The sequence below is a fragment of the Microtus pennsylvanicus genome, chromosome 14 (genome assembly GCF_037038515.1).
Source record: "Microtus pennsylvanicus isolate mMicPen1 chromosome 14, mMicPen1.hap1, whole genome shotgun sequence".
In the NCBI taxonomy this organism is placed as follows: domain Eukaryota; kingdom Metazoa; phylum Chordata; class Mammalia; order Rodentia; family Cricetidae; genus Microtus; species Microtus pennsylvanicus.
The window spans coordinates 54,055,691-54,116,826 of record NC_134592.1 but is presented as its reverse complement, the minus strand read 5'-3'; the positions used below and the strand labels follow the sequence as shown (position 1 = coordinate 54,116,826).

The window sequence follows — 61,136 nt, the reverse complement described above, 5'->3', positions numbered from 1 at the left end:
TGACTGCTTCTGGTCTTGAGAAATAGACACTTTCCTTAAGTTATTTACTCTTAAGTCTTAGAATACACAAGCTGAAATAAAAACATTTACAACTTCCAGACGTCACTCGGAGCAACCAGTTTCTGGACAGTTTATACACGGCAAGGTATTACACAATGAAACTCATAGAACAATTCCAACACCCACTCTTTTTCAGTATAGGTATCCCAAACATTTAAAACCAGGCCAGTCAACTTCTGTCTTGATTTCTCACACTCGAAAATGCCCAGCAACAGTCTTCCAAGCCATACTGTTTGGTGTGAAGGAGTAACCACTGAAAGCCACGTTGCCACTTGCTGGAAAGCAGCGTGACTGTTGAGAACTGCACTCTGCACAGTGTGTCTGCAGGTCTGCTGCGAGCATGACCAAGTCTGTTCCTGCGGTACCATGAGAGCTAGCTCCCTTCTTACAAGCTAAACAAGTCTTTCAAGACCAGTTACTGTTGGTTGTAACACTTGATCCGCAAAATCATCATTTCACATCTTTTTTTAAATTCTGCCAACAGCCACATGTTAACTATATACAGCTTCTAATATTGGTTTTATTTTTATGGTGATTGTTATTACATGATTATGATGAGGAAACCAATGAAGAGCCTCCTGGAACATTCCAAGGACTGAGGTCTTAGAACTAACCCCCATTAAATTATAGGTCTCTTAGTAAAAACATAGTAAATATTTTTATTTTTCATTTTATCAATTATTCATTAATTCTTTGTTAATTTCCTACAATGTATTTTAATCATATTTACCCCTAACTTCTCCAAGATCTTCCCCCACATCCCTCCCTGCTCCAACTTTGCATCCTTTTTTCTTTTTAATTTAATATCCCAGTAATGGTGCCCACATAACTACTCATGTGGAGCCATCCACTGGAGCATAGCAAAGATTTCAGTGTGTGCACTAGAGAGATACTTCAGTGGTCAACTCAGTGGTCTTGAAGAAAACCTAAGGTTGATTCCCAGCACCCAAGTCAGGTGCCTCACAACTGCCTATTCTCCAGCCAGGGGATCCAGTACACTCCAACCTCCATAAGCATCTCTGTGTACAGAAGATACACACAACTCAATTAGGCGCACACACAACCATAAATAGAAAATAAATAAGTAGGTGGACTGGAGAGATGACTCAGAGTCTAAGAGCACTGGCTGCTGTTTCAGAGGTCCTGAGTTCAGTTCCCAGAAAGCGTGTGGTGGCTCACAGCATCAAGAATGAGATCTGATGTCCTCTTCCATCGTGCAGGCAGACATGCAGACAGAATATTGTATACATGATAAATAAATAAATAAATCTTTTCTTAGAAAATTGTTTTCTGACCTTTACATATTTACTGTCGCATATGCATATTATGTGCAAAATAAATGTGATTTCAAAAATATATTCTATAAATTAATCAATTAAATAGGGCAGCAGTTAGAAATGGTGAATTGAAAGATGCATTTTTAACTTCTGTAATCTTTGCTACTATTGTTCCATGTCCTCCTGACACATATGCACAAATTCTTTAGAAATCTAAAGGCTATGTACATCTCTTTTTGTGTAGTGCAACATGAACTACACACACAAATACATTAGTGTCATCTTTGCCCCACTTAAACATAGGCAGGAGTTATTCTGAACTGCTTTTAACTTGGTCTGTTGCCAAACACCGAACACTGCAGTGTTGGAAAATGGTGGACTGTATTTCTACGCACACTAAGCTTCCTTCAGCACATGTTTGATAAAAACAGTTACAGGCAAAGTAATGGGTACAAGCAACACACGAGCATTACAACAAAATCAATGATTAATATATACTAACTTTGATTTTGATAAATAAGCCATTATGCTTAAGGTAATTAAAATAGTAAAAGTACTTCATGAAATAAGTATTTTAAGCGTCTATTTTGTGTATTTCGTTACCCAAGTAAACTGAAGAATCTTCTTATTGGGTCCCTTACTAATAAAGTTTTTATTTCACAAACACACACTCACACACACAAACAGGTTTTTTAAATGTAACTTTAATGTGAAAAGGGCAGCATAGAAATCCACTTCTTGAAGTTTCCACCTTCAAATGGTGATTACACATAAGGCATATGATGAAATAATCGTGAACATCTGTCACGATTATTTCATGATATGCCTTATGAGTAAAAACCCAAGAAACTGTTTGAATGATACACTGATTTTTCACAGAAAATAATGTGTTCTTGCTAAGTCATTTACAACTAACCTCTGTATTCGCATATTGCATGCATAAACACCAATGCACACAAAAGTACATTTGCCTCTTTAAAATTCATCTGTTTAGTCGGTTGTTAGGCTCCGGCAAGTTCAGCATTTTGCGCATGTTTTATTGGAAGTACATGTGGTTTCTGGGGTTTTTAAACAAATACATGAAATGGTTGAAAGATTTATATTGCCCATGCTTAGCTAAATATGTCATCTCCAGAAAAGATGTGATTTATTTTGGCACTGTTCTAAAACTCAAATATTTTAAACATTTGTTGAGTTGGAGCTTGCACATTTGAACTAGTAGCATACGTTCCAAACTAGCATCTCAAGTTACCAAACGTTCTGTAATCCTTTTACTGAAATAGCCCTTACTGAAAAGCTTTTCTCTTTCACTGTGTTCTTTAGCATGAGTTTAAATTTATAAAGGTTGGGTTGTTTTTAATGTAAATCTTCATAAATAGAGTTTGACAATGATAAATGTGTATTTTTAAGAATCATTAAAATGATTTTTACTAATGAGAATCCTTTGCAAAAGCCATAATACACTCGCTCTTGATTCTGTTGTTTTCTAATATGCCACCAGTTTCATTATCCAGTTATTAACAAGGAATATTTTAGTGCACCAACTCAAGTATGTAAAACTTGTATTTACTTTTTATTCACATAAAGTCTCATATCTCAAATCCTACATGTTTCAATACAGTTCCTACATGTTGATCTTAATCAAATTTATAAGTGTACAATCCTGAAGACATTGTACTAGATGTACGTTATGAAATATATTGCAGTGAAGATCAAGTTGCTATCAAACTATTTATTATTTCCTTAATAAATATAAAAATTGACATGAACAAACATGTCATGTACAAGTCTCTCAAAAGCATTTGGATCTAAGCCGGGCAGTGGTGGCTCACGCCTTAATCCCAGCACTCGAAAAGCAGAGGCAGGTGGATCTCTCTGAGTTCAAGGCCAGCCTGGTCTACAAGAGCTAGTTCCAGGACAGGCTCCAAAGCTACAGAGAAATCCTGTTGCTAAAAATCAAAAAACAACAACAAAAAACTAAACAAAACTATTTGGATCTGAACTAATGTTCATCCCTGCTCAGAGAGTCTCTCTACAGCTGGTGCATTGATTGGGCCACCATGGTACCTGAGATCCCACGGCAAGCCTTTTCCACCAGGCGGTGATGCCCAATAACTCTTCTGTGGGCCAACAGTTATGCTCTTGAATTGCTCTCATCAAGTGTCTTGTTTGATTCTTTGGCAAAATCTGGTCAGTATATATGAACTTTAATGCATTTTTTTCTTAAAAACTTATTTTTTCTAGATGACCCCAGCTAAGACTTCTAGCAATAGTGGACACATAGCCTGAAGTCACTAGGAAATAATAATGGGTTTTGAGAGACGGCTCTGTAGGTAATGTGTAAACATGAGGACTTGAGTTCAGAAGTCTATCCCAGAGTGCATCTGGAGTGACGTGGACACAGGAAGATACTTCACTGCTCGCTGTCCAGTCACACAGTCTAATCAAAACAGTGAGCTATAGGTTCTGTGAAAGACCTTGACTCAAAACTAGTTTTTAAAGGTAGAGAAATGAACGATTCAGACAGTTTAATGTAAGCTGCTGGCCTTCCCACATGCCTCCGAGCATGAGTACACATGCAAGTGCATATGCATATACAAACAAGACATGGGGGTAGGAGGGGAAAGAAGATGTCAAACAAACAAACAAGCAAATTCCGGTGAGGGTATCCATTGCTGACGGATGATGGGAATGTAAAGTAGTCCAGCCATTGTGGATGTCGGTATGGGGATTTCTCCAAATGTGTCTTCCATATGACCCAGCTATACTACTCTACTTCTGGTCATTTACCCAAGGACTCCAAGTCAACATTTTGCAGACACTTGCACGTCGGTGTTTATTGCAGCACTATTCATAATGACTGAGCGATGAAACCAACACTGGATAAGGAATAGATAAGGGAAATGGGGCATATATACCCAGTGGGATCTTTAAGCCGTAAAGAAGAATGAAGCTAAGCCGTTTGACAGGCCCTGGCTGCAGCTGGAGATGACGATGACGAGGGTGCAGAGAATATTCTCAACGTGCAGTGCATACCTGTACAAAAACATGAAGCAGTACATTAACTAACTAAAAGGATTCTCTGGACATAATGACTCAGGCCTGTAAATCTCAGCATTCAAGAAGCTGAGGCAGGAGAATTCAAGTTCAAAGACAGCTCACTCTTTTCATACCCTGTCTCAGGAAAAGTTGGTAATAACAATTAATAATAATGTAGAAATAGTGCTTCTGCTGTGCTGAAGTGTTGACTCATGATAAAACAGCAATAAAGAGATTGTGTAATTTACCTTGTGTCATAAACTTAGGCCACACACACATCCCAGGGTTGGGGTGGACAGTAGGAGTCTGGAATAAAGATTCTATAAAGTAGTATAGTCTAAACTGTGATATTATTACCTTTAAAAAGTAAGGTTGTCTCACCAAGGCCTTGTTGCTACATTTACTTCTCATGCATATGCAATGGTAATATTGTATCCATTATTTCTACCTGGACCATTCTTTTTCTTTTATCTATGGGTATAGCAAAATTTCATTAGGAGTCATTTTATTGCTATGTTCCTCTAGAAGAATGACAGCGTTTGGTTTTCTGCTATGCCCGTGGCCTATCCAGTCTCAGGTCCTTGACCACCTGAGCAGTGTCATGCATGGGGACCAATTATTTTTAAGATGATTTGCCTTGAAAATCAAGAACAGAAGTGTTTCGTGTTGGCCTCATACTTACTGCCCCCGGGGCACTTTGCTTAGATCCACTCCCAGTTGTTGCCACTTTTTGTCCTGCCACCAACTTCAGTGCCGTCCTCTCGGCTTCCCTGTGTCCACAATGTTTCCTTTGCCGCCTGCTGTCCACAAAGACACAAACCACTAAAACAGTTTTAGGATGAAGAGGCATGCTTCGTCCTCCCCGTACATCTCAGTCTTGGAAATGTCTCCAGATTCTCTCATTCTCTAGTTTAAAAATGTCTTTTATTTCCCTAATTCTGTCTTCTGCTACAAAGCCATCTGTGGTACCCTTAACTTCAGATTGTATACTTTCCCAATCTATAGGCCTATTGGTTTTCCCCCTTTGCCTATCTTTTTTTTTAATTTAATAGTTGTAGTGATTTTAAAATCCAAGTGGGGGCCAGAATAAAGGCTCAGTGGGTAGGGGAATTTGTCACCAAGCATATGTGTGTGTGAATACAAATATATAAATGTAATTAATAAATATAAATCCAAATGTACAAACTCAAATATCTGAATTACCTATAAGTCTGTTTCTATTGCCTGTTTTTTTTTCTTGGCATACCTATTAATTTTTGATTCAGTGTCAGACATCCTGAATCTCCAGACGACTTGGCCTTCCTCTAGAGAGGGCTTATCCTTTCCTGAGCAGACTGAGCAGAAACCAATCATCCGAAACCAGGCAAGCATGGCACTAGTTTGGGATTGGGTTGCAGTCTGAATAAAGTTCTCTCATTTTGGTTTTCCTCTTTCTTGTCGTGCACTCGGGCTTTGTGTTATGAAAGCCATATCTTTATCTTGGTTGAGACTCCTTTAGCTAATCCCATTTTAGCTCCGTAAATCTCCCACTTAGGAATTCTGATAAATATAGCTTTATTTGGGTTTCTATGAAGAGTGTGGGCAACCAACTTAAGGTCTAGAACATTCCAAAGGTCCTACTGGCTTTACTGTGCTTTGTAGCGCGTATCCACCAAGCTACACAGAACTGCCGCTGAACTCCAGGGACAGTGGCCACAGGTCATCAGTTTGTCGGGCAGTCGTTTACTCCTCCACAAAATCTTAGTCCCTCTAGTTGACTCTGCCTCAGCTCTTCTCTGATACTCCAAAGCAAATACTCTTTAGTTTAACCAGCTTTTCAAGTTGCTCTTGGCAAGGAGTATGAATCTACCACAGACTATTCTGATTGGAGGCAGAAATCCAATGAGTCTATAATTTGTGTTATTATAATTTTCATTTCTGGAGGTTACATTCTGTTAATTCCAAAGTCCACTTGGTAATTTTTAGAGTTTACCTCATTTTTTATCCTTTTTGTCCTCCTATGTTTTAAAGCGTGTATTCAATACTTGTTTTCCCATCATTTGAATATTCAAACACTCAGCTCTGGTTTTGTTATGACTCCTGCCTACAGTTACTTCTCCTGTGGACTGCAGTGTTTGGTGACTCTTTAATGTGAGCTTGAACTTGTACGAGTCTCTGTGTTTTGTGTCAAGACCTGAGTAACTGCAGGTTCCTGCCTGGATACTTGGAGACATGTATAAGGCTGGAATTACTTATTAAGCTTGATTTGAAATTTATTGGATCATTTAGATGATACTAATTTTTTTGAAAAGCCACATGGAGAATAATTTATGATTATAAAATTTGTAGGGCAAATATTCTTTTGTTTCCATTCGTAGCTTGGATTCTAGATTTTTCTCATTGGGTAGGTCCCAGGATCTGTCTCCTGGGCCCTGATACCAAAAACTCAACTTTACCCTATTAACAACTACTCCTTGGGCTTCACTTACCACTCAGGGTTCATGTTTCTTCTTAGAATGATGGCTTTAAATGCTCTTTAAGATTACGTTATTGGTGGATTTGAAAAGATAGTTTTTGTTTTCTGTCCAATATTTTTAGTTTACTGTAGGAGGAACTAAGTAAATCATAATGGAGAGCAATAGTCTGGCTCAAATGTGTGTGTGTGTGTGTGTGTGTGTGTGTGAGAGAGAGAGAGAGAGAGAGAGAGAGAGAGAGAGAGAGAGAGAGAGAGAGAGAGAGAGTCAGAGACAGAGAGGGAGGAGAGTTGTGCTGCTAATACCCTGATTTTAGTATCATTGGAATACATGAGCAAAATGAGCAATAATTACTGACCTTCCAAGAACAATAACTGTAGCTCTGGCTCCACCAATAATTGCAAACAGTTTTTCATTAAAAAAGAGAGAGTGATTGAATAGTCCAAATTAGCCCTGGCAAGAAAAATAACAGCTGCCTAAAATGAAATGTTTGTGTTATGAGCCATGTGCCACTTTGGTTTATCTGTAGCCAAAAGCTTCGAAATCCTTATTCAATTAGCCATGTTGCTGGGGAGGGCCGGTTGCCCTGAACAAGAGCAGCCTGGGGATGGGCTAGAAGTATCCGTGACATGCAAGTTCAGACCTTGCAGCTCTGTTTTTGTTTGAACTTTCTTCTCTGGTGTAGCTAGGGATCCGGCGTGGAATTTAAACACTTGTGTGGTAACTCTGTGCCTTCAGCCATTGTGTTGTTAAGCTCCAGCTAACGAACTTTAACACCGGCTCTAGTCAGGCAAGACTTAGATACCAGCAGCCATCAACAGTTCTGGTTTTACAGCTAAAACTATACGGGTTATCTGTCTTTATGGCATCTAGATGTTCTTGCCTGCCCAGTCCAGCCACCCCATAAAAAGCTTCAAAATCCATATGAAAATAGATTTACCAAGATATAGCTTTAAAAAAAAATACCTAAGGAAGTGAGTTTTATTCCAAAACTTCGGCTACTCTAGTAGAAGCTTCAAAGCCTGTTTTAAAAGTTAGAGACTCGGATAAAATGCAGAAACCAAAATTACATAAGATTTGAAAGGTGAGACCCAAGAGGGCCACAGGCATGTCTCATGTGGCACTTTCCTTCCCCGCCAGTGTTTTCAGTTGCTTAGGGATCCTCTTGACCGTGTCACAAAGAATGTCGCAGATCCATGTGGAGTCTGCACACACAGGAGTGCTAAGAACAAACTCTGTGCTGAAATCTCTGGGGCTTTATTTTACTTACGAACCTATTTTGAATCTAAAAATCTGAATGACTGAAAAAGGAAAGACAGTTTCTGCTGTAATTCATAACTGAGTTCTAAAGACAGGGCTGAGAAATCCAAATATGCCTGGAGAATTTCAATAATAGTTTGGCCTCAAACACATCAGTGCTTCTGCTTTGAAGAATTGTACTTTAGCTAAGTGTGTGCTAATTACTAATCATTGCTTAGGGCCATATTACATCATAGTTTTGTCACTTTGCAAAAAATAAGATGGCTTTGCATCTTAAATGTGGTCATCTCATGAAGAATAATCATGAAGGACAGGAATATATAATCTTGTTTGCCAATAGAGCTGTCTGGGAAAGCCTTAAGGTCAGAAGTTGCCTTTCATTTAAAGCTCCAAGAATAATCATTTTATTCTGGCTCTTATAGAAACTGCACAAACATATATTATAGGCTGAAAGTTTAAATATCACAAATATTATTGTCTAAATTTTAAGTTGTTTGGGTCTGTTATATAGTGTTTTCTTGCATGTCAGATGTCCAGGTCATCTATAGAATGATTCTGTTGTATTTATTTTTGTGTGGATGGCAAGAAAATTAATAAAAGTTAGAGCCTGTGTTCCAAGCCCATACTTCCAGTGAGTTCCTGTCCTGTGCTTTTATTAGTTAATTCATTTACCATTTTTTACCTGTACTCAATTAAATCCACCTTCATTTGTTTAAATCTGATTCATTCTTCAAGAACACTTATTTACCACCTCCTAAAAGAAGCATTCCCTATCCCACCCCAAAACCAAGTCACTCTACTCTGTGAGCCTGGTGGCACTGTCTGCAGCTCTCTATTAAGGAGGTTATTAAGTTTTCTCTCTCTTCGGTATTTCATGTGCTATCTCCCCTTAGAAGGCAAGCTTCTGGGGGTCAGAGCTTCACCCTTGTTCATTTCTTAGTCAGGTAAATACTTGATGGAAAATTGTTCTTCTTCGACAGCAAAGCCTAAATTTTTAAATTGTTTTAGTTTTTGAAACATTTGCATGCTATGTTTCTAAAAACCACATTAAAAGATTAAAATTAAATACCGTTGTCTACATTTATGTTAAAATAGATTTATCATGTCAGCTTGTCTGCCCGAAGCTTGTCATTTTTTGTGACTTCTTCAATTTCAAGGAAAAGATTACTGAAAGATTTTGTTGCTGCTAATGCTGCTATTGTTTAGGACTTTTGTTTTGTTGGTTTGTTTTAAGTCAGGGTTCCTTATGTAGTCGTTAAACTGTGGTCCCAGCAATCAGAGCTTGAATCTCCTCTGATGAAGTGAAGTCGTAGTTTCCTTTTGCTGACTCTAAAAGTTCTTACAAAGTTTCCACACTACTGAGCAGTCCCGTTACATCGTCACTACAGGAGAACAGTAGTTGGATCGCTTTCCAGAACCAAGTACATCCAAATTTAGACAATAGCTGGTGAATAAAATCCAACTAACAGTCAGTGTGGTGTCCTTAGCTGCTTTCCTGTGTTGCATCTGCTTTCAACTCCAAAGTCACTCAGTTCCCTAAAACAAAACTACCTAAGGTTTTTGAAAATGTGGATCGGGTTTGTATGCTTTCTTAGGCTTCTAGTTACGTATTGTTCTTTTCAACCCTGAGCTGCATTTGCTGATATTTAAGAGGAAACACACATTGCTCATGAATATTGCTCCACAAGCTATGACTCCAAAAATGTATATTTAGTTATTAATTTCATGCGTCTACTTAGCCACCACCAGTTGCCACCATAGAAATGTTGGAGATCCGCAGACGTAGGGTGTGTGCCTGTTCTGCAGAAGCAGGTCCGTTGTGTCAAAGGCTTTCTGAAATATTGAAGCATAGATGATTACTTTGTATGGCTTTGACATCAGCACACTGAAAGCCTTAAGTTGTTTTAAAAGTATTTTCTTCCCATAAATATGTCCTAACCGTATCTAACTAAATATACTTCTCAGTATAGTGTGTGCTCTGAAGTTGTTTGTACTGTGTACACTGCAAAGTTAGCCACCTTGATTGTGACTGCCTGCTGCCGAGTGATTCATTTCAGGGGTGCTCTGTTTGTAATTTTCTAGGAAATGTTGCTTCTTTACTCGAGGAAGAGAAACCAGAAATGCCGCATTGTTTACCATGTGAAAAATTAAAATGTTCTTAACAAAGAGTGTCCACATGCTGGTACGTGGCCAAGTGAATCATATTTGTCTTAAAGTAGTAAAAAGGTTAGGACACTGACTATATGCATTCTCAATTTGGAGTTCATCAGACAAGAAAGAGCTATTGATATAGCTTTTGTGTTAAACATTGAACATTCTCTTAGCCAATAATTTTCATCTTAGAATTAGCTCTTCGATTACAGATTCTCCTATCTCTTGGGAAACACGTATGTAAAACATATAGTCTTCTTTTACAATTTTCACATTTGGATAAAATAAGAACATACAAAAATTGGATTATGTGCAATCAGAAGACATTTTCAGAGCAAGGAAAAGGGCATCCATTCCTCCTGTCTACTTTGTCAGCCACACTGTCTTCCTGTCTCCCGCTAAGAGCTGAAACCTGTGTCATAGTGGTTAATGTGCTGACAGATTTTATCATAAGCCTTGCTGTTGTAAATTTTCTCCGAACCAGAATTCACCATGTTGCCTGCTCACAAATGATTTTTACTGTTTGTGATCCCGAAAAGAAATAAACCCAATATGCTATTATAATGATAGGAATGGACAGTTTAACCCCTGTTCAGTGCTACACATCATGGTTAGGGGGAATTCTCTTTCCCTGTGCTGAAGGTCGTTAAGCTATTCCTGGAAACATATGTAAAACTTTTTTGTGGCTAGGGAAAAGATACCAAAGAAAACATTGTGTGATTTACGCGTTCTCAGTAAATTTTGTAATCAAACTATTTCATTTTTTTTTTTAAATTCAGATGTAACACCTCAAAATGTGATTGACTTTAAAGATCTGGAGCAAACCCTGTGTACAGGTCGCTTCTCAGAGAACATGCTGGTGAGACTTCATGGTGCTTTTGAGCTGTCGTAACTATCGGAGCATCTTTAAAACATGATCCTTTCCATTGCTATTCCTGGGAGTCTACAGACCAACATTTTTCCCTCTCTAGGACATCTTCAGTGACCACAAGCATTAATATTTACGTATAAATGCATTTGTACACAGGCTCAACCACAGCACATTAGAGACGACAAAAGGAGTTTGTCACTCAGTTCTTCACCGCGGAATAAATCAAATCAACAAATATTTATTGAATGTCTACCGTGTGCACATAACCCTGGGCTGGGCAGCTTTTAAAAGCCACCCAACTTTTTAAATTGACAAATCAAAGCATTATCTTTGTCAAGCAGAAGCCACTTTCATGTCCTTCATGTGACAGTGTGTATGAAGGCGACAAAGAAGAGAAGGTTAATTCACAGTGTGAAAACAGGAGAAAGAATGCTCTAAAATACCAGCAATGGACTGCATCATGTACTATGTATGTATGTATATATGTATGCATGTGTTTGTATGTGCAAGACTATATCATGTATGCACGCATCTGTGCATATGCACATCTATCCACACAGAAAACAATGAGTGTATGAGAGAAATGGCTTGTGCTATGGTGACATAAGAATAGATACTAACATTTGAATGTATTAATATATATTCATAATAATATATAATAATAATATTTGAATCCAAAGCTTCGCTTTAAAAAATAGGCTTTACAGTTTGATTACTGTTAAGCCCTATGATGCCAACCATCAAACCAAAATTATTATTATTATTATATTATAGAATGGATATTCAACCTAGAGTCTGCTGTTCTGCAGACTAGTTCCCCTAAAGTTTATTATGGGACAATCCCATCAACAATAGATTTCTAATCATAGACTTGACTTGTACATGGTTACCATGGAAAGTTACCGAAGAAGTCTTAATAAGATTGCATCAATAGTAAGAAAAGCTGCCACAAAGCTGACATTAAAGATTGTTGTTGAGGAGAGAAACTAAATAGAAAGCACCAGTGAGAGGCAAATGTCGAGGCCTTCCCTTGCCTGTCCCAAACCCTGCATTTTATTTTGTTAATTCTCATAAAGAAAATAGTGTCTATGATTTGTGTCATGTAATTGGATATATTGTCTTAGAGATGTTAAGTGACGACTGACAGTAATTTCCACATTTGTCAAATGGTATTAATTCTGGACGTTTTAAATAGAAGGTGTGTATATGGGTTGGCTGTAGACAATATTACCATAGAGGTTTTGACGGGGGATATCTTGTGTCGACTTAAAAACTATTTATAGAAGGGACTTACTTGCAAGGAGACAGTTTTTGCCTTCTGCTGGTAGCCGTACACTAAGTTCTAATGACAATCAAAAACAGACTCTAAATAACCTTAATAATTACTAATTCCTCCATAATTAGATGGGGGAAATGTTGCTGCAGTTCTTACGTTTTTACATCTGCTTTATGAACTTTTTAATATTGAGATTACCTTGAAGTACATTTCTTCTCTTGTAACTGTTCTCTTCAAGTAGCCAAATAGCCTTCTTAAACACAGTAAGCACTTTTGTAGGTGACAACTTTGCACTCTTTTGGTATCTTTCATTTATATTCCTGATGTAGTGTAAGTAATGTCTTGGGATATATTTTAAATAAAGTTTCACATTGTGAAATCTAATGCCTATATTCATGAAGAAATATGTCTTTAGAGTTCTTTCTAATTTTCACTTCATTGTCTCCCCCCACCTCTGCCCCAAGTTCTTTAATACTGGGACCCTCTTACCTAGGACCTAGCCTGGATTCACCTGCCCCCTTGTGGTGTTTTTATCCAAAAAGTTAATTAATTTTTGAAACTTGATGTGATGAGCCGAGAACCTGCTTTCTTATTGTCTGGCACTCAGAGTTAGCAAAGTTCTCTTCGGTTAGTCGGTAGCTAACGTAACAAGACGAAGGTGGCCATTGAAGCTTTTTTTAACCGAGATCCCAAGAAGGGATTGGGCACCCTAAGGAATAAGTGCCATGGAATAACCTGAAGTAGATTAGTTGTCGCTAGAATCTTTGTTACTGATCTAAAGATTGAAAACTAAAGAGGTATTTCAGGAGTTTTTTTTTTTTAAAAAAAATGCAACCTAAAGCCGAGTTTATTCTATGTTGATATCTTCTCCTTTATTCATGAGTGAAGAAGACATCGTTCTATTTTATTTAAATTTCCTGTCTCCTGTCAAAGATGAACTTATAGCTTTAAAAAATAAGTTAAATACTACATAATATACAATCACATATGTTTGATGCAATATGTTATTTGACTTTTTTCTTCAGCTGCTGAAAGACTAATTTTGACCCCTTCAATTGAAGTTGTCAGATTTTATAGATGGAAAAAAAAGATGTGTGTGTTTAATGAGTGAATTTACCTTGTTACAAATACAGAGTCATTTTTTCTAAATGAAAGACTTAAGAATTATGCCTCTGGTTAATATAAAAATAATGTAATGAAAAGAAAAAGGAAAGAAAGGCACTATTTACATGTACAGACAATTTGTGAGAAGATAATAGATTAATAAGTTATTGTTAGCAGCAAAGCCCCCAAATAAAATTCTAAAGATTTCTATTTCTGCTAACAGTGGAATATTTCTAACAGAAAAGAATTTTCTTTTTTCTACACTATTCCATGTCCCCCTCAGGCCTCTACTCACACTGGACTGGATGGCACTAGAGAGGGACACTGGCTTCCTGTCATCTCGCCTGAGATCTGGAAGAAAGAGTATGAAGGCTTCTACACAGCCTCATGTGGGCCCCACTTCCAGTATCCACCACCGCTTTTCAGTTTCTCTTAAATTTATAACAGTTGACCTACTAACCGGTTCCCAGAAACAGGTTCAGATTTTGGCAGGCTTACCCAACCTCTTTGTCCTTCCAAAGTACATAAACGCTAAACTGTGCTCACGGTGAGAGAGAAGCTTTCCAACAAAGGCTAAAACCCAAGTGGCTTTCTGCTCCCCAGCAGCTTGTGGTCATCCTTCCCTAAGGAATAGTTTGTCAGTGCGCCCTTGGCACAATTTCTTCAGCCGGATTAAGCACAGGTGACTGAGAGTCTGCCTTATCTTCACAAGGCATTAGTCACTCTATAAAAGTTGAATTTATTATGAAATGCCTTGTTTGTGTTAGCATATATCGTCTCTGGGAAGGTGGAGACAAAGGCATGTCCTTTAAGGCTCCACATGGGGAAAACACATCCTCTGGAATTTAACCTTAATTTGAACCAAGATCTGTGAAAGAAAAGCACTTGGGTGTATTGTTCCCGTGCTCCACCCTTCTCTCCCCTTATCTAAATGCAGCTACTTTTGCTTTGTGGGTTTTTTTTTAAACTCTCCCAATTCCAAACCTCACCACTTCTCTGAGTTTAAAATTTATCCTGAAAAGAAGTTAAGATAATTGTGAAAATTATCTTTTAAAAGTGAGTCATTTTATGTGATATTGATTCCGATATTCTTGAAGCTGTTGCACAAATGCTAGATCACTTTATTCATCATTGCTCTTCATTTTGTTAGTTTAAGGTACGCTCTGAAGGCGGTTTGAGGAGTGGGGCATACAGCTCAACGGCAGAGTTTTCCCTAGCATAAATGCCATCCGTTTGATCCTCAGCACAGTAAAAGAGGAGAGGAGGAAAAGAATTTAAGAATGTCCTTATTTGTCCAAAATATATTTTTCTGAAAATCTTTTCCAAGACACTGGCAAATATTGCAATATATGCGTAATTCATACTTTGCTAGAAGGAGAGAAAAATTACATGTTAAAATTATATTAGAAGGCACAGAGTCTTTTTAATAGTGAAAAGCAGAGTGAGATACAATTTGGACGGCCAGCTGTTGAGTCCTCTCTGTTTGCAAAGTTCTTTACACTCCTTCCCATGCCTCTGGCATCACAGATACCACGACCATTCTCCAAATGAAAAGCCGCACCTCTGCTTTCCCCCATAGTTGTTTTCCAACGGTAAGGAGACTATTTCGGTTTCAACAAATACTGCTCAGGTTAATGTTTAGTTTCTTTAACATTACTAACATCTACCACTAAGCCTGAAAGCATCCAAATGATTTTCCTTTCTTGACTTTTGTTACACTAAAGAAAAATCACAAACCAAATTCTAATATAAGTTTAGACAGTCATTTATTCTGAAGAAAAAAAATGACTTTAAGTATGTTTGTGGTATGTCCCTGTCAAAATAGCTATCTTCAACATTATTAATAAGAAATTTTCTTAGTAAAAAAAAATTGAACAAAACATCTATAAATTCCTTTGACCAGCTACCTTATTATCTTACTGTCTCATCATGTATTTCATTTGAATAGCAAGCCTGAGTTTGATAGTCATTTTTTTTAAATTTGGAATGGAGAGAAAGTTAAAAATACAAAATGTGTGTCTAATATATTTAGAAAATGTGTAATGACCAAGCAATACCAAATCAGAGTTATCATTGTTCCTCACCCAAGACCACCACCAGCTCAGCTCCAACCAATTTCTTTTTAAAATCAGTCTAAGAATATCTAACAATGACAGCTCATAGAAAACGTACAAGATCAGGGCAAAGAACGACAGCAAATAGCATCCATGTACACAGCTAACCACCATCAGAAACCACCCTTTCCTGAACCACTTGGAGCCCACTGGGGAGCTCTGCTTTCAAGTTCTCCTGTAAAGTCCAGCAGGAGCTTATTTCATGTGCCCAGCCTGTCAGCTTCAGTTCCTGGTTCCACACTTTAAATCAGTAGCATAAGAACACACGCCATATAGCTTTCACAGCAGTCGCCAGCAGTTGGCAGGGGCGGGGGATGCAAGAATCATTTCATTTAACACATTCAGCTAAAGTAGGTTTTCTAAGAACAAAACTCAAAATCTTCCAATGGATGTGGCTATCCTTTGATGCAAAATAACACTCGTGCATTGTTTGCTGCCATTGCTGTCTGCATTCTCTCTCACGAAAGCCACTGGACCGAGTGACAAACTCATCCCACCAAAAATGTATTGTTAGATGTTTGTCCCTCGAACATGTAGATAGACATTTTGCACCACCAAGTTTCTGCATGCACTCTCTCCTTTGCTTGTTCATGATAGCATTTCAGGCCTTGGCACCACCATCAATCCTACAGCAGACTTCAAAAGTTCAAACAGACTTCTCCTTCCATATCAGGGCTTTGTCTTCATAGCATTGATGTGACTCCATTAAAGAAAGGGCAGTGGATAACAGAACCAACTAACCAGAACTCTTAGGTGCTCAGAGACTGGAGTGACAATCCTGGAGTCTGCATGAAATCTGCCCTAGGTCCTCTACATATATGTTATAGTTGTATAGCTTGGTGTTCTTGTGGAACTCCTAACAACCAGAGTAGGAGCGGCTTCTGACTCTTTTGCCTGCTTTTGAGACCCTTTCTTCCTTCTATGTTGTCTCGTCAAGCCTTAATATGAGGGCATGTGCCTGGTCTTATGTATCTTGTTACGCCATGTTTGGTTGATATCCCCGGGAGCCTGCAGAAGAAGAGTGGGTTTGGGGAAGAGGGGAGGAGGGGGCTGGGATGCCACAAGGATGCCACCATCGAATGCACAGCCTGTGCTGTGTGAAGATGAGTACGTTGATGAGGTCGCATGTAGACGGAAGTTGTCTGCAACAATATTCACAGCACTACTTTCTTTTTTACTTAATTTTTTTTATTTATTTTCAAGATAATCTTATTTTACACACCAATCCCAGTTCCCTCTCCCTCCCATCCTCCCATTCCCTCTACCTTCTTCTACCCATCCCACCCCTCATTCACTCATCAGAGAGGGTGAGGCTTCCCATGGGGAGTCAACAAAGTCTGTCTCATCACATGAGGCAGGACCAAGGCCTTTCCCGCTGTATTGAGACTAAGCAAGGTATCCCTCCATCACCTCTAGTGGCCCTACAAATTGCCCAAGCCACACAACTGTCACCCACATTAGAGGATAACCAGCCTATAGCTCACAACCCCAGAGAAGACAGGAGATAAGGAGAACCCTAAGAGAGATGTATATAGATCCCCCAGGAAGCTTAAGTAGACAAGACCTCTTTAGTAAATTGACTGTGTTGGGGGAGGGGGAGGGTGGTAGGGAAGTGGGGACATGAGAAGGGGAACAGGGAGGAGAACAAGGGGGATCAAAAGGTCAAGTTGGGTGAAAGACAGAGAGGGAGAGGAAGGAAAGAGATACCTTGAAAGACTGAGCCAGTATGGGATTAGCAAGAAATCAGGCACTAAGGAAATCCCCAGGAAGCCACAAGGATGACCTTAGATAAGAATCTAAGCAATAGTAGAGAGGGTACCTTAATTCCCTTCTCCTGTAATCAGATGATGACTACCGTAATTGTCATAAAACCTTCATCCAGTTTTTGCCTGGCAATCTTGTCTCCTTCCAATATCCAGGAGGATAACTATATGTTTTTCTTTGGGTTCTCCTTCTTATTTAGCTTCTCTAGGATCACGAGTTATAGCCTCACTGTCCTTTATTTATGGCTAGAATTCACTTATGAGTGAGTACATACCATAGTCATCTTTTTGGATCTGGGTTACCTCACTCAGGATAGTGTTTTCTATTTCCATCCATTTGCATGCAAAATTCAAGATGTCATTGTTTTTTACTGCTGAGTAGTACTCTAATGCGTACATATTCCATACTTTCTTTATCCATTCTTCCATTGAGGGGCATCTAGGTTGTTTCCAGGTTCTGGCTATTACAAATAATGCTGCTATGAACATAGTTGAACAAATACTTTTGTAGTATGATAGAGCATCTCTTGGGTATATTCCCAAGAGTGGTATTGCTGGATCCTGGTGTAGGTTGATCCCGAATTTCCTAAGAAACCGCCACACTGATTTCCTTGGACTTCCCACAGGGCAGGGAATCCTGACTGCTCTTTGAACTGGAGAGGGAGGGGGAGGGGAGGGGATGGGGTAAGAGGGAGGGAAATGGGAGGAGGAGAGGAGGTGGAAATTTTTAAGTAAAAAAAATTACAAATTCTTTATTTTTAGATTTTTTAAATTTATTTATTTATTAAAGATTTCTGTCTCTTCCCCGCCACCGCCTCCCATTTCCCTCCCCCTCCCCCAATTAAGTCCCCCACCCTCCTCAGCCGAAGGAGAGAGAGCATGAGCAAGGAACTCAGGACCGCAAGGGGTGCACCCACACATTGAGACAACGGGGATGTTCTATTGGGAACTCACCAAGGCCAGCTGGCCTGGGTCTGAAAAAGCCTGGGATAAAACCGGACTCTCTGAAAAATTACAAATTCTGATTTCCAATGGAGCAAGCACTGATCATGCAAATACTTGAAAATAAACACAAGCATTGCAGTGTTCATGGAAAAAAAAAAAAACCCTTCATCCAGTAACTGATGAAGCAGATGCAGAGATCCACAGTGTAGCACTGGGGTAAACTCCTGGAGTCCAGTCATAGAGAGGGAGGAGCAATATTATGAGCAAAGGGCCAAGGCCATGATGGAGAAACCCACAGAAACAGCTGATCCGAGCAAGTGGGAGCTCACTGACCCCAGACTGACAGCTGAGGAACCTGCGTAAGTACAGCACTACTTTCAGTGATGCGTTTCTTCTGCAAACACTTTACATGAGATGGACTGCAGAAATTAAATGAAGTCTTCATATTGTACTTTAGTATATGAAGGAAGACATGAATTAAACAAAACTAAAAGAATCAAACACCATGATTCCTTTATCTCCCAAAAGGAAAGGTTCCGAAGGGGAAAATTCTTAGAATGGGGTTCAAATTAAACTAAGAGAAAAGAATTCACCAGTTCTAACCAATGGTTCCTAATTTAAACCTGCAAAGAATTCGCAAGTCCGATGACAGAGCATCGAGGGGAAACGGGGTCAGTTATGGTGTTGGTTCTTTTTCCAGGCAGGCACGGAGCAGTTTGCTTCCAGTCACTTGTAGTGAGGAGCTGTGGGCCTCTTCCCACAGCCCAGCTCCTGGATGCCTGCTAGCTTATGCCCCGAAATAACAACACACAAACTGTATTCATTTAAACACTGCTTGGCCCATTTCTATCTAGCCTCTTCTAGGCTAATTCTCACGTATTAATTTAGCCCATTTCTAATAATCTGGGTAGCACCACTAGGTGCGCTTACCAGGAAGATTCTAGCCTACATCCAACCTGGGTCGGAGCTTCATCACGTGTGCCTCAGAGAGCAGAGCTATCGCCTGCCCTGGAGAGGGGAGCATGGCCTCTGAGCTCACTTCCTCTTCCTCCCAGCATTCTGTTCTGTTTACTCCTCCCACCTATGTTTTAACCTATGAGGGCCAAGCAGTTTCTTTATTTTTTAACCAATGACCTTCCTCCATCAGTCACTCAATCTTTTCATCCCCTATGGAACAAAACTTGCTTTATCTTTTCCTCGTTTTCTAAAGAAAAATGTCAAAAATGCTTCTGAATCTGTTCCACACGAAAGGAACAAATTGGAAAATGTTTAGCCCATATGTATCTTACAACATACTCATCATAGGCTTAGAAAAATGCAATTCTCACCATTTCTAACCAACCAAAACCCACTGTCTACATTCCCCCAGGCAGAGGAATTACAACCCATGCTTGAGTCAAAACTCCACCAAAATCACTGCCTGACCCTGCATTTGGTGCTGACCCCAACCAAGAGGGACATCAGCACTGCAAATGCTGTTGGAGTTTGGGTCCCTCAGCAAGCTGGCTCTGGTTCTGACTGGTTCTTCTGGCAGGCTAAAATGCCCACCATACCCTAACTACTCTGCAGTGCCTCCAGGGCTGCAGCCATCATTGCTGGGTTGATGATAAAGGTTCCAAAGTTCATTCCTCCACCCATACCACCTTGGTTATTTCCCAAGCCAGCTCCACCCCTTCTAATGTTACCTGATTTCCCAAAGCCTCCTGGATTACCACCCAGTCTTCCACTTCTTTCTGTCTATTGCTATTGTGCTTAGCTTCAGCGTTGGGTATCTGCACGTTGATTCCTTTAACGATCAAATCCTCTCCACAAAGAGGTTGGGCAACCCTATCATTTGTAAACACAGCCAAAGCAGAAGCCCTGGATGGCTTGGAAATAACATCAGACATCTACAACTTCCCGGTGCTGACAGAAGAAACGTTGAAGCTTTTGGACCACGCGTCTTTTGAACAATGCCCAACAAACAATTTTCTGCCTCTTAAGGGCTCATCTGGGCTTTGCTTAGAATCCAGTTTACAGTCACGCCATCGGCTATCTATCAAATAAATATCCTTGTGACATTGCTTTTACATTTTATAAACTGAACAAAGTCAAACCCTTCCAGTTTTAAGATCTCTTTAGACCTGCACCATAGGCCTGTCTCCAGAGCCTTGACACCGTCTGTAAGATCCTGTTTGGTTGTTATCCATGGAGATCTGACACTATTAAATTGGATGCTTTCTGGACTGTTCGCTCTACTTTCATGGCTGAAGAAACACCTTTCTCCTCAATTTCCCCTGTGTTATCTTCTGGATAGTTTACCAGATTTCCCCAGCCAACATCAGGGCATGCAGACTTTCTTCCACCCCTCAGGTACTGAGACACTGGATCCCTGGAGTGCAGACCACATGCCCTGGGAACTGGGCTGCAACTGAGGATGGCAATCCTGGTCCTTGCTCTTTAATGATTTTCAATGGACTCATCATTTTCATCCTCTGTTTCCTGGATACGTTCAGACATCTCTGCTTAGTTCTCTGCTAGATGCTAGAAAGCATAATGAGGAAACTGAGGCAGCAAGCTACTGCTTTGTGTCTGCCCCAATTAACTCTTTATATGCCTATCATTGAAGATATCTCTGCTACTTGTCAGTACTTGATTATATACTGTCATTGCTATTTAAATTCATAATATAGAGCAGGCTTCTTCATGGAAATTATATAGTCACATGGAACAATAAGTTAACAGTTTGAATACTTTTACCTCTTAGACTCTTAATCTGCTTCCCAAGTTTGCATGGCCTTGGGTAAAAGAGAATACCTTTATACTTTTTATTGCCTCGCTGCTCAACAATCTTTCGAAGAATAATTTCAGATGACCGTCTTTACAGCATATGTAAATGCTTATCTCCATTACATCATCCAGTAATGCTTTGATAATAAGTGGTATTAAAAGCATTGTGTGATAATACAGCTATCAGAATAAGCCAGCTATGACCACAGCTCTAGTGGCGAAAGCAGAAGGAATATTAGTTCAAGGGCACCCTGGGCTACTTAGCAAGTAAAGGGCTAGGGAAGTATCTTTGCGGTAGAGTACTCGGGTAGCATATATGAGGTCCTGGGTTAGAACGGTAAGGGCGAAAAGACAAACGTCAAACAAAGCTGCAGGAAAGAGGAGGAAGTATGAACTTCGTAGACGTGAGAAGCAAACAGTTGGACAGTTGTTGAGATAGAGAAATAAATGGGACAGGAAGAATCAAAGGTGATTCCTAATGCTAAGAGCATCACCTTAGAAAATGCTACCGTGTTTGCAAAACTATAGTTATGGAACAGGCAAATAAAAGCTAGGACCTGGAGTATAGGGTGTCAAGTTCTGTGACAGAGCAATCTCCACATGCACAGAGCCCCGAATCCAATCATAGCACCACAGAAAAAGAAATAAAAGTGCATATGACTGTGCTCAGAAAAGTGCAGACAAGTTGTCCTCACCTGTTGACATCCCAGGATATAAAGATGTGCAAAGCAGTTAGAATATGCCAGACTACTTACTGATCATGAGGGGTATTGCCAGATAAAGCCACGTTAGGTAGAACTGCAAACAAAAATATTTGTATGAGCTATTTATTTTGATTGCTACTTATATGTTTCTTAACTTGCAAGAAGTCACATAAAATAACAAAGTCAAACATAGTGCTTCATTAATAAAATCACAGTCTGATAGAATCATAAAAAGTTTGGGGCTGGGCATAGTGGTGGCTCACAGCTTTAATCCCAGCACTCAGGAGGCAGAGACAGGTAGAGTTAGAGCCATCCTGGTCTACACAGTGCGTTCTGGGACAGCCAGGGCTACATAAGGTGACCTTGTCTTGAAAAAGACCCCTTCCCCCAAAAAGAAGTTGTTTGCTGAACTATGGTGATGAGAGAAGCTAAAAGATAAGAAAACCAATTGTAAGGTGTCCAGGACTTAACCAATACATCAATCATTTAATAGTTACAAAATAATTCATGCACAGTATAAGGAAAAACGATGTTCCTGGAGTAAATTTTTATTCTGTTCATATTTTGAACAGATTTTGGTTTTGTTACATTTAATTTTTTTTTTCGAGACAGGGTTTCTCTGTAGCTTTGGCGCCTCCTGGAACTAGCTCTTGTAGACCAGGATGGCCTTGAACTCACAGAGATCCTCCTGCCTCTGCCTCCCGAGTGCTGGGATTAAAGGCGTGCGCCACCACCACCACTGCTTGCCTACATTTAGAAATTTTTTATTTCTTGTGCAAGTATATCTTACAGAGAGGATTAAAAGAAAGAGATAATAGGGGAATTGTCTCAGCTACTTCTATTATTGGCAAAACACGGTGACCAAGACAGTCTATAAAAGAACGTATTTAATTGGGTTTATGGTTTCAGACGGTTAAAGTCCATGGTGGCAGAGCAAAGGCAAGGTGGCAGGAAAAGGTGAAAATTGCATCTTGATCAAAGAGTAGGAAGCAGAGATAAAGTGCTAGGTATTATATGAGTCATCTTCGGAAACTTCAAAGCCCACCCCCAGTGACTCACCTCCTCCAACAAGGCCACACCTCCTAATCCACCAACTGGGGACCAAGTATTCAAATGCATTAGCCTATGGGGGCCATCCTCATTCAGATACCGCAGGCATATTTCCGATGGATAATAATTAAGTCAGTTGCATACCTGATGCTAGCTATACAAAGTTAAATAGGACAGTGTCTCACCTCATGCCGTCTAATCATGAAAGAGTAATAGCCGTAGATAGCTATAATGCAGTGGGGTGGGCGCTATAATAGTTACAGGTTCAGAGAGTCTTAGCAGAGCAAGTGAAATGGGATCTTACTGTCCCTCTCAGCTTCAGGAAGGCTTCCCCGAGGAGACGGTGTGCAAGCTGAGTTCCTGTAGGGTTTTAATTAAGGAGACCTTGGTAACTTTCATCAGAATGATTTCTGCTGAAACACAAGACAAAATCCAGATGTAGTGAGCCAAGAGGTGAATGTAGAAATTGAGACAGTAGATAGAGACAATTTTCCCCAGGAAATTACTTTCAAACTGTTCTGAGAAGATTTAATAATGAATTTTATATTGCATATTACAATTACACACCGATGGTAGGAATGCTCCTTCTTTTTCTCCTGGGTGTTAGTGAATAATTGCTTTCCATTTACACAATGTCAGTGACACGAATCTTTTCCGAATGATCTTATCCTTGAAAGAAAGCTTATAGCTGCACCTTTGCATTACACACATCTCTCTTTCCCAGTTGTTCTTTGCTCCTTTTCACACCTTGGACTTTCACGGTCTGTGTTACCAAGCACCCCTTTGTACCTGGTGGTTGTACTATAGCTTCCTCCTAGAAACGATCCACGAAACTCCAGTGACTTCAGTTTCCAATCCTTGCTGCACGTGTCGCCTTTAAACACAGAATCCTGTGGCACACTGCCTTTCCATTTTCTCCTCTCCCGGGAGACATAGGAAAAGTCTAACACTACCTAACGAACGTCCGCGTCTTCTCTAATCTTCCGGTGACATCTTACTATTTGCCAGCAATCTTCATCTTAAAATGTCTGTCTGGCCAGGAAGATGGCTCAGTGCTCCTGGGCCCTGATAACTTGGTGAAATCCCTGGAACCCACATGGTGGAAGGAGAGAATAGAGTCCTGATGCCCTTGCATGTACTGTGGCGTGTGCACAATCACACAGCTACACACAGCATAGAAGCACAGAAGGAACTGACGTCCTAGCTCACCTTAGAACATTCCGTTTGTTCACTTTCAGCAATGATCCACCATAGCCACCCCCAGCTCCCCAACCTCACTGGCAGCAGCTTTGATACTGTATGGAATTTAGGTCATTGCCCACCTATTTTCAACTACTGTAGTAGGTTGACTCAAATGCGTACTCAATCTGACTTTTTCATTTCCGTGCGACCCCCTCCTTTTTTGCCTTTCATTGAAGATAGATTTGTTCTCATTTAGTATCTCCTGATTACAGTTGCCCCTCCCTCTACTCCTCCCAGTTCCTTCTCACCTCCCCTTCTATTCAGATTCACTCTCTTTCCGTCTCTCTCTAGAGGACTAACAGGCTTCAGTGGAAAACATTAGGATACAACAAAAATTATCACAGTGGAGTTGGACAGGACAAAAAAACATAAGAAAGAGTCCAAAAGAAGGCAGAAGAGACCCATTCATTTAAACACTCAGGACTCTCATAAAAACACTAAAAACAGACCCGGTACAGCCCTGTGCAGCCTGTCTATGCTGCCTCAGTCTCCATGAGTTCAAATGAGCGTTGGAGATGCTCCATTTTAACATTGTCTAATCCAAACTCTAGACTTTATCTGTGCAGGAGCTGCATTACACATGTGATGTTTACATGCACGATGATATTAATATGTGCTTTTCTGCCCTTTAGGTAACACTGATATACTAGATTAAGTAGTACCAAGATGTTAAACTCCTCTAGAGGAACAATATATTACCAGATGGTCTTTAATGAATAATTAACCAAAGTTTACATGAAAATAAAATTCTATCATAACCGTGACCTCAAATATATACAAATACATAAAATATGGATTTTTTTAAAAAGTGCACTGTAAACTTGAATACATAGTAATTAAGAGGACCTCATAGAAATAGCCGGGACTTGCTGACTTGAGAATAGAACATGAAGCTGTGTTTTGCTTCTGGTGATAACACATTTGCAGAGTCCGCGTGACTCAGGCTCTGAGAACTGCTGTGAAGCCCAAACATGACACAGAGTAGAATCCAAAGCCTAGAGTGTCTGGGACAGGGAGTTCCCGAGAGGCTGAAGATACACTGGGGCGAGCCGGCTGTGATCTTCCACCGTGGGCATTTGCTGATTCAAGGATTGAGATGTGTACCATTCCTTAGTTTGTAGCAATCTCTAGCCTGGGACTACTGAAAATGGAGTTCGGATTAAGTCCAGCAACTATAACAGGAGACAGAAGCACCGAAAGTATTATAGAGGGTATTTCCTGTGCCATTTTCTTTCTAGAACACTGAGTAGTCTCTGAGAGGTTAAAATTGCCTTACAAAGCTCAGAGAAGCAAACACTGAGAAAGAAAAGGCTAAGAATGTAGTTGCTAGTCCCGCGGAACAAAGGAGATGGAAACTGGAAGTCTCATCAAAGAGAAACACATCATTTTTATTTAGATCTTAGAATAGCTATGCTCAGTGAGGAAGGTAAATTAATTATAACTAGGCCAGCCTTAACTACAGGGTGAGTGTCTCAAACTCATCCACAGCTAATTTAAATCTCTTTAGACAATGCCACCTACAGTCACTACTGGTTTTCCACAGTCAACATTTTTTATTAAATTAAAAATACCTAAGAATGTCAAGAAATAAATTTCTCCACTAAAAGTCAAGAGAAAAAAATAAAAGAGAAATAGAAATAGATGCAGATACAGATATTTTAGTTATCAGATTCAGACTTTTTTTGGAAACCTTAGACTCAAAAAAGGAAAAAAAAAGACCAAGGCCTGAGGACATAATTCAGTAGGTATAGTACTTGTCTACTGTGCACGAGGCCCTGGGATGGATCCAGTTCATGGCATAAAGGGGCATAATGGTGCACACTGTAGTGCCAGCACTTGGGAGACAGCAGGAGGACTGGGAGCTCAGAGTCATTCTCAGTTATATAGAGAATTTGAGGCCAGCCAGTGATCTCAGAGATCCCTGCCTCAAAAATATATGTCTCTCGCGGATAGAGAGCTGAACCGGCAGCTACATGCACAGCCCGTGCAGAAGACCCGAGTGCAGTTGCTAGCACCCACTTTCCGTATCACAGCTGGACATCTGCATGTAACTCCAGCTCCAGGAGATCTCATACATCTGGCCTAATCTCAGCATTTGGCAAGCGGAGACAAAAGGACCCTGAGTCTGAGGCCAGCTTGAGCCTGTTTCAGACAATAACAACAAGAATACCTGCCGAGACTTCAGTAGATCGTTTTAGTAGCAGATGAGAACCAGTTAAAGCGAGAGAGGCCACTGGGGCCAGTCAATCAAAGAGAAAAAAGAGAACGGAAAAATCTAGGAAACATCAAATATGTGTGGGGCGTGCTATAAGGTTTATTGTGTGTATGGCTGGAGTCTGAATTCAGAGAAGTCTGAGCTAGCCTCTGCATGTGGAGTGATACCACCTAGGAAATCCCTCAAACCCATTAAACACATGACACCGATCCAAGAAACTGGAAAGCACAGAACATACCCTAGCAAAACGGCTCCAACGTACATGAGTTTCACAGCTCATAGAGTTGGGGGAGGAACAGCAGGTCACTTGTATCCTGGACCTTGCTCCGAAGAGGAGGGACTGTCTGTCACTCAGAAACAGATGTGTAGCACCTGCCTCAGACTGAGATGCCAGCCAGAACGCTGACGGCCCCTGTCCTGTTCCCCATCAGGAAGTTTTCCTCTAGCACCTGGTAACATCCATACTGCTGGGGGAGGAGCAAGATCATGCAAACCAACTTCCTGCTCTGTTGTCCTGGAGAACCTGCTAGAATCTGAGGGAGGGGCTGGGAAACTGAGGAAAAAGTCCTTCAGCATTCCAGACCTCACACTAAGCACATAGTGGCAGTCCAGACCACACTGGAGGAATTTCAAGTGTGCTGTGCCCTGAAAATTACTACGGCAACAATCAAAAGCCATTCACCTCAAATACTCACTAAATTGACTAAGATTCCAAACTAAGAGCCTGACAGAAAGAAGGGAATTCATATCTGGTCTATTTACCTCGGGCTTTAATTTTCACTATATATAACATGTGTTATTGAATGTGTTAAGAGATGGGAATACACTAAACAAAAAAATCCATGCAAAAAAAAAGTCATCAGAACTGGATCCAGAGATGACTAAAACATTATAAGTACCATTAACTTGAATAAGAGGGAAAAAACTCAAGTAAGACTTAAATACAAAATAGTAAGACTATCAGCTGACTTATCAAAACAAAATAGCATATTTTAAGTTCTATGAATAAAAAGACACCAACCACCTAGAATTTAATATCCAGGGCTTCATTGGAATCATGATAATACAAGGAGGAATGAGCTATGGTTGGGAAAAAAAGAATGAGATAAGTGTGACCTTGTCAAAAAATATAATGCATGAAATAAAAGGAACATTTTGCTCAAGACATAGTCATTGCAATTAAAAGTCAATTGGTAGAAGCCAGGTGTGGCGGCATACACCTTTAATCCCAGCCCTGGAGATAGAGAAGCAGGTGGATCTCTGTGCATTTGAGGGCAGCCTGGTCTACAGAGAAAGATGTAGGACAACCAGGGTGGTTACACAGTGAAACCCTGTCTCGAAAAAACAAAACTAAACTAAGAAGAAGAAGAAGAAGAAGGAGGAGGAGGAGGAGGAGGAGGAGGAGGAGGAGGAGGAGGAGGAGAAGAAGAAGAAGAAGAAGAAGAAGAAGAAGAAGAAGAAGAAGAAGAAGAAGAAGAAGAAGAAGAAGAAGAAGAAGAAGAAAGTCACCTGTCACCTGTTGGGATCAAAAGAAATAGTTCAGTAACTTGAGGGACATGCCCATTCAAATGCTTGCTTGGTGTTGAGATGTCCACTATTTCCTAAAGGAACTACCCAATCGTTGGCTTCATCTGGATTGCATCCTATGATCCACTGATTTCCACCCTTTGCACCTCATTCTGCCCTCTGTGAATGTGAAAAGGCTGTCCCTCGGGTATGCCTAAAGTAACCATGTGATCCTCCTTTAACAGGAATGTTCCTTCTGTGGCAGACATTCCCAGACTCTTCTTCAGCAGTCAAGGTTTCGTTCCCACCCACACCTAGACTCTTCTAAGCACACCTCACTGTGTGTTTCTCAAACAAGTCCTGTGATCTGGTAGGGACATATACATTCTCATCTTAGGCTACAGCACAGGAGGGCGTTTTTCTTTCTTGTGGAGGGAATTCCTATTGTTTACTCACATATTACTATGGAAGCTTCAGTCTTGAAAGCCTAGGTCTTGCTTGTATTCACTGAAAGCTTTCATTTTGAATGTTAGCCTTGAAATGATATGCCAGTTCTGATAAGAGTTGACCAAAAAAAGAGCTGGAGGCGTTTTTAATAGCGAACCTTGGTGTGGCCAGAAACTGGGTTTCAAATAGCAATTAAGGTGAGGCTGTAGGTGGAGTAGTGGGAAATGTTGGCAAGGACACACTAATCAATTGCAGATATATGTAGTGGGAAATGTTGGCAAGGACACACTGATCAATTGCAGATAGATGAGGGGTGACTCAATGGTGAAAATGATTTTAAATTTCTGAATGACTAAGAGAATAAAATAAATAAAAATTAGGAAGTGTGCCTAGTTATTGAAAAATGCTTTTAAGTATGTGGGTTAGCCCTCAAAATACTATGTAGACAAGTATAAAAATAAATTGGGGGTTCTTATTTTGAAAAAAATGAGTATGGACTGTCAGGTAGCTCTGTGGAGGCACAAGCTATGAAACAAAGGAGCGAAGACCTTGCCAGTGTCCCCTAGCATGGATACGCTGACAGTTGAGTGTGTGGGTTTAATTGCTTGTTGAAAGAAAGAGAGACCACACACCAAGAAAGCTGGGCATTTCCACTTAAGGGTGTCCATACAGGACTGAGGTTTGCGGTCAGTGACCGGTCGAAAGTTCAGAGCATAAACTTCGAGTTGGAAGCTTTGGGGATGCAGCAGTTGGGTTTCTTCATAAACCTTAACTTGGGAACAAAAAGTTGAAAATGAAGCTAAAATTATAGATTGCAAAGAATCAGGAGTTGTTAATTTGGGGTGGTGGAATATTTACTATTTTGTGGTTTCCCTGGGGGTACCTTGTTCTTACCTGGGATTAGACCAAAGATTACAAAGTGTTCTTGTTTTTTGTTTTGTTTTGTTTTGTCTGAGTCTTCTGTGCTTACAGAGTGGCCTCATCCAGTACTGGTGTTTGGAAAAATCATTTGTTGGCTGAGTGGTCCCTGGAGAGGAGACAGGACTCCTCTATCTAGATTTAATGGAGTCTGTATTGGTATAGAAGTAGAAATAGCCAACTCAAAACAGGGAAACTGGAGGGACAGACCACAGGTGGAATAATTTTTCTTATCAATGAAGTTAAAAACGTGATCCTCTCCAGAGGTTAGTGTCAGCCAAGACATTTTTTGGTGGCTCCTAAAACGACACTGTCTTCTACTAAGTCACCCACTGTGATAAATTAAAAAGAGCCACTTTTGCTGTGTATCATGAATTTGCCAAGGATTCAGGCCGGCGCATCCTTTTAGTCTCTGAAAAATGGAATACATCACCATCCTTTGATGAGTGGTACAAACAAATCTTTTACTCGGAATATTGGGCTGGGTTAAATAGTACTTAATACAAATAATTTTTTACCTTTGTTTTATCTTTGGAAGTGCATCTCTCAGGAGAAAAATATTGGCATTTCCAAAGCTAAATAGGCCATCAGCAAGGGACCATCACCATCCATAAGACAGAATCCTTCCATAGCCAGAGCAAAGGAAATCAACAGTCCCATCTGCCATGAGAGGGAAAGTGGGCTCCCCCATCCTCTGGAATTCTGTTTACAAGTGTCTAAATTGCTAGATACTTGGCTCATTCCTGGCATTAGGTGTGACGAAGAGACAACTCACTCAGCTGCAGCATGTCGGCGGCAGCAGATTCTGTGCATGCTCTAGCCAATGCTCTTGGAGCATCAAAAGGAGATGAAGCCTGATTAACCATTTTGAAATCTATCGGATGAGGAGAAGTCCTTACAAAACAACTTTTATACGCTTTAATTAAAAACGTGTTCCGGCAGCTCAGAGCTGAATGGGCTTCAGGGGGAGCAGGGCTGAGCCGGTTGCTATGACGACACCAAATCTTTTCACGCCAGGCCCTTCCTCAACACACTGACTGGCTATCCCCGACCGCTAATTTGTTTCTGTGCCATCTTTCACTCCATGGGTCTGTCCCCTGGCCTGGGAGGTTGCAGGAGGCTACATGCCTTCTGATGTCTTTGCTGTGGGACTTCTCCCTTGCTTGGAGCCTCCTGTTCTTGACCCTCACCCTTTTCTATGCTCTGTTCCTTTTAAAAACAGGTTACTCCTGAGCTTAAGAATACTTTATTATTTCCACCACAGTACAGCAATCACTGTTTACTGCCCCTTGTTACAAATCCAATTTACTAAATCATGAGTGTAGCTGAAAAGAATGATACCGAGTTCAACAGCTTTTACGTTTCCAGCCACTGGCTGCCCATATCTTGAGGGATGCTTTGCTCATACATTAAAGTCAAGTTGTGCTTTCTCTTTCTTTAAAAGATTTTTTTATGTGTTTTAGTGTTTGCCTGTATGTCTATTTGTGTACCACATGGGTGCTGGGAACCAAACTTTGGTCTTCTGCAAGAACAAGTGCTCTTTTCTCCTGAGTCTTCTCTAGCCCCAAGTTGTCTTACTCTTAAAATTTCAGCTTATCCCACAAACAGCACCATCTGTGAAGCCAGACATGGTGACACACATCTATAGTCCCAATACTTGTATGTCTGAGGGGGGCGAATTCTGAGTTTGAGGACAGTCTGTGATATATAGTGAAAAACCGAAAGTAAACAAATACTTAAAAGTCTGTGTTGAACACAGACGCTAGTGGGTGGAAGAGTGGGGTTGCCTTCCTTTATCTTAGCAGGCTTTAAAATTGGGCTCGGCATACAGGAAGTTCAGCAGTTCTTCACAGTCCTATTTACAAGGTAGAATTAAGAAATGGGTAGGACCGGCCCCTCTTAGGACTCAGCAGCTAACTCAAGGAAGCTAACATCTTTACATTCTTATATATTTTTTCTACAGCTTCTAAATGTTGCTCTTTGAGTCATCAGAGGTCTTGCAACCTTTCACTTTGGTTGTAATTCCAATTTAATCTACTACCTATTCTGTTATCTATGATGACGTGGTGAGCGCAGTGTAATGGAGATCATTTCTTAGCATTCCTAATTTTCTCTACAACTTAGTCTATTGTTGTTATGACTCTAACTACCGCTGAGAATTGTTTGTTAGAGGAAACAGGCATTGCTTCTCTACTTGCCTGACTCAGCGGAGATGTTGCAACTCAAGAGTCAGGTGTTGCCTTAGAAGTCAACAACAGAGTTGCCTTCTTGGTCTGCTGTGGCTCATTGGTTGCTGCTACACCGAGAAGTGATTCTTCCCAACCGTTGGGGGCCTGAAGTCCAGTTCTGAGCCTAGGACTCCAGGTCAGAGTACACCTTTTCAACTCCAGTTTCCATATATAGAAGTCTTGTCACCCTTGAGAACTAAAGAACTGCCTTGCAGTTTTACTGTGTAAAACAATGCCTGAGAGGCCCGTGTATGTCTGAGCTATAGTAACAAATACTGTGAAATGTGTCCCGCACAAAAGACCATATTTTTTCTAAGGGAATCATTGCTCTAAGTAACTTCTGCATGTATTTCTTATAAACTAAGAAGATGCTACGAGAGAGGGGGGAGGGAGGAAGGGAGGGAGGTGAAGAGAAAGAAGGAAGGAAGGAAGGAAATAAGAAAGAGAAAGGAAGGAAGGACAGACATCCAATGGGTGATCAGCTGATATTCCTTTAAAGGGAGATAGGCTGAATGACCTAACTTTGGGTGGTTGATCTCAAAAAAAAGGGGGCTGAATCTCTGATTGTTATTTGAAGGAATTTGAAATTTAACCTCATTTTTCTCCTGTCAGTATAAAGAATTGGAAATCAATGCTTGTCTACATCATGGGTGTCTACACCTGGATCAATCTTAGGTGGGTACTATAGACGGTGCATTTAAATTGCCTGCATAAATAGTTGGAGACAAGCTTTCGGGACCTGAGACAAGTTTGAGACAATAAAAATAAGCATTCAGAAGAGCGCATGCGGAATGTCAGCCAATTTCATTTCGCTATGGAGGAAGGGTGGGAATCAGTTGGCAAAAAATGTTCTGCACCATAAATACAGTGCTGTTTATTCACACCCATAGACTCAGGAAGCCCAAGTTATCCATCCTTACCGGTCAGATCTGGTTTGCAAACATTCTGAGGAAATCACCTTAAAGGATGAGTGAACTGAAGACAGAATGGCTCCCCCCCCCTTCTTTCTGCTACTGTATCTCTAGCCCCATAATTGGTTGATGTTTCCAGGCTCCAGTGTGCTTTGGGGCTGCACTTTTCATACTACTAAATTCTCATCTTTACTGAAATGTTTTTTTTCTGTCTTCTCCCTGCCTAATCCTGTTCCATGGCCAAAGGCATCTACATAGAAATGGGAATATCTTTTGTTTAGTAATTCTTCCAGCCTGCGCCGGCTGGCTCACCTGAAGCCACATAATCCTGCCTTGTGTGCCGGGGCACTAGACAAATTGTTTATACGAGGAAACCACAGGGCTGTCCTGTTGCTTCTGTGGAGGGAGCGCAGCAGTCTCCCACGTGTGTGCGAAGTATATGCCAGGATTCAAGGCAAAGATTAAACCTTCACTTTCTGTTGCAAGGACAGTTTATTAAAGGTGACAGAAGGAGTCATTTGCACTACATGCAAATGGACCTGTCACCAAGATTCAAACCTAGCTTTAATAAGTTAATATAAAAAAAGGAGGGTAAGTGTCCAGAAGTCACTTTTTCTTTATAACCTCTAATATCTGGAGTTTAGAACTCAGGTAGAAAAGCGAACTTAAGCCAGGTGTACAGTGCATGCTTGTAATCCATGCCCTAAAGGCTGAATCAGAAGGCTCATGGGCTGGAGAAAGAATTTTCCATATATTTCTTCACTAAATGCACAGAATATCGTCAAGGTAGATGCTTTGCATGGTTTTGAAGTAAATGAAAAGCATAAGGACTTCACTCCCGAAGAGGAAAATGTTTTAGCGTGCTCTATTGGAACAAAATAAAAGAAAGGAGAAATTGGCTTCTTTTAAATTTTATCTACAAATAATAATTTTTTTCTCCTCTTCTCCGAGTGCTTAGACCTAAAAATTGAAGGGTAGTGTGAGGTCCACGAAAATAAATATGCCAGTTTCTCCACGTGGAAAGGGTTTAAATAACAAAAGTCCCGTGTCTCCTGATGAGACTAATACCTGGCTGGAAAATCTAACACTTTTCTAAGTTTACCCAAGCCGGCAGGTCTGTGTTGACTGCTTCCTCGGGGTGGGTACCCCTGAAGATGTAAGGGGCCTCCTGGATCATCCTCAATAAAGCTACTCGCTGTGGTTTGCTTGAAGGTTGGAGTAGCCATGATTAATTGGTGAGAAATGACCCATTTGCACCACAAAGTAGTGTTGCTTAAAAAAAAAACGAGCACAAGCACCTTACATCCCGTTTTGAATTGTTCTTTATCTAACCGAATTAAAACTCCAATGTATACTTTCCCCAACTGGGAGAATGGGCTCCTGTTGGAAATTCAGTCATGGCTACACCTCATATATTAGACTTGAAGCTAACCAAACTATGTAGATATCTTTGATAAGGATTCAAAGTCAGTCTGTCTCGGTGCCTCTCCGCCTCTGTTTCTGTCTGTCTGTCTCTCTCTCTCTCTCTCTCTCTCTCTCTCTCTCTCTCTCTCTCTCTCTCTCTCTCACACACACACACACACACACACACACACACACACTCACACACACACCGAGCCAGGCACTGGTGATGCCTGTTTTAACTTCAAAAAAGCAAACCAGTAGTGGAGAGGGCCGAAGTGGGCAGGGACCCCAGGAGAACCTTGGAGGAGTAGCGGGCACCTGCTCGGGTTGTGGGCAGTGTCCCAGGGAGACAGTGCCTGCAGAATGCCCAGACTTTTCCAGTGTACTGCGGGACACAGTATTCTGCCACCCCGCCCAGGAGCCTGGGCGTCCTTCCCTGGCTGGCTAGCTTGAAAGCCAATGGGAAGATCCTCAGCAGTGGGCCAGGAGGGCTGGCTGTGTGCTCAGAGCTCTGGAGTGGAGGGGCGCGGCCAGGACCACGGGATCTGGGTGCTAGGAGCCAGGCCACTGGGTGGCCCCCTGCCCGGCGCGCCCCGGATGCCTGGAGCTGACTAGTGGCCTCGGGAGGCCTAGAAAGAGCAGAGTAAACACAGCGCTGCGGGGCCCGCCCCACCTCTGCCCGCTCTGGGTGCTGCGGTGTCTCTGAGCCCCCGACCCCGCCCCGGGGTGCCACAGCCTGGACTGGCGGGCTAGGACCGCGCTCAGTGCGGGTCCCTCGGAGAGCCTGGCTGTCCCGCCCCGCCTGGCCGGGCCCCTCGGGCGGGCTAGAGCCCTGCTTTGCTCTTTTCGTTGGCCAAGCACAATTGTGTTATTGGAGATAATGAATTCAATCCCCATCAAAGGGCATTAGGCTTGCCCCGGCCCTGGAGTTGCTGGTGCCTTTTTTTTTTTTAACTAGAAATGAAAGGCTGAGGAGAAGAAGAAAAAAAATCTCTGGGGGAGCCTTTCCCCTGATCGCTGCTTTTGAAGTGAAGGGGCCAGGGCATTGTTGTTCACCTCGCGGCCCATAAGGCTGAAGAAAGCCCGGGCTTTTGATGGGCTGAGAACCGCCTCGGCAATGAGCGCCACGTCGGGCCGCTCGGCCTGCGGGCAGCATATGTCTGAGGGCACCCGGGCACCGTCTGGCGGGCTGGCGGGAACGTGGAAGGAGGCTCGGTCCTGAGGGCCTGGGGCTGGACCCAAGACCAGCACCCAGAGGCGAGGACTCTGGGGCCTGTCCAGGACTGGGTCCTCCTACGGATTTAGTGGGTCGGCAGAGGAGTACCGGGGGCTGGTAACTTTTAGGAGCCAAGCCCACCCTTCCTTCGGGGAAAGTAGGGGTTTCAGTGAGGGCCGCAGGCCCGGCTGATTGGAGTCATTCTTTCTGAATCCCGAGTCCCAGTCTGAATGTGTAGGTGTGCTCTCAAAATGGGATAGTTGAGGGTTTTCCACGAGGGACAGCGGATGCACGCCCTCCACGCGGCGGTGTTCTTGGCAGACAATTGCCCCAGGGGCGTACGGGCCGCAAAATTCTCACGCATCCAGGGCACTGGGTCACCTTTTGTAAAAACTTGTTGCGGCCATTTATTTTCATTGCCCCAAAGCGAACTTGCCCCACCTGGATCCATGCGATCTGCCTTCCACCCTAGGCCTCCTCTGAACAACTCTTTGGTGGCAGAGTTGGTCACAGTAACCCTGCCGCTCCTTCCAGGGCCCACCCCATCGCGGACCTCCTCCCTCTACCCGAAGGATCCGGGTTATCCGCCCCATTAATATATTAGCCAGGCATAACACAAAGGAAGCGCGTGTCGGCAGAAGGCCTTGTGACTCTAGGGAGAGGCCGGGAAACCTGGACAATGCCCTGCCCACTTCACCGCTCTGTGAAGACCCAACCAGTGGATTGGCTTCCACCTGGGGAAAGCTTAGGACGACGCGGCGGGAGCTGGGGCTCAGTTTTGCCCAGTGGCTGTGGGGTTGGAGTTCTTAGCTGCCTCCTAGGAATGAAGCTCAAAGTCCCAGGTGGAACCCAGAGCTAGACAAACGTTCTCCCAAACGTCCCAGACCCCTAGTCAATGCAGAGAAAATGAGTGTTGGGGAGCGCAGAAAATACCAGATATCTATTCCCTTCCTCGTGCGAAAAGGACTCTTAAAATTACATCTACAAACGAAACAAACCTCCACAGAGATCCTCACATTTTTCTCATTAAATTGATGTTTAAAAAACAACTCCTTGGTGTCAGAGAAACGGAAGGAAAGAAGAAAAAGAAAACCTTAGCCTGAGGACGTAATAGGACAAGCAACTTCAGAGGAGGGGGGAAACAGCCGAGGGGGATTCCAGTCAATTCATTGTTCCCTGTTTCCCCCGCATTGCCTTGGAGTGGAGGGGAGAATTTCCAGGTGGTTTCTCTTAGCTTCAGGGGCGGGGGAAAGTGGAAGGCAACCTCACCAGGAGAACTTTGACTTAGGTTTCTCCCCGGCGTCCCTGGTCGGGTTCTGAACCGGATTTCAACAGCCTAACATCTCACCTGGATTCTAAAGTCCAGAATACAGTCCTCTCCTACCCAGATTTTAAGGGACCGTAGGGGTATCCTGTCTCTAAATTCCAAGCTGACTAGAGTGTTAGCGAACTCCAAAGTGTCCTGGGGCGGCTCCTATGAGCCTCGGGTGGGGGATGGGGGCTGCAGAAGGAAAGTGAGCCCTTAGGTGTGTTAGAATCGCGGCCAAAGTGATTGGAGATGTGGGGAAGAAGGTGAGGGAAAGAAAGCTAGTATATGAACGAATGCCCCCCCCCCGACAGGTTTTTAAGTGTTTGGAGTGGGAAAACGTGTGTTTTACAGGTGACAACTGAACTTCCTAGGTATTCTCGGTCCCACAATGCTTCCTAATAAGGCTGGAGAATAGGGGGCGGGGGGTGAGGGTTACAATCCCAGCTGTGCAAAGTTCAATGAATGGAGCTGGCCTGGGAGGCAAAATGAGAAACTCCAGTGGGACCATTATGTCCCAAACTCAACTATTTGGAAGGAAAAGATTGAAAGAAATCTGTTGTCAAATGTATTTAAACACACGAAATAATAACCTTAGGTAGAAATAAAACTTACCAACGTGACTACTTTTAAAAGCCCCTCTCCACAGAAGATTGGTTCTAAGGATGTTGTGAGCTCTGCTGCGGCATTTTGCGCCTACATTCTCAGTCTCATGAGACTCTTTTGAGGTTTAATTACTCTTTCAATTCGGGTAATTTTTATACCTAAATTTAAGCATATTTTGATTACCTTTTTAGGTCAGGGTGGCTTATAATAATCTCTTTGTGCACCCAATTATCTGGAATCAAGAGGGCATTCTCTTAGCTGCATTTAGTTGCAAAACACAGCCACAATTCAGTTAATTTTAAAGACAATTTAAAAACTTTATTAAATACATACTACATAATTTAAGCAATTTTATTTTTCAATGAGTTTTCCCCTCTTGACATATTGAAGTGTCACATTAAAATACATTATAGCTAAATGTTCTATGATATTACTGCTAAATCAACAGAAAACCAATTGATCTTGAGGAAAGGTTAATTAATTTGGGCTACAGGTCTCCCACTTTCATCTGCAATGAAAATAATTTCTATTGATCACGGCAGGTTTTTTTTGTAAAGAAACTTAATAAGCATTTTCATGGAACTGAGATCAATATTTTAAATGACAAAACAACAGAATTTTGTAATTTTAGCATTCTTAGAATGCGCTCTTGTAGTGGCTCATTCAAAACGGTAAATTCAAGAAAAAATGCTTAGCAGTTTCGATAAAATCCGCCTTCTGAAAAAAGAAAGCATAAGTTAGGAACTTCACTAGCATGCGTTTGTTTTGCTTATTATTTCCCGTTCGTCTATTCTGCAGGGCGGAGAGCCACGAAGGGACAACAGAAACTGAATTTTATCTTTGAGATTTAAGGTGGTCTCAGCCGATCTCCCAGAAATCGGCTTGAACTGCCGTCTGTTTAGGAACGCTTCAGAGTTATTTAGTTTTCCTAAATAGGCCTTTTTTAATTTATCTTGTGTTCCTTTTGTTTTGTTTTTTGAATAGCGTTTAAAACGGTTGGAGAGTTGAGCTTCCAAACACAAGGTGGAAAGTAATCATGGGCGCCATGCGCGCTCTCCCCAAACCCTTTTCTGTGTGACTGTTTGCTCCGCGGCGTGGTAGAGAGATCAGAGGGCCCCTGGAGCTTTCCACTTGGGTCAGTTGGAAGCTTTTTCCCTCTTTGCTGCCCTCGCTTCCGGCCCCTCCCCCACCTCGAGCAAAATTCCTAAAATCTCATCTCTGGGAGTGGACTGCACCCTGTTTGTGCCCTTTCTGGCCATGGGAGCATCGGTGAAGAAATCAGGGACCCGGGGACCAAAGCCAGACAGAGGCGGAGGTGGAGGCTGCCGGGGTCGCTTGCAGGCGGTGCTCTCGGGAGGGTCCCTGCGCGCCCTTGGAAGCACAGATGTTTTCTTCCTGGCCCCGGCGCTGCACCCTGGTCGGCGATCCGGCGTTTGTGTGTCCGGGTTTCCGAGGAAGGGATTACGCAGCGGGAGCGGCTCGGCCAGCCTGGCCGCGGGGTGGGCCAGAGACCCGGCGCTCGGCCTCCTTTGTTGACTTTTAGGTCTGTGGCTCAACAGAAGATTTATTCGCTAGGAGGGGAAAATGCCCAAACAATGAAGAACTAACTGCATTTGTCACCTCGGGATTCTTGCGCGGTTCGCTCTGCCCCCTCTTCCCCAGCAACCATCTGTCCTGGGCCCCCAGCCCGCGTGCGTCTCGAGGCCCGCGTCGTCCCGAGGTGGCAGAGAGCATAGTCGCAGAACCGGGCGAGAAACCCTAGGGACCCGAGCATGGCCCGCAGGAGCCTGTGAGCTAAGCCGGAGCTGCGGTTCTCACTTCCTGCATCCCGCATCCCCCGTCACTGAAGAGGCCTGGACCACAGGCACCCGGTTCCCACAAACCCAGAAAACTCTGTGCTGGAGGAGGAAGGGTCTGCACAAAAATCAAACCTCCTTTCAGGGCCGCATGAGAAGTGCACAGGCCGAAGATGACACGTTTATTTTACATAAGAGTTTGAATGTGCCCGCGTTTGTTTACCCGTTATATGTATAACTGTTGAGACCGAAAGCCCTTTCGTCGTTGGGGTATGCTTGTTGGTCCTTTAGAGGACTTCGAATTAAGTTTTGAAATTACTCACGCCAGCAATTTCTCTTCCCTCCTCCTTTCATTACTGGCAGAAAGCGGAGCAGGGATTTCTGGATTTTTCTCAAGTGCTACGAGGCACCCCTTCTCTCATCTAGGGAGGTAATTACGCGATAATTAAGCGACTGGCACGGCTCTTTTTATCTTGTCTGTGCTGTGGAGTGCTGCGATCAAAGTAAGGACTGCCCAAGTTCAAGCCCTGGAGAGGATGGAGTTCACACACAAGGGCTCTGGCAGGCCAGCCTCGACTCGGGCTGGTGCTGCTGTTATTGTTGGTGTCAATCCGAACAAGCCTTACAAAGAAATAGGTGGACTGGAAAGTGAGCCTACTATCAAAGGAGATTAATGATTTTGTGATCTCAAGCAACTATGGGGGTGTGAAGTTGCTTTTCAAAGCTTCTTACAAGGCAAACAAATCATCAGGTTTAAGTTCTTAGAAACAATATTTCAAAAATATCTTCACAAAACACAAAACAGCAGCTACCCTGAAACACTCACAAAGCTTCCCCCGCAGGAATGAATTAACTGCCCTCCTCCCCACCCTCCAAACCGACCATGATAGGCTAAGTTTTGTTTCTCCTTTAATAGGAGGGTTCAGAGTCTCCGGTAGATAACTTAATTTTAACAGCCACAGCTGCTATTTTCTTCTCAATCAAAAACTCCTCGAATTAAAAAAAATAGAGAATTAATAATTTAATTTCAAACAAGGAAAAAAACACCCTAAAAAGAGACATCGAAGGCTTAAAAACCCCACGTCCCACCCCCACATAAAAACTAAAGTAAATACTACTGAGAATAAGAAATTTTAAAAATATCAGTTCTTGGAATAAAGTAGATAAAGTAGGTTGTCTGCCTACTTTAATTGAATTTCTTTCACTACATTTTACTAGTTATGCATTTGCTTAAGCTGTAGATGAAACCATTTTATTTACATTAAATATAAGAATCTGAAAAATATCCTATTCAGAAGATCTATTTTGGATTTAAATCAAAGATCTGTTTTGGATTTTAAGTGAAGGAAAATGACAGAAATTCTTTGTTGTTAACATCTGATTTATTTCAATTCCTTAACTGCAAATGATCGGGAACATATTCCACAGATTAAAATCTTGTATTATTTTTGTTACTTAAATCAAAATATCTTCATTACAATCACATTGATAGAAATTAACATTTTTAAATTTGTAATTTTAACCGTCATTTAAAGCAATCTCAGCTGTAAAGGAACGGGAGAAAACATGCAATAAATTAACATTGAGGCGGCAAAGAGGAATCAGAGTGAAACCCGCTTGTCTAAGACTAACACCACGTCCAGCTGTGGAAAGTGCGTTAACACTGGATGAAGGGAGCATGTGCCGGCAAGAACTAAAATGGCCACATCGGGGACTTTGGAACGTTGGACACGATTTTGCAATGTGTCTCTTATAACTTCTCTCTCCTCAATAATATACTTCTTTTTTTTCCCCTGCGGGGTATCCTTTAAATGGTATACATACACAAAAGCTAATTTTATACATGTGACCTCAGAATGAGATGACCATGGCCCTCTGCAGAGCAAGGAGCAGAGTTAGGAGGGAGTTGGTTCTCTGGGGGGGGAGGGGGGTCATGTGCGGGTAGAGAAGACAAACGAGTGTGGAGGGGAATCCTTGTAACTTGGTCAGGCAATTTCTGAAAATGTTGCGCGTCTATTACCTATGTATTACCTCTACATGTTATGCAAAAGTGGACGAGGTCTTCGTATGTGAGCGTGACTAAGTCCACAGACAATATATATATATATATATATATATATATGTGTGTGTGTGTGTGTGTGTGTATTTCATTGAAAGGCATCCACTATCTGAATGCATCGGGAATGTAAGCTGAAAACAGATGGCTCTCACGTATGTAACCTGTTTATACCTTACCGCGGCATCATGGCAGCACTGTCTTTCAGTACTCTCAAGAGCCCTTACTGTCTGTTCCTTTCTTTACTGAGTTAAGAGTATTGCCACAGACCTGTAAACTCTTGACATGGGCCTAGGTAAGGTGGGGCAGCAACAACAACAAACAACAACAAAAAAAGCACAAACAAATAGTTTACAGACTTGACCATTTTCTTTTTTAAATAAGCCCTGCACAGACTAGGATGTGCCCACAGGGGAAAGACTGAACGGGGATGAGGGCTAGGAAGGAGGAAGATTTTCTTTATATACATTTATGGATCATTATTAAACTTCGCAGGAAAAAAATGTTGATATGGAGTCGGTTGTATTTGTAATAATACACACAACAAGTGTTGAATACAATAATAAAAGTAACAGTCCTTTGCACTGGGGAAAATTGTGCATGAAAAATAAAAAGAGTTGGGATTTTTGTTATGTGGTTGGTTTGGTGTTGTGTGGTTTCGTTTGCTGTTGGTTTTTCTCTCCTGCTACCAGGTTGGTCATGCAGACAAACCCCCAGTCCTGGGAGCTAGGAAGTATTTAGCACGGGTCTGGAATACACACCTTGGTAGTAGGCCGGCTCCAGTGCTGAGGGCTCGATGGGGCTCCTTGCGGCCACTGAGGCGCTGCCAAGGGGCAGACTGGCGGGCAAGGTGGCACCATAGGGAGAGTACTGCAGCGCCTGCTCATACGCCTTGAAGTCCAGCTTGTGCTGCTGCTCCGAGGAGGACATGAGGTTGTTGATGGAGAACGGATGGTTAAATGAGTAGTGGGGGTCCCCTTTCAGGTGCAGCTGCGATTCGTGGGGTGCCAGGCCGTGCGCCGGGTGAGACGGGGGTACAGATGCCAGCGCCCCTGGCCCGGAGCTTATGGGGGGCGCCGAGGAAGAGGCTGGGGACTTCAACTCCGAAGCGCCCCCTGTCGCCGTGGCCCCGCTGTGGTCCAGAGTCTGGGGGCTGGCGGCGGGCCCGGGGGCCGGCGCGCCCTCTAGCTGACCAGCTTTTCCGTGCACACCCCGGTGAAGGGGAGACTCGGCGGGGTTACCTGCGCCGGAGGGGTCCTTACGGCTTTCCGGGCCACCCTTGGAGCCGCCGCCCCCGCTCCCGCCTCCGGCCCCCGGCTGCTTCTCACACTTGAAGCGCTTTTGACGGCGCAAATAGCAGCCGTTCTCGAACATGTTGCCGGAGTCCGGGTGCAGCGTCCAGTAGGAGCCCTTGCCCGGCTTGTCCGGGGACCGTGCCACCTTGACGAAACAGTCGTTGAAAGACAGCGAGTGGCGGATGGAGTTCTGCCAGCGCTGCTGGTTTTGACGGTAATAGGGGAAGAGGTCCATGATCCACTGGTAGATCTCACTCAGCGTGAGCATCTTACTAGGCGCCTGCTGGATGGCCATGGTGATGAGCGAGATGTAGGAATAGGGCGGCTTGGCGTGCGGGTAGCTGCGCTTGAACGTCTTGGCGTCGCCACCGCCCCCGGCGCGGCTGCGGCCTAGGTTGGACGGCGCGTACGCCATGGGGCTCATGCACGGGTTCATGGCGGCCGCGTAGGGGCCCAGGCCGTTCATAGAGGCCGCGGGCTGCGCGCCCATGGAGCCCATGCCTCCCGGGCTCAGCGCTGCACCCATGGCCGTGACGCCTGCCGCCGTCATGCTGTTCATGGCGCCTGCAGAGCCCCCGGGCATGCCGGCCACAGCACCGGGACTCAAGCCGGCTCCTAGGCCCGGGTTGGCGTAGGACATGTTGAAGGAAGCCGGTGTCATGTTGCCGCTCGTGGTCATGGTGTTCATGGTCATGTAGGTGTTCATGGAGTTCATGGAGCCCAGGCCGGAGTTCATATTGCTGACAGGGACAGAGGAGTAGGCCTGGAGCGAGACAGCGAGTGGAAGAGGCCCCGAAGGGCGGAGTTAGTAGTGTGCCCAGGAGTTTGGCTGACCAGCGGCGAGCCCCAGGGCGAGCGAACAGCGTTTCTGAAAAGCTCAGGAACTCCCCAGCCTGGGCAAACTGTTGGGCGCCCTTCCCTGGCTAAGCAAAGATGGCTTACACGGCAGGGGGGACATCCTAGCGCTGCAGGCTGGAAAGATTAGCGCTCACAGAAAATATGTCCCCGGGAAGATGCGTAATCGCCTTACATGCCTGGATCAGGGGCTGGTTTCTAGGGGTCCCCCTTCGTTTTCATCCACGGCAAGCTGTACCCCAGACCAGCCTGGACAAACTGCCTTTGGGCCAAATCCGTTTTGAAACACCGAAAAGAGAATTTAAGTCTGAGCCTCTGCTTCTCCACTTCACCCCTAAGGTGTATAGGTTCCACACAGGCCTGCTGGGTGATCAGCTTGGCACCAGTTAGGCCACCACCCTGCTGAGGTCTGGCAGGCTCCTCTGGCCGCAGAGCAGTAGGCTTTGTGTTGGCTGCTTTTAAACTCTCACCCATAGAGTCAATCGCCTACATGCCCGAAAGATCCCCCATCCCAATTACTCATCTCCCCAAAACTGGCTTTGTCTTAAGAGTTGGTGCCAAAAGATGGCTTTCTGCTATTATATTTAGAAGTAACGCTTTCCACCTACTTGTCACAGAGGTAATATTTTAAAAGAAGAAAACACACCAGCTAAATAAAATCCCGAGGAAAAATAAATAAATTAAAAATAAGAACAACACGGAGCGTACATTTATCTTAACGTAACTACACGCACAGCTCTGCAAGCTATTAAAAAACCCTGCGTGAATTCTGTTACCTGTTTGCAGTCCTCTGACAACTGAAAAAAATGGTAACACAATCACACACACACACACACACACACACACTAACTGATAGCTGCTCCTTTTACCAAAGCCTGGCCTTTGAAACTACATGAGTAGTTTGGAATAATTTAAAATTCCCAAGCCAAACTCTACTTACTTTCTCTCAGTGCTATTCTGCTTCCTAATTCTCGGCTTTGAGATGTAAGAAAGCTCTTTCCATAGGGATCTGATCTTCTCTGGTGGGCCGAGATGACTGTGTCAAATTAAACCCCTGAAAGTGGCCTGAGCTCCTATTAAAATCACCAGCAAGCAGAATCCTCACCCTTAGCAATCCAGAGAATAGCTAGGTGGTTAGGAAATACAGAGCCCCCGACATATAGCTGCTTATCTGGTAATCTAACTGACAATATTGATGTCCTTAAATTTATGTTCATCAGCAAATGTAACCCCAACTGAAAACATAAGAGATGGATAGACCTAAATATGAAGACCCCAAAAGGTATGCTTCCCAAATAAACGCAGAGACGAATGAATCAATTGACATGAAGGCATTTTCAGATTCTGTGCTTTTCTGTACAGATCTTAAAGTAGTTTTTACTTTGGGGTTTATTATTTAGTCCTCTCCCCAAGATCGCACGAGGCTTTCTCAGGAAGAGCTTCCTTTCAATAACGGTAATTAAACTTTTGAAGGAAATCGGCAGCTGTTTCTAAAAAAGTACTTTTAATAGGTAGCGGCCATGCCTGTACCTGATTTTCCTTGCAATGCTTTTGTGCACAATGTAAAATAAACCCCGTGAACATGCCACCAAGGGGACAATGAAGAGAAACAGGTTCTTGGCCCTGAGTTCTGGAAAATTATTCGATTCGCACTAGCGCCACCGAGCGGTTCTAGAGAGAAACGGTCACACTTTTCTACAAACTGGGCTTTTGAAGAGTAAGTTTTATAAAATTTAAAAATCCTTCATTATGAGGAAATCCAACTTCCGCGGCAGATCATTTTTATCCAAAGGCTTTGGCGAATTAAGTGGCGGGACCGAGAGGCCGCCCAGTGAGCGAACACCAACTCTCCGAGTTGCTTTTTAACTCCCGGCCAGAGCCCGCCGGCCACCCCGCGGCTCCCCGGGGCCAGGCTCCTGCTCCCGCTCTCCGGAGGGCAAAGGCAAGTGCTTGGCGGAGCGGGTGTTTTCAAAGCCCAGAGTTTCCTAAAACTCTCTTCTCGCTTCAAGCGCCAGGACCCACCGGGCAGCGGGCTGGCAGAGAAGCCGAGCGGGGGCCACAGTGGGAGCGGCGCCTCGGGCGAGCCGCCCCCAGCCCGCCTGCCCCAGTCCCCGCAGGCGCCCACCTCGCCGGGGTCTCCCCGGACACCGACTCTAGGGACGCCCCTCCGCCTCCCGCCTCTCACCTCCTGCGTGTCCGCGTAGTAGCTGTTCCAGTCGCTGCTCTCATGCCCTTCCATCTTCACAGTCCCTAACATCCTGGAGTCACCCTGCCCGGCACAACCATCCAACCCTGTGCGGAGCGACGGGCGGGTGCGCTGCGCGCGGCAGCGGGGGAGGGGCGCGGGGCCGCGGCGGTCACCAGAGCGCTCGAGGGCCCAGCGCCACCCCAGCGAAGAGGAAGCCGGTCGCTGCGGGGCGCGGCGTGCGCGGCGGAGGCGGTGGCGGTGGCACGGCGGGAGGGGGCAGCGCCGGGGACGGGAGGCGGCCGCGCTGCGCGGCGCCCGGCAGCGCCTCCGCGGGAAGTGAGCGGGCGGCCTGTGCGAAGCGAGTGCAGTTGAGCTGATGTGGATCTTACGTCGCTGGAGTGCCCACCTCCTCGTCCTCTCCCCATTTGTCCGCCGCACAAAGACGCTCGCACCTACAAAGCCCGAGGTGCACCTGCGAGGCGGCCGCCCGCCAGTCCAGCCGCCGCGCCTCCCGCCCCGCCGCGCCAGCGCCGCACGCCCCCCGCGCCCCTCCCGCCAGCCCCCTCCCCCCCAAACCTGGCCCTCACTTTGTTTACAAAGCAGTGTAATTGGTTTAAACCCCGAGGCTAGGGAAAGAGAAAAATGGGGCGGGTGTGTGTGTGACCCCCTTTGGAAAAGGAAAAAAAAGAAAAATAGGCGGTGCCTGGAGGACAGGCCAGGGCTTTAGACCAGAGTAGTGCTGCGGGAGAAGGACCGGGGCGGTGGCGTCAGAGCCCCAGCGCAGGGACCGTGCTCGCTGAATGACCCCGAGTTCCCTCCCGGAGGCGCTCACTACCTTATGGACCTGTCTGCTACTGGTTCTTGGTCCCTCATCTCCTTTGCTTCTCCACCCCGATTCTAGACCCAAAGTTCTACCCTGGGAGACCACCCCCACTTCCCGGGCTTCGGGCTTGTAAAGGGGAAAAGCCCCACTTTTGCCTCGTCACTAGAAACCCAGTCATCTGAGTCAGTCGAGCAGGTGACGTTAGGCCGACCTGGGCTCCTGGCTAGCAGAACGGAGGCGCTGCCACGAAACTCGTACCTGCGGCTAAGAGCAGGTGAGTCACAGCACCGTTTTATATTTTTATGACATAACTTTTTTTTCTTTCCGCCTCAGTCCACTCCACTCCCCTTGTCATCTGCAGCGATCAGAAAGAGGAAGAAACGGAGAGCAGATGTTTGTGTGATAGGGCCTGCCTCTCTCTGTGCCGGGCTCCTCCTCCAACCCCCCTTCTGCTGCCTCCGGGACCGAGCTGGAGGCGACCGTCTGGTTTCTGATAGAGAAAGGTCAGTGGGAGGGGACATCTCCCTAAACACCGGCACCAACTGGGAGCACAAGGGCTTGGGTGCTGGAACGCGTCTGCCAGGCTAAACGAGGTGCCAGCCTGAGTCAGCCCACAGTAGTACCCGGTCTCTAACCTGGAGGAGAGGGGCTAGGATATCAGGCTTTCAAAAGATCCCGGACGACTGTGGGAAATTCTCCCCCACTCAAAGTTCTTGCTTCCTTCCAGTTCTTCCTAGGTAGTGGCTTGTCCTCTTGTCATGCGGAAAGAGGCTAATCAAAGAGAATCGGCTGGGTAGACGGAGTTTGTCATAGGTTCAGAGAAGGTGCCTACTTCTGAGTGACTGTGAACATGTCTAACTACCGAGTGCGTTTCTAAGTGAATGTGACCGGTGGCCCTGCGTGTGTTGCGCCAGGCTGTAGATTTACTGCATTTCCTTTAGAAGAGCTATAAAGTAAACGCTAAAGTGACCAATATACTAAAACATTCTTGTTTTGCCAAGGTTTTTTTTAAGGCCATTAATCTCATTTGAAGGAATGCGTTTTTACTTGTCTTCCAAATAGATATCCCCCCCCCCCATCACCCCGTGCTTTGTTCTTTTAAATCTTTCTTCCTTGAAATCTGGCAAGAGAATCACGTTAAATCCTTGAACCAAACAAATCTTTTAAATCAGCAGGGGAGCAGAGAAGGTGAAGATGTGTAGTTAAGGAAATAAGAAAGATAAAAGCATTGGATTACAATTCCTTTTCTGAACAAAAAGTGTGTGTGTGTGTGTGTGTGTGTGTGTGTGTGTGTGTGTGTGTGTGTAGACCTGATGTTGTAAGCAAAGGAATGAGTGCAATCACATCTACCTAGAACTCAGCAGAGCGGACAACCCTCTCCTCCTGTAGCCTGCTCTTGTGACTAGAAGTCACTCACATCAGTTGTATAAATGTACCTGTGGGTGTGTGCCAGAAGCTAATTCTTTTGTGCAAAGTTCCCACCAACAGCAGGATCCGTTTCATTTGTAAAACACACGGATGCTTAGCTTCCTCAGTCTGGTCCTGGGGACTTTCAGGGCCAAGAAGCTTCCTTGTTCCTTCGTGGCTGATTCTCTGATGCCCTTCTTGGCTCTTCTACAACACCTAGCATGACTTGGACATTTCCTGTGGGAAGTCACAACTTAGTAATAGCTTTATATAGTGCATCAGAAGCTGATGACTTAGGGGGTGGCCTTTCATGTGGAAGGGGGTTAATTAAAATATCACAGGTTCTTTCAGTCTGTTTCCCAAATCTACTAGGCCCCCCCTTTTCAAGTCTACCTAACAGGAGAAAGGGGCCATTCATAGCGTAAAACCACAGTGAAATTTCTCACAAGCATCTTCAGAATCCAAGACTGGTGGTATGGAATGGATTCTGGCAGGTTTAAAACATGGATCCTGGTGTTCTAGGGTCGGTGGCCCAATTCCTGCAAACAGCTGCCTCCTGTATGTATAGTCTCTCAACATCGCTGGGCTAGACTGGATTGAACTGGAGAAGGCGGTAGGTGGCCAGAATTCAGTTTACCGTCTGAAGCCACAGAGAAGGAAAAGCCATAGTTGGATGAATTCTCTGCATTTAGTCTTGGCCTTTCCGGACGTCTAACAAATTCAGTTGGTGAAGTTTTAGTGTACCAAGCTGAAGTTTCCCTCAGGTTTAAAAGTGAAACAGTAGGGTCACTTCTTTGCAAGTCTTTGATACCTCCCCCCCACACACACACACACACTTATGGGGAGGGCGGGAGAGAGAGTGGAGGGAAGCTGACTTGTCTTCTCTTCAGTTGCTGGCATTCGGATTCCGAGTCCAAGCCTCCCAAACCTTGCTTATTCCTAAGATCTTCCACACGCGGGCCCTTATGCCATAGCAAAACTGGGCAATTAAACCTGCCTTTAGCTCTGGGCAACGGAGCGAACTCACAAGAAATGAGCGGGAGGACTGACTCTTCTGCAATGCCCCAAGCAGGAACTTGGCAGAGCGAGGACCATAGGCCACAGACTAAGGTGCCCCAGGTAGCCCAAAGCGGTAAATCGAGGAAGCCAGGGCAGCCAGGAAAGTGGCCTTCCTTGTTGCTTCAGTCTGTTTAAGCCCTTGGGGCCTGCTCAATGACAAGGTCCCCTGACCAACTTGTCTGCTCTAGCCTAACCTTCCCAGATTGACCTGGCCTTTCCCACAGCTCTTCCTGGGACAGAAGGACACAGAGAATACGGGATGAAAGGAGGAGAAAAGACCCTAGGACCCTGTCTTGGGACCAGCTGGTGCCCTTGATGCTCCAGTGTGGCTGAACCGAGAGGTGGGCGGAGTGTAGGACCTTAAGCGGGGACCTCCTCTGTGGTGCTACCGCTGAAGTCTCTTGAGGACTCCTCTGGGTCTCTCTAGTCTGCCCCGTTTCCCGCTGGTCCTACCTCTCATCTCAGGACTATCGCCAGGTCAAGACCGCGGTGGCCTCGGCCAAGCTCGGTGCCGGTGCCGGGTGGTCCGAGTTCCTCCGCGGGCCCCACCCCCCCACCAGATAAGAAGCTTAAGTCCTTCTCCAGTCCGCGTGTGTGTGTGTGTGTGTGTGTGTGTGTGTGTGTGTGTGTGTGTGTGTGTTAGGGGGGGGCGGGGAATTAGGCTCGAAGTCTAATTCTGAAGGCCAGGGTCTTTAACTGGGTTCAAAGTCGACTTCGACCCAGCAGGCTACACTGGAAGCATCCCTTGGTGCTTGTTTGTGCTTTGCCCTGAGGGTTTGAGGTGCGCATGGCTGCGGAGGTCTCCTGGAGCCTTCAGCAGCCAGCCCTGCTCTCCCGTAGCAAGGCAGCCCTGGCCAGCGGTCTTCACTACTACCCAAACAAGGGTAAGCTCAGGGCAAGCATTCGGGGGTCCTGTTCTATCGCTGCTTCTCTTTCCCTTTTTTTCTGCCCCCACGCGTCTTTCTTCTGCCATTAAATCCTCATTAAGGAATCAGTTCACGGCGAGCTAGACGTCCAATCTCCAGTCGGTGGGAGTCCTGGGGCCACTTGACAGGCCTTGTCTGGCCAGTGCTATAACCAGATCCTTCACTGCTCTGGGCTGCAAACCTGTCCAGGTGTGCCTTTGTGCTACACGTACGCATACTCAGGGCCTTCGCTTATTTTGCTGAAAATAAAAACAGGCATTGAATTCGTCGGTCCTCTTGCTCCTTGAGTTGCCGCCAGGTTTCAGAAAGTCCTCAGAGTCCGTGATCCAGGCTTGTCCGCAGCCGGATGTCTAAGCCGGAGCTGCTCCCCACCTGGCCTCGCCCGAGGGCGACAAAACCGTCAATCTGGCCGTGAGAGAGCTTCACCTTGCCAAGATCAACTCACATTTTCATGTATTCAAATGAGAAATGTTGGGAAGGAACACTTGCTTCTCGGGGCAATCCACAGCCTTGCAAGGAAAAGTTAAGTGTCCCACAGTCCTTGGAAAAATGTTACCTCCATCCCTCCAGGAGCTTTCCTGGTTCCTCTCCGGAACCTCCCCTCCCCCACCCTTCCCACAGCGGGCACACCTGAATCCCCACGGACCTGTTGCGATACTCCTCCTGAAAGTTAGCTACTACTCTTTCATACCCATCAGCTGAGTTAGTTGGAAGATCTGTTCAGTGCTAGTCAGTCCCTTCTTCCTAAGCCAGCCCCTCAGGTGAGGGGTGGGTGGGGCACACTGGCCTTGGGTGGTTCTCTAACTTAAAAAAAAAAAAGAGAGGCTTCTAAAGGAAGGATGAGAAGTGCTTGTTTTACATAAAGAGTTAGAAAGTCAAGTTTTTCCATGTGATGCCTCTGAAGAAGGAAGGGTCAGTGTATCCTATTGTGTACCACAGACAGGGTGGAGAGCTTTGAGAAACCAACGTTTCCCACCTGTGTCCAGGTGCTCAAGAACTTGGGGGAGGTTTGGTTCAGAACAGGAAGTAGTCACGGAAGCAGAGGGCTCTGAAAAGACAATGAATTTCATCTTTTGTGTTGAGGGTAGCAGCTTAACCATAATCCTTTCCCAAGGGCAAAAAGTAGCCAGGTATCTAGCTTCCTCATGCCTGCCCTGCCTCTGCATCAATCCACGGGAGTCCCACACTTTCCACACACCCAGGAGCTTTCTCACATCCCCTTAGTCCCCTCTGGTGGTTTAATTTTGCTTATTCAAATGTGATTAGCCTCACATTTACATAGTTCTATATAACGGATGATTTTGAGACAATCAAATGAATCGTATCCTATATTTACAAAAACAATAAAGAACCTGTCATTTGCCCATTGCATTTGTGTCCTGATCCCCGCCCCTCTGATTCCGAGACCAAATTACTGACATGATTAGGGGAGGTTATATATATATATATATGATATATATATATATATCTTATATATATATGATATATATATATTGGTCAAAAATTAAAATTTGATTGGTGGGCAGTTTGAAGCAGCTGCTTCTCCTGCTTCCAGTAGCTATACTGCAGCTGTTTGATCACGACAGGGGCACAGTTGTTTGTAACTTTAAAATCCTTCTTTGGCTTATGGGTCACAGAGCAAAACGTAGCTCATCTTGCAACAGGCTTGTTTCTAACCAGAAAAGTATAGGAAGAGGTGTCCCGGGAGCCATTTGTTTGGGTGGGATCCTTAGGGAGATGAGGGCCTTGGAGGACTTGCTAAGTGGTGTGATTTGGGTCCTATAGTGTTCCTGGATCAGAATAAGGACACTCTGGCCACAGTTGGGCATCATGGGTGTTAGTGAGCCCTAAGCAGCTCCCAGAATGAGAAGTTTACAGACTTTACCTAACCGAGCTTTGTCCTTTAAGCTCCAAGTCTTGCTTTAGAGTCTTGCTATGTTCTAAGCATTCCTGTACAACAAATGCCCCTCCCCGCCCACCCCAACCCCATTCTCATTTTTTTTTTTGCTTCTGTCAGTGGTCTAGTGATCCCAGGAGGCAGGAATTACTAAAGTCCTCCTCCTCCTTTCTTAAGTAGAGCCTGGAGCAGAATTGACTAGCCCTGAGGTTGGCCTGACTGGCTTCAGGCAGGGAGAGGTTCCCCAATTTAGACAAGGAATCCAGAATGGTCAGGAGGGAGATCCTCAGACCTCTAGCTTCAAACCTCTTGGATCTGCTCTCTCTGGGTCTCAAAATAAACCACCAGGCAACATCAAATTGAAACACTCCCCTTTCTCAGCTTTCTGGACATGGATAGAGTCATACCCACCTAGTGCTGATATAGGTTGGTCACTGAACTAAGCAAGTTTGTCACCTTTGCTCACTGTGAGAACGCAGGGACAGTAGCATATATCAATGGAAAATATCGATTAAAAGTTAACCCCATCAATTTCCCATCAAGCAAAACGTTTTACTCAGAGCATTACAGGAAATGTCAGGTTTTTAAATAATGTGTTTAAACTGGCAAATAAATAAAGCCGAGCCCACGCAGTGAGGAGGAAAAATCTGGGTACAGAGTCCTGAGCTACCCTGGGTGTAGAGTGCTTGCTGCTTGCTGGGTTCCACCCTGCCTTGGCTGCTCCCTGGGGCGCCAGGGCTGCCCAGCAAGGGTTTGCTCAGTGACAATCACCTTCATTTCCTACTTCTCAGTGGGCCTTGGCAGAGGGAGTGCGAATTACCAGAGTTGACCTCTACTACCCCTCCACCTGTAAAGAGTCTCCTAATGACTTCCCTCAATGAAACACTAACCTGAAACCTGTGGTGTGTTGCAACATACCAACCAGAGAGTCTGCATGTTAATTCTGCCTCCCCAAATTTTATTTGCCATGGAAGTAGGCTTTTGGAGAGTCATTATGAGAAGAAGTAGGCCTGTTTCCTCTTCTGGACTCCTCTGAGGATGCTGAGATTCTCCCAGCCACATCTGGTGCCCTGTGTCCTCCATCCCCACCAGGCATCTTGTGTTTCATGCTGCGAAGTCAAAGAAGAGTTCCTTAAAACTTAGGTAGAGTCAGACTCGCTTTGCACTGGGAGATAGGATCCAGCAGGTCTGATGTAAATTTGTTTTCCCAAAGGCTTTTGAAGGTGCAGTGGGTTGGGGATTGTTCTGCCCCTACCACACTCCCCTCTTCTCACCAAGCCAAAAAATACCTTCTATTGTGAATCTTGGTTCCCCTCTGACCTCCCCATGACCACCCCCAACACCCCCTGCCAAGAGAAGTGGTTTCAATAAATAAAGCCCAGTGAAGGGGTTGAAGGTCAGTTTACACTGCAGCTGAGGCTTCTAAAACCCCTGCAGGTGCTGGAATGGGGATAAAGCTGGTCACTCTCCTGAGAGACCAGGGAAAAACTGAGGACAGAGGCTACTCAGACTGAGTCTGAGGGTCATGTGTTAGAGGTGCATTCCCGATCTGAGCACCCACTGACTTTCTCAAGTCTACAGGAAGGCAGTCAGGTGCTAGAGCAGTGCTTTTCCCCTCCACACAGGGATCTTGGCCACAGTGCCTGGGTTTGGCAGTATTTGGTGGGGAATAAAGCCTGAGGGACTGGCGTGACAGACCTGTTCCAGTTCCAGGAAGGAGGAGGCCCAGGGACCCCTGTGAGCCTGGGAGGGGTCAACCTTCCCAATAGTAGGGGTGGAGTGGAGTTTCTAGGAAACCATCTCCACGGAAAGGGAAGGCTTTGGAAGTATTGGTACCTGAAGCTTTCCTTCCTTCCTTCCTTCCTTCCTTCCTTCCTTCCTTCCTTCCTTCCTTCCTTCCTGCCTGCCTGCCTGCCTGCTGAATATTCAGCTTTGTAGTCTATGTCTCTTGGTAAATTCTGGGCACAATGCTTCCTGCTTTCTGTTGTCCCTATCTTCATAGTTGATCATTGCAGCAAGAGAGAGTTCATGGGTTGGGATCAAACGTAAATTCCGATGGAGATTCTGCAGGAGGCTGGCTCCTTCTGAGCCTCCTTTTCCACAAAATTGGTATATTAGAGTTCCTCTCATTCCAGCTGACAGCAGGGCTCGCTGGCCACCAAAGATAGCGAGAGGGCTTCACACAGGTCGAGGGCCATAGGCAGGATGGGATGCTGGACTGTGAGGCAGATCATGTAGGCTTACCAGCTTAGTGTACCTCTCCTTCTCCTTCCAAGGATTCTGCTTATTGTGACCAGTCTAGACTGTCCCTGCTGGCCACCCCAGTGGCATTCTTGAGTAGGAACAGGGCAGACGGTCCTGGGTGTCTCCTGAATCTTATTTTGAATTCCGTCTCTCTCAAGTTGCCAGGGACCTTCTTGGGGAATGAGGTTGAAGATATGATGGAAAATAATGCATCTCCTACTCTGGTATGCAGAACCCAAGTAGGCAAGTGGAACACATTTTCTCTTCCCTCCACTCCCTTTCAGAAAGGGGAAGCTACTTCTCAAGAGCCATGCTCTAGCTACCCTGGGTTCTAAAGATCCTTGTTCCAGTTCAGGGTCAATGAGAGATGTAGAGAGTGTTCGTATGATTTCCTCCTGTGCTCTCAGGATCCCATGGGCTATTGTAAGTCCTGGAGAAAGCCTATTTGGGGTTTAGATTCAGGGGGCATCCCTAAAGGAGAAGGAGGCTAATGGAAGAGAAGCCGAGTTTGGGCCTAGTGAGGGTTTCCCTGGTATCTAAATTTAGGGAGAGCCCAGATGAGAACGCCATTGATTAGTTTCTGTTACTTTTACCTCATTCTCCTTCCCTTACTGTGGGCAGAGTTAGAAGGAACCATTTACTATTCATCTAGAGAAGCATCACTTAGATATCTTCTAAAATCCCCCAAACCCAAGGTGTCATTATAGCAAGGTATCTTTATTTGCTGTCTGTAAGACTGTTTGATTTAAATTCCCGTTAAAAAAGGTTTCTTTCTAGGAACGTAAGTCCATCTGAAATGAAGCAAGAACACTGGACTCGTGGTGGATCTGTCAAACACTAAAGATTATAAATATTACCTTGTGTGTACAAAAGGCTTAGTGGGGTCCTAAAGCTTAATTAAGAAAAACAATACAGTGTGTGTAAAGACAAATCACAAGAGGGTTTCCTCAGGCATAGACTCATCTGCTGGGTGAAGACTCATGAATGATTCACCCCTCCTACTGAGGGAATTTGGATGGTCTGGAGTTTAGTTGTGGATGGAGGGGCTCTCATGAATAATGTCACACAAATTTTAGGCAGTGCTTGGGTGGGCTAAGAGGGCTCTGAGCTCTGTGTGCAGGCTCTCATAAGTTTTTGACATCTGCCTCACTGAGTAATCAGAGTGGGGACAGATAAAATATTTCCATCACCGGAGAACAGAGAAAACAGCACATCTTCAAAGTTTATGAATTTTTCTTGGGTTGGCGTTGGGGGAGGGTGAGTACAGGAGAGTGGGCTGGGACCCAGAAGTCTCAGGCGGTGATCTCGGGCTAAATGCAGCTTCTGTTTTTACAGCTTAGTCGGGGAGAGCTGTTAGTTTTTCTAAGCACAAACCGGGCATTCGTTCTCTAAGCTCAGTGTTTAGGCTACAAAGCCAGTACAACTGTCTTACATACCTACCTTCAGAAAAAGAATGGTTCTGACCTCAAACTCAGCAAAATCTTCAGTGCATTGCCACGCTTGGAACCCATCTAAGCAAAGCCCTTTGGAGGGCTGAAATGTAAGAGGAATGCTAAATGTCAGCCCCTACCTCCAAGAAAAATAAATCCATAATTCTCAGCCAAGTACACCTGCCTATTTGTATCTTTTCTTTTCAATGGGTCGCTTTACTCCGAGTTTTCTTTCTGCTCCGTGTCTGCTATTTTTATCTTACCTAAGAACACTGAAATCAGACCAGGCGCCAGACTTCTGAGACACCCTGGGGAAGGTGGCTGGCTTCCTGAGGTCTGTTCCTGAACTCTCCAAGTGTAGTTAGAACCACCTCAGAGTTCAGGGCTGGGGAAAAACTGGCACAGGAGGTCACCACAAGGTGAGAGGGGGGACCAGTGTTGCTGGAGAAGGCTGTAAGGAGCCAATGCTGGTGCAGATTGTATGGAGGGAAATTGCCACACAACATATACATTCCTATGGGGTAGTACAGTACAGAAAACATTTGGGCAAAGACTCTTCTGTCTGTTACCCCCAGGAAGCTGATCTCAACGGCTGATGCTGTGTAGCTTCCCTGACTTTTAGGCTCCCGGATGGACTTGGCTGATCTAGGGCAATGGTACAGAAATTTGAGAAAAGAGGGCAGAGTGAGAGGTAAGAGTTCCTGTCTCTGCCTTTCCTGATCACATCTGTGGCTTCTTCCTTCAAGTCCTCTCCCTACTGGGCAGCCTCTCTTGCATTTTAGCTCTCTCCAGAGTTTAGGTGATACCTGTTTAGTGTTTTTAGATACCCATCACCTTCTCAATTCCACCCACAGTGGTGTGAATAATTGTTTGAATTCTTTCTCTTTACCCCCACCCAGCTCCTTTTTCTTTCAAGCTGGCCATTGTTCCCTCTGGAGATCTGAGGGAAGAGAAGAACCAGTCTTCAGCCATTTTCTTTGATCGACCTTTTAATATTGGAACTCATCATGAAGTTTCACGGTGTTTCTTTTCAGCGTTTTGAGGGGGAGGGACAGGCACGAGGGTTACTAGGATGGCTGTGCTCTCTAAGGCAAGGCTACCTCTAGGTTTAGCATCAGAGCGAATTTGAAGGTAATCTGCTTTATACTCATCCCTTTGGTTTGGTGAAATGTATTTGATATCATTGCTAAGCCAGTTACTGTCCAAACCAAATATTAATACTACCCAAGACGGTGTTGACCTCGGCCGAACTGACCTTGCTGTGAAACAAGGACCGAGACTTCTGCAAAGTTGTATTAGTGTAACCAGACCATGAACGAAGTCTAGCTTATAGGAGATGCTCATTTACGTGTGGAGAAAGACCTAGCTTCTTCGGTTTCTTCATTTCCACAATATTTAGTCCTATCTAGAGTTCAACATCTCTTCTGTCCTGTGGCTTGATGGCCATTCAGTATTAACTAATACTAGGTTGGTGACGTTACCTGGGTGTGACTGATAATGAGAATTCCGTGTACTTGACACCATAGCAGACATTAAGGATACTAAATTTCAAAGCATTTGCATTTGTTTTACTTTATGTGTGTAATTATTTGCCTGTATGTATGCATATGCACCATGTGCAGCCTAGCACCCACAGGAGTCAGAAGACTTTAGAACCTGGAGCTGTGAATGGTTGTGAACCAGAGTATGTGGGGAATGGGAACCTGACTCCGGCCTTCAGAAAGAACAAGTGCTCTTAGCTGCCGAGTCATCATTCTAGCCCAACGATATTAAATTTAAGGCAACATTTTTGCTTCCTAATGATTAAAACAATGCACCATAGCAACCATGGTGGCTCACAGCTTTAGACCCATGGAGGGCTATAGCTAACAGAAAGCTGAGATAGGAGGCTTACTTGAGATTATGAGTTGAGTTCAAAGCAGCCTGGGGAATTAATAAGAATCTATCCGAAAAATAAACAACAAACCAAAAAAAAGCTTCAATATTTAAAATTTTTGTATGTCTCTTCTTTGACAAAGGTCATAAAATGAAATATCTGGGTTAGAAGATACTTAAGTAGTTAGGACATCCCCTGACATCTAGCAGGGTGCTGATAAAAATCTCTGGGTGATCCTGTTCTCTTACACACCCTGCATTGCTGTGGGACAATGGCCCTTTATCTTGTCACTTGTACTATTTTTATTTTATTTTTTTTTTGGTTTTTTGAGACCGGGTTTCTCTGTAGCTTGATGCCTGTCCTGGAACTAGCTCTTGTAGGCCGGTATTATTTTTAATAAAATGCTGATTGGCCAGTAGCCAGGAAGGAAGTATAGGCGGGGCAACAAGAATTCTGGGAAGAGGGAAGTTTCAGTCTGCTGTCGTCATCGTTGTGACTGCCTCGCCAAAAAAGGTACCAAGCCACACGGCTAACACAGACAAGAATTATGGGCTAATATAAGTTATAAGAGTTAATAAGAAGCCTGATATACTGGGCCAATCAGTTTATAATTAATGTAGACCTCTGTGTGATTTCTTTGGGACTTAACAACTGTGGGAACCGGGCAGGACAGAAACTTCAGTCAACACTGTATGTACTCTGTATTAGCTACTTTCCTCGTTACCGTGAGAAAATACCCGAGAAGACACAATTAAGGAAGAAAGTAAAGAAGGAAGGATGGACTTTACTCAGTCTCATAATTGGGTACATTCCGTGATGATAGGGAGGATTTGACAGCAAAAGGCATTGTGGTACTGGCAGGAGGCTGGCTGGTCACATTGTCTGCAGCCCAGAATGATGTCACCTGCGGTTACATGATTTTTCCACAGACATGTCCAGATACCTTCTTCTTTGGTGAGTCGAGATTCTGTGAGGTTGATGATCAATACTAACCCTTACACACTCCATTACTAACTGAAATTTGGGTGGTAAAAATTGCAATTGTTTTATTTTCTATTTCTCTGTTTATTAGTGGGTTGAATATGCTTCTACTGGCCGCAGGATTTCTTCATTGCGGAATGGCCTGTCCCCACCTTTTTTGGCTTTTAAAAAATTTGAGCCTCTATTTATTTCTCAACTACAAGGTTATTTTATGTTCTCATCTAGGAACTTGTACGTGCTAGAGAAATGCTCTGTCACCTAACTACACCTCAGTAGTAGAAGACGCATCCACGATGTCATGTCTGCTATGAGTGTTACAGATTTCCACCAGGTTCTTAATTGCTTCATATGTTTGTTTATTTTAACTACATAGAATCAGAACTCCATGACTTCTGCGGTTTAATGCTTATAAGTCTTCACTACACAAATCAAAAATCTTTCATCCACTTTCATTTTGGGGCAGAATATGAAGTAAAGACATAACTCCATTTTCCAAATCTTTGGACCCTTGGGCAGACTCTGTTTATGAAAAACTTTGAATTCTGCCTATAGGACTGGATTTGGATCTCATTCGATTGTGACCCTTTGGAAGTATGGACACTAAGATGTTCCATTGACGCCACCATGACTTCCTGTGTATGAACCAGATGTGGTTCCAAAAGCAGACAGCAGAAGAACTAATAGGCAGACACTGGTGAGTTGCAAGGGTTGGTTTATGTCATAGAATTCTAGTGCCTGCTTGAGTAATTTTATTCTGCTCTTCTGAATCAAATTCCCTCTCTTTAAGATAATCCCACAATTATTAGCATTTTGGTATGAAGCACTGTAGAATGAATATGAAATGGCTTTGGACTTTAGATCAATAACTGACATCACTGTGGTGGTTTAAATGAGAATGGTCCCCAAAGGCTCATATAATTGGATGCTTAGTCCCTACTTGGTGGAATTGTTTTGGAAAGAATTAGGAGGTGTGTTCTTGTTGGAGGAGGTGTGTCCTTGTTGGAGGAGGTGTGTCCTTCTTAGAAGAGGTGTGTCCTTGTTGGAGGAGGTGTGTCCTTGTTGGAGGAGGTGTGGCCCTGGAAATGAGCTTTGAGGTTTCAAAAGCCAGTTGCTTGTTCTCTCTCTCTCTCTCTCTCTCTCTCTCTCTCTCTCTCTCTCTCTCTCTCTCTCTCTTTTTCCTCTCTCCCTCTCTCCCTTTCCCTCCCTTCCTCCCACCCTCCTCTCTCTTTGCCTCCAACTTGTGGATAAGATATAAGCTCTCAGCTATTGCTTCAGTGACATGTCTGCTTGCCTGTTCTCATTCTCCCCACCATTGATAGTCATGAACTCACCCTGACACTGTAAGTAAGCTTCCAATTAAATGCTTTCTTTTATAAGTTGCCTTGATCATGGTACCTCTTCACAGCAATGTAAAAGTAACTAAGACTAAATAATTAACCCTTTACCTTCCTTTCTATTTTTCTTTTGGTAAAAACAGATCTAGAATGCTAGAGGTTTCTAGCATAGGACCAGCGAGGGACTACCAGTGAAACTTTTGTTTTATTGAGCACCAACATCTCACTTATTAAATGAAAATAATAGTCCTTAGCTCATGGATTGTATTTTCATATGGAATGAGCACCTGAATACTTTGGAGGTTTGGAAGCTGAGACCGTAAGCACATAAAAGTAATTTACTGTTGTCCTAATAAAGCTTCTTCCACGCTTACAGTGAAGCTGTCCTCATGGAGCATCCACAGGGCATTTGGAGTCATGTGACCAATGCAAGGAAACCAGAGATAGTGAGCCTTCTTTTCTGCAGAATGCTTTGCACCTGTGAGCATTCAGCAATTGTTTTTTGAATGTATCATGTGAGGGACTGAACAAACCTGCAAGGTAAAATTATTGTCTCCTTCTTTCTCTCCCCCAACATAATATTTTATTAATTATTTGGGAATTTCATACAATGCACCCCCAAAATACCTGCTTCCTAGTCCTCCTGGATCCACCTTCCCACCCTTGTGCGTCTCCCCACAAAGAAAAACAAAACAGACAGACAAATAAAGCCCACCACGTCCAATTTGAGTTGCCCATATACTCACTGGAGCATGGCCAAACTCCCAGTCGCCAGCCCCTTAATAAAAACTGAGTCCCCCACGTTCCACATCAGAAGTCCTCAACTGTGAAGAGCTACATTTATTATCTCTATCTTAAAGATGGGGGTGGAGGAACCCTGACTGCCTTTATGGAATGGAAGTTTCTCTCTCAACTCCTGAGAATGCCAGAGTATGCTTGCACAATTGGGCTGTTTCTGGGCTCACGGGGTTGTAGATGATAGAGTATTCTTCTGTCCCAAGCATCTGGACAACTCTATGTTCTTTTCTTCCAGTGTCCAAAGCTTCCTAGAGGATCTTCAAAGGTGACCATCTGTGATGACTTTGAAGTCACTGAATGTTTTGCTGGGGGTGGGCTGGTAGAAAGTAGAGTGATAACACACATTTGAGAGTCCGAGTGCCAGGTACTAAATAAAACACTTCAATTTACACGATGTTACATTGCTTTTTCTTTTCTTTTCTTCCTTTAAGAGCAAGTTAGGAAACAGAATGCAGTAGCTTACTTATCACTCTCGTAAAACCCAAATAGCTACCAAATAGAACAAATAGAACATCACAAACCCAAGGCTCCCCAAGATACTTATTTGAGATCTCTTTCCTTCTCCCAAGATGTCTTAGTTGGGGTTCCTATTGCTGTGATAAAACACCACGGCCAAAGCAACTTGGGGAAGAAAGGCTTTGCTTTTGTTTACTCTTCCACATCACTGTTTATTATGGAGAGGAAGGAAGTCAGGATAGGAACTCAGAACAGGGCAGGAACCTGGAGGCAGGAACTGATGCAGAGGCCTTGAAGGGTGCTGCTTACTGGCTTGCTCCTGGTGACTTTCTCAGCCTGCTTTCTTACAGATCCCAGGACCACCAGCCCAGGGGCCATCTTCCCCCATTAATCGTTTTCAATTGAGAAAATTTGCTGCAGGCTAGCATGCAGCCAGCACCATCTCTTGGAGGCATTTTCTCAATTGCACCTCCCTCCTCCCCAGTGACTCTAGTTTGTGTCTAGTTGACATATAACTAGCCAGTACAACTGCTAGGTGGTCTTCTGTGGAGAGTACTTTTGTGTGTTTATTTGTAATATATAAACCGAGTGTGTTATATATAAACTGAGTCTGTAAGCGCCAATATTTTGGGATTATAATATGACAGATGCAGATATGCTGTTCTCCCCAGATGATAGACTCAGGCAACATGGGCCCCTCTGTATCTAGTTTCTTTGACCAACATTGCAGGAGTGAGAGATTGCTGTGTTGCTGTTCCCAAAAGCAGAGCTTGAATCATTTCCCTTGGTATACGCTGCTGTGTTTTATGGCTACACATTTTGTTAATTTGGCTTTTGATGAACATTTGGATTGCTTTCAATTTTTAGCCATATAGACAAA

General features: G+C 44.0%; 1 protein-coding gene, 2 long non-coding RNA genes and 1 pseudogene across 3 annotated transcripts; 1 reads left to right on the top strand and 3 right to left on the bottom strand.

Moving 5' to 3' along the window:
- Positions 1-4,110: 4,110 nt before the first annotated feature.
- Positions 4,111-13,895, bottom strand: LOC142835113 (uncharacterized). The gene is made up of 3 exons (XR_012907748.1): positions 13,787-13,895; positions 5,059-5,173; positions 4,111-4,373 (listed from the first exon to the last, which is right to left on the bottom strand). It is a non-coding gene; the product is annotated as an uncharacterized LOC142835113 (long non-coding RNA).
- A 5,717-nt stretch (positions 13,896-19,612) lies between these two features.
- On the bottom strand, positions 19,613-20,812 carry LOC142834732 (TAR DNA-binding protein 43 pseudogene; annotated as a pseudogene).
- A 19,945-nt stretch (positions 20,813-40,757) lies between these two features.
- Foxa1 (forkhead box A1) lies at positions 40,758-45,518 on the bottom strand. Its single transcript, XM_075948142.1, has 2 exons — positions 45,023-45,518; positions 40,758-42,745 (listed from the first exon to the last, which is right to left on the bottom strand). The coding sequence occupies exons 1-2, from the start codon at positions 45,092-45,094 to the stop codon at positions 41,414-41,416; spliced, it is 1,404 nt and encodes a 467-aa protein (XP_075804257.1). The 5' UTR covers positions 45,095-45,518; the 3' UTR covers positions 40,758-41,413.
- A 94-nt stretch (positions 45,519-45,612) lies between these two features.
- LOC142835166 (uncharacterized) lies at positions 45,613-58,356 on the top strand. Its single transcript, XR_012907759.1, has 3 exons — positions 45,613-46,122; positions 46,210-46,351; positions 58,221-58,356. It is a non-coding gene; the product is annotated as an uncharacterized LOC142835166 (long non-coding RNA).
- Positions 58,357-61,136: the final 2,780 nt, after the last annotated feature.

Bases quoted from the DNA above. Each gene is read 5' to 3' on its own strand.
- Foxa1 (XM_075948142.1), bottom strand. From the start codon at position 45,094: ATGTTAGGGACTGTGAAGATGGAAGGGCATGAGAGCAGCGACTGGAAC. The intron at 42,746-45,022 runs GTGAGAGGCGGG...GTCTCGCTCCAG, and splicing joins ACTACGCGGACACGCAGGAG to GCCTACTCCTCTGTCCCTGT.